The 60,948-nt window shown below is 34.6% G+C and overlaps 10 protein-coding genes and 1 long non-coding RNA gene across 16 annotated transcripts; 3 read left to right on the forward strand and 8 right to left on the reverse strand.

Annotated features, from left to right (window-relative positions):
- Positions 1-4,401: 4,401 nt before the first annotated feature.
- On the reverse strand, positions 4,402-8,100 carry LOC141659520 (catalase-like). Its single transcript, XM_074466432.1, has 8 exons — positions 7,985-8,100; positions 7,603-7,699; positions 6,598-6,875; positions 5,365-6,141; positions 5,153-5,242; positions 4,906-4,973; positions 4,718-4,811; positions 4,402-4,645 (listed from the first exon to the last, which is right to left on the reverse strand). Exons 1-8 carry the CDS (start codon positions 8,036-8,038, stop codon positions 4,586-4,588), a joined length of 1,518 nt encoding a protein of 505 aa, XP_074322533.1. The 5' UTR covers positions 8,039-8,100; the 3' UTR covers positions 4,402-4,585.
- A 5,418-nt stretch (positions 8,101-13,518) lies between these two features.
- LOC141659522 (uncharacterized) lies at positions 13,519-17,619 on the forward strand. Its single transcript, XM_074466434.1, has 9 exons — positions 13,519-13,749; positions 13,896-13,958; positions 14,266-14,321; positions 14,959-15,052; positions 15,223-15,283; positions 15,931-16,012; positions 16,466-16,521; positions 17,043-17,106; positions 17,258-17,619. The coding sequence occupies exons 1-9, from the start codon at positions 13,633-13,635 to the stop codon at positions 17,319-17,321; spliced, it is 657 nt and encodes a 218-aa protein (XP_074322535.1). The 5' UTR covers positions 13,519-13,632; the 3' UTR covers positions 17,322-17,619.
- A 284-nt stretch (positions 17,620-17,903) lies between these two features.
- Positions 17,904-22,217, reverse strand: LOC141659521 (putative serine/threonine-protein kinase PBL11). Its single transcript, XM_074466433.1, has 5 exons — positions 21,988-22,217; positions 20,030-20,750; positions 19,480-19,737; positions 19,235-19,354; positions 17,904-19,107 (listed from the first exon to the last, which is right to left on the reverse strand). Exons 2-5 carry the CDS (start codon positions 20,699-20,701, stop codon positions 18,550-18,552), a joined length of 1,608 nt encoding a protein of 535 aa, XP_074322534.1. The 5' UTR covers positions 20,702-20,750; positions 21,988-22,217; the 3' UTR covers positions 17,904-18,549.
- Positions 22,218-23,246: 1,029 nt separating this feature from the next.
- LOC141659523 (non-specific lipid-transfer protein) lies at positions 23,247-24,104 on the reverse strand. The gene is made up of 2 exons (XM_074466435.1): positions 23,689-24,104; positions 23,247-23,532 (listed from the first exon to the last, which is right to left on the reverse strand). The coding sequence occupies exons 1-2, from the start codon at positions 24,033-24,035 to the stop codon at positions 23,523-23,525; spliced, it is 357 nt and encodes a 118-aa protein (XP_074322536.1). The 5' UTR covers positions 24,036-24,104; the 3' UTR covers positions 23,247-23,522.
- Positions 24,105-28,893: 4,789 nt separating this feature from the next.
- On the reverse strand, positions 28,894-35,591 carry LOC141659524 (serine/threonine-protein kinase STY13). The gene is made up of 6 exons (XM_074466436.1): positions 34,851-35,591; positions 34,319-34,451; positions 33,885-34,080; positions 33,169-33,293; positions 31,264-31,422; positions 28,894-29,983 (listed from the first exon to the last, which is right to left on the reverse strand). Exons 1-6 carry the CDS (start codon positions 35,066-35,068, stop codon positions 29,681-29,683), a joined length of 1,134 nt encoding a protein of 377 aa, XP_074322537.1. The 5' UTR covers positions 35,069-35,591; the 3' UTR covers positions 28,894-29,680.
- A 1,968-nt stretch (positions 35,592-37,559) lies between these two features.
- Positions 37,560-43,327, forward strand: LOC141659528 (uncharacterized). The gene is made up of 7 exons (XM_074466443.1): positions 37,560-37,924; positions 38,022-38,099; positions 38,842-38,948; positions 40,756-40,833; positions 41,738-41,839; positions 41,936-42,017; positions 42,963-43,327. The coding sequence occupies exons 1-7, from the start codon at positions 37,735-37,737 to the stop codon at positions 43,079-43,081; spliced, it is 756 nt and encodes a 251-aa protein (XP_074322544.1). The 5' UTR covers positions 37,560-37,734; the 3' UTR covers positions 43,082-43,327.
- A 142-nt stretch (positions 43,328-43,469) lies between these two features.
- On the forward strand, positions 43,470-49,729 carry LOC141659527 (protein FATTY ACID EXPORT 3, chloroplastic-like). Of its 4 annotated transcripts, XR_012549779.1 has the most exons (8): positions 43,470-44,108; positions 44,863-45,256; positions 45,376-45,543; positions 45,808-45,854; positions 45,951-45,988; positions 46,353-46,458; positions 49,393-49,463; positions 49,581-49,729. XR_012549779.1 is itself a non-coding variant. In XM_074466441.1 (7 exons), the coding sequence occupies exons 1-6, from the start codon at positions 43,866-43,868 to the stop codon at positions 46,444-46,446; spliced, it is 984 nt and encodes a 327-aa protein (XP_074322542.1). In that variant the 5' UTR covers positions 43,470-43,865; the 3' UTR covers positions 46,447-46,458; positions 46,753-47,046. The 4 variants fall into 4 exon arrangements, 3 of the variants coding, with proteins under 3 accessions (XP_074322542.1, XP_074322541.1, XP_074322543.1); XM_074466441.1 differs by lacking the exons at positions 49,393-49,463; positions 49,581-49,729 and adding an exon at positions 46,753-47,046; XM_074466440.1 differs by lacking the exons at positions 49,393-49,463; positions 49,581-49,729 and adding an exon at positions 46,787-47,046.
- On the reverse strand, positions 47,258-47,902 carry LOC141659529 (uncharacterized). The gene is made up of 3 exons (XR_012549780.1): positions 47,839-47,902; positions 47,411-47,480; positions 47,258-47,336 (listed from the first exon to the last, which is right to left on the reverse strand). It is a non-coding gene; the product is annotated as an uncharacterized LOC141659529 (long non-coding RNA).
- On the reverse strand, positions 48,008-48,532 carry LOC141661316 (vacuolar-sorting receptor 2-like). Its single transcript, XM_074468301.1, has one exon. It carries the CDS (start codon positions 48,530-48,532, stop codon positions 48,008-48,010), a length of 525 nt encoding a protein of 174 aa, XP_074324402.1.
- A 128-nt stretch (positions 49,730-49,857) lies between the features above and the next one.
- LOC141659526 (vacuolar-sorting receptor 1-like) lies at positions 49,858-52,261 on the reverse strand. Of its 3 annotated transcripts, none has more exons than XM_074466438.1 (6): positions 51,755-52,261; positions 50,798-51,496; positions 50,406-50,494; positions 50,248-50,317; positions 50,092-50,173; positions 49,858-49,997 (listed from the first exon to the last, which is right to left on the reverse strand). In XM_074466438.1, the coding sequence occupies exons 1-6, from the start codon at positions 52,053-52,055 to the stop codon at positions 49,865-49,867; spliced, it is 1,374 nt and encodes a 457-aa protein (XP_074322539.1). In that variant the 5' UTR covers positions 52,056-52,261; the 3' UTR covers positions 49,858-49,864. The 3 variants fall into 3 exon arrangements, 2 of the variants coding, with proteins under 2 accessions (XP_074322539.1, XP_074322540.1); XR_012549778.1 differs by having other exon boundaries at positions 49,946-49,997; positions 50,248-50,307; XM_074466439.1 differs by having other exon boundaries at positions 49,860-50,173; positions 50,248-50,307.
- A 250-nt stretch (positions 52,262-52,511) lies between these two features.
- LOC141659525 (uncharacterized) lies at positions 52,512-57,285 on the reverse strand. Its single transcript, XM_074466437.1, has 5 exons — positions 56,995-57,285; positions 55,627-56,560; positions 53,907-54,002; positions 53,576-53,712; positions 52,512-53,067 (listed from the first exon to the last, which is right to left on the reverse strand). The coding sequence occupies exons 1-5, from the start codon at positions 57,225-57,227 to the stop codon at positions 52,893-52,895; spliced, it is 1,575 nt and encodes a 524-aa protein (XP_074322538.1). The 5' UTR covers positions 57,228-57,285; the 3' UTR covers positions 52,512-52,892.
- Positions 57,286-60,948: the final 3,663 nt, after the last annotated feature.

Here is a 60,948-nt window from a genome sequence, read left to right on the forward strand (position 1 = left end):
GTATTGTTATCATTATTGCTATTTTTATATTTTAACTGATTTGGGTATTCATAGATAATTTATTAGTGAGTGTTAAAATAAAATGAATTGGTATTGTTTTGACATGTTATTATACTAAATATATTATGTCTAGACTTAATTGCATGTTAGTTAAAGTTAAATTTACATATGTTTTTATTATTTATTTTTCAAAGTGTTATACATTTGGTAAGTTTAATGTGTCAGGTAATGTGTATATATTTATTTTCATCTTATGTATACGTTATTTATGTGTTATTAATGTATTTAGCTTAATTTATATAACATGGTAGAGTTAGTAAATATTTTATTTGATTTGATGAATGAAAAACTATTATTAATTATTTATTATTTTACACTATCTAAATTATACTTTAAAATCTTAAAGTTTGTTCTCTTGTATTCTGTTTTGTTGTCAACCTATTATTCTATTTATGATTTTATGTTGTTAGCCTACTACTCTGTTTTGTTTTGTTGTCAATCAATTACTCTGTTCTTTTTGTGAGCATGTTATTGTACATAATTCTATTATGTATTAATCTTTAGCATAATATTTTTCCAATTGGATTTAATGTGTTTACTCTACTTGTAAAAATTAGGTTAGTAATAATCTTTGTTTGGTTCACTTGAATATAGGAATTACTTGGAAATATTTTGGACCGTCATTAGCACAGTAAGGTAAGTTAACTCTTCACACTTTATTTTATTTTAAGATCATTTAAATATTTTTGCACTGCTTTTATTTTGAAATTTATGGATCAAGTACCTGTTTTAGAAATAAGAATTCCCAGTGAGCTCTGACTTATGAATCAGTTAGTAATTGTGTATAGTTCCGGAACTATCCTTTGATACCTTACTAGGGAGTGCTACTTATGATGCCTTCAGGAGCGCACACTCTACGATAGGGGCACATTATTGACAAAAATTATGAACTTTTGATACTGTGTCACCAGCTATTTGTGGCCTTAGCGAGCTGTGGAATTAAATTATGTTTTATGTCATATGGATTTTGGACAATGATTTTGGTTTTATAAAATTATGATACCTGATCCACCAGTGTAGAATTGTTTTCTTACTGGGTTTTTTGGCTCATTACTTACAAATTTTCAGGTGCTTAGCTTTTGGGACATCTTAAAGGTGGACTTGATTTGAGTTTGCTTTGGAATAATATTTTAGTGATTATGTTTGTTTTGGAGCTGCGTCTCCCAGGATTTGCTTTATTTTCAGCATAGATGTTTTTATTTCTGTCTCGGATTTTAGAATTTTATGGATAACTAGAAACTTATTCTTATTATGAATATAATTTGGAGTTTTAGCTGAATATTTAAGTACAATTATTGTCTGAAAAGTCGGGGTATTACAGATCATGAATGTGAACTGAATAAAGTTTTGATGTTGATAAAAAGAAAATGATTGTGTTGATACCAGTATCCTAATGTCTTGATTACCTTTGTCATCAACCTAACATTTCTCATGTATTATTTATCCCAAATTATTTTGATAACCTCTTTCGAATTATAATATCTATGCTTTGTTAATACCCCTGCGATAATATAGTTTTGTCTTATATATATATATTGTTAATATTTATGCTTACCCTTGATCGTTTTTCAGTTTACATTACTTTCCTTTACTTTCGTTTACCCTATTTGAATCCCTGAAAATGAAACTAAGAATGACTTTCGACTTTAATGAGTCCAAATGATTTTAAAGGTCGGTAAATGTTTTAAAATGAAATTAAGTTTTAAAAATACATTGACTTTTCCAATATAAAGGTTTCCACTGAATTCCTATAGATTGAATATATGCGTAAAAGGTTAATATGGCTAGTTCAACTTTATGAGAAACTAGCGAGGCTAGTCCAATATGAAAGGCTAATATAATGCCTTAGGTACTATATGACCGCAATGGAGGTATGTACTGGCTGGTCACCTGTATTATGTTTAAAAGATGGATAATCCAATCGAACATTGTTGAATTTATGAAAATAAAATTTAAGATTATATTTAAGCCTTAAGCACTATCTCTATAAATCATTATGAGTTGCTTTCAAAAGTGATTGAGAACTTCCAAATATTGACGGAAACCTACTTATAAAAGATCTATCCAACCAAATCACTTAATCCTTCCAAAACCCTGATCAGGAACCCTTAAACCCTAAACTAAGATTTAATCTTACGACAGTTGAGTTACTGTCATGTGTTATAATTTGGAATTGTTTTATAATTAATTTTTGAGCCTTTTAACTCATATTATTTTGTGTTGATCGAACCTTGATATTTAAGCAAGAAGATGACCAGACTTAAGTGTTTATAACAGTCCCTTCAGTATCGTTAGGTTTCAGGTGCCAGATCAGGTAGATGTTTGGTGGTAGGATCGTTGGAAGATTTTTTGGAATGTAATATTTTTTATTTAGATACAATTGGGTTATCTAGCAATTCCAAGTCGGAATTGTTAAATTTTTAATTCTGGAGGTGTTGTAATAATATTAAATTTCTAATTGGTAGTTGTAGTCTTGTCTCATATCTTACCCTGTATCGATCCTTGTAGATTTTCGGGATTTAATATATTATTGTTTAGTTGATTACTATAAAGATATTACAGTAATTATTTATACTTTAGGTTGGTTTGGTATGGGTGTCAACCACATTATATTCTACAAAAATAACATAAACCATGGAATGAAAATCTAAGGGCCCATTTAATTGTGAATTTCTCTTATTTTCTGTCTTTAAATTTTCCATATTTTTCATTTATCGAAAAAACACATAGAGTACATGTTTCACTACCCATTAGTGTAATATTTTTTTTAATAAGGAAAAGTCAAATATATTAAGTCAACCAATTTTTTTCTATGGTAGTTTTGGGGTAACTAGCTGTTTAAAAAAAAAATAATAGTTTTTCAACTAATTATGTAATTGTTCATGTGAATGAAGCATATATATACTTTAATTTAATGTAAAAGTAATATGTTGTTTAATTTAATATGAAACATCCTTAATGTAGTTTGGGGCACATATTAAAGTAAAATGGAGGTGAAAATATAATAAAAATGCTATTGTAAAATCAATCAATCAAGTTACAAATGTGCAAGATGAACGGGTAACAAACTGCGGCGCTAGACCAGGTCGAATCGCAAAATCTCATTGTCGAAACACATATTCAGTCGACCCTCCTATCGTTATATTCTTGTTCATTACAAATATAAAAGATAGTTGCCATTTTAATTATTTTGAATATAGTATTAATTAATACAATAATACAGAAAGTGATAAATAAAGATTTCAAGTAATGTTACAATAATTATAATCAGGTTGGCTTAAGTAATTAAGGATTTAACGACTCAAAGGGTTATATTCAGGTTACAAAAAATAACCAATTTAGCATCGGATTTTGGATGGCTCGACTCATTCTGCCGAAATAAGGGGTGGTTGGGTCGATTTTTGAAATTTTTAATAAATTTCACAGCTGGATCTTATTTGTTTTCTTTTAATTTATAAAAGAAAAGTATAGCAGATCCGTAAATAATTTCATTAGTACGAGACGAGTAGATGCGATTTAGTTTAGTCATTACGATGAAAGGAAAATAATTGCAACTGGAGTGAGAATGTATATATAGCAAAGAGGTGATGGAAAATGTATGGATGAGAAGTTAGATCTCTTAAGAGGAAAGAGGAAAGATATGTAACTTTATAGCATGATGTCACACCTAAATAATTACTGCTCCCTCCGTCCTATATTACGTTTCCCATTTTGACTTTTTACACTATTTATCATAAATAGTGTAACTTTTTATACTATTTATGGTAAACGATTGATAACTAATTTACGTCTAATCTATAAGATCAAATATAGTAATGAGTGATTTTGTTGAATTCATATTTATGAGTCCCGTCATACAATGAAGTTTATATATTTAATACTAATACGAAATTAAAGATATTAACAATTAAAAGTGTGCATTGACAAAGATGTACAACACAAATAGGAAACGTTTTTAGGGACGTGAGAGTACTAAATAAAAAACAAATTATAAAAGAGAAGGTTGATTGTTGACATGAAAAAATTCACGGTATACGCATTAAGTTTCCTATTTTGACTTGTGATACTATTAATGATTAGCGATTGACTATTAATTTACGTTTAATCTATAAAATCAAATATAATTATGAGTGATTTTGTTGTATTTGTATTAATGAGTATTTTAATACAATGAAATTTTTATATTTAATACTAATACAAAATTAAAGATAAAAAATCAAAAATTTGCATTGGCAAACGTGTCCAACTGTAAACGTTTTTAGGGACACAGCGAGTATAAACAGTTGTGTCGGACCGACAGGCAACCGATAAGTATGTTATATAGTACTAAGGCCACTGAACTGAATCAATAATATAATTTTTATTAAGTTCAGAATATCATATTCAGAAAAACTCAACAGACCCATACAAGATTGTCAAGGCTTATTTTTGCATGACTAACTTAAGTTAAACATCAAACATCTGGTTTGTGGTTTTAAGCTACTCTTCCTCACACTTTCTCATTGCCTATCTCGCAGAACGAACTTCATATGCTTGGCTTCACATTGAGACGAGAAGCTACCTTCTGACCAAGATGCTCGTCAACCTGCACCATAAACAACAATGTCAGTAAGTTGCAAGTACCATTTTTCCCAAGTAAGAGCGCAATGAATCATACCGAATCGCAATAGGAGATCCATATGTTACGGATCTCATGCGTAACACGGGGATCAGACAGCATATCAACAAGACGAGAAATAAATCGCTCTTGCCTGTGCATTATCGGAAGATAAGTAAGTTGCATTGTTAACATTAAATCAGTGTTAAAGCGTGTATTATTCATCCTGCAGCAGAAGACATGCATACCTTTCTGTAGAAAAAGAACGGTATCTCTCTCCTGGTTGCTTGAAATTGTTTTCTTTCTCAATCATGCACTGCAGATGCAAGAAAATATTATTTCTTCAGAATATTGAAGTTTATAATTCCTTGCATTAATAGCTAGCTATTCCTGATATTCCACTTAACATGCTACTGCTATTTAATCAAATCAGACTTTTCAGAAGTTAAGCATAATAGCAACACATGCAGACACTCAGAAATACTAAAAACTCACCCTCTCACGCTTTCCGGTCAATATAGGAGGAGGAATAGGGTGCTTCTCTGCATGGTGCACAGAATCAAACCTTGAAGGGAAGTAATTGACCTGCACGATAATATAACATAAATGACAAGCAGGCTTAGCTGCAAAGAAACAAATGTATGCATATAGAGAAGTAGATGACAAAATTATTCACAAATATAAGATAAGTTGAGGAAGTAGAGTACCTCCTCATCCCTGTGCATAAAATTCATTAAACCTTCATGGTGATTATTGTGATGCGCAGTCTTAGGCGCATTGGCCGGAAGCTGTAGATAGTTTGGTCCTAGACGGTGCCTTTGGGTATCAGCATAAGAGAATATCCGAGTCTGGAGCAGCTTATCATCTGAGTAGTAAACACCGGGAACAATAATAGCTGGGCAAAAAGCAAGTTGTTCATTTTCTGCAAAGAAGTTGTCGATATTCTTATTCAACACCATGCGACCAACTGGTTGCAGGGGTAAGATGTCCTCAGGCCAGGTCTTTGTAACGTCGAGTGGGTCGAAGTCAAATTTGTCCTCATGATCAGGGTCTATGATCTGAATAAACAATTTCCACTCAGGATAGTCTCCAGCTGCAATTGAATTATATAAATCTTGGGTGGCATGACTGTGGTTAGCTCCCCCGATCTTGATGGCTTCATCCTCCAACAAGGACTTCACTCCACAGGTTGGTCTCCAGTGAAATTTCACATAATGTGCTTTCCCAGCCTTGTTTATCAATGTGTAAGTATTAACACCAAAACCATCCATGTGCCTGTAATCTTGTGGAATACCAATATCATCTAAGAGGAAAGTGAACATGTGAAAACTCTCTGGGTGGTGGGAAAAGAAGTCCATGATTCTCCAATTCTCTTGAATATGAGACTTTGGATTGGGTTTTAGAGCATGAACCATGTCTGGGAATTTCATTCCATCACGCACGAAGAAAACAGGAAAATTGTTTCCCACCAGATCAAAATTACCCTATATACACAAAAATAATATCAAGTCTGCACAAGAAAGAAAATTTCAGATAAAAAAATTCAAAATAGAATCCCGATGACCTGCATCTTTTTATTTCTTAAAATACTCAGGGAAGCTTTTAAGACTGGTAATTGTGGATTTTGTACTATAATAGCCATATCTATTGTATACAGTACCATTTCATCAGCTCGAAAGAGCATGTTTGGATAACTCAATTGGTTAAAAGTTTATCCTCTGTCGTCCCAGGTACTGGGTTCGATCTCAGAAGGAAACAGCCCTCCCAAATTCCAGCATGTAAGTACAAATAATATCACTCAGGTTTATAGTTCAATCATTAACTCAAATGTATTAAGTGATGCAATAGGTGACGAGAATTTTTTAAAGATTAATCAGATGACCTGCTACTGGCAATATTCATAGTGCTTTGCACAACAGTTAAAGTCTTATTTTGCTCACCTCTCTAGTATAGAACTTCACAGCAAAACCTCGAGGATCCCTGATGCTTTCAGGGCTCCCGCGCTCATGAATGACAGTGGAGAATCGAACAATTACAGGTGTTTGAACCTCCGGGGCTCGAAGGAAATCAGCACATGTAAGATGAGAAATATCATGGGTGACCTCGAAGAACCCTTTGGCACTGGCACCCCTTGCATGGACAACACGTTCAGGGATGCGCTCTCTATCAAAATTAGCAAGTTTCTCCACCAAATGATAATCCTCAAGGAGGATTGGGCCTGTCAACAAGAAAAGATTGGTCAAATAATTGGGTTTAGATACTAAAAAAAGATCAATCAACATAAACAATTCATAATGTAAGCATATACATAGATGATTGAGAAACAGCATGGCCCGATAAGATACATGCATAGTACTCCCTCAGTCCCACGGAGAAGTTTTCGTTGCGGGAACGAAGAATCGTCACGCATTTTAAGGCTCCCGTAAAATATGATCCCTAAATGATTTTAAATGTTTTTTCTTTTAAATAAATATATAATGTTTAAACTATTATACAGCAAAAGAAAATTCTAAAAATAAATTATAAAACTGTATTTTATAGTAGCCTTAAAATGCGTGTCAAACATGAGGAAAAAATACATAAACAATCCAAATCATCAAATAACAATAATTGCTACATATTCACCATGAATATAGCTTAATAAAAAATCCATAAAAAAGAACTCCCTCCGTTCCTAAAAACGTTTCCTATTTGTGTTGCACACGTTTGCCAATGCACACTTTTGATTGTTAATATCTTTAATTTCGTATTAATATTAAATATAAAAACTTTATTGCATTAAAATACTCATAAATACGGATTCAACAAGATCACTCATGACTATATTTGATCTTATAGATTAGACGTAAATTAGTAGTCAATCGCTTATCATGAACAGTATAAAAAATCAAAATGAGAAACGTAATATGGGACGGATGGAGTAAATAAAGAAAGAAATAATGTACCTCTGGTACCAACAGTCAAGGAGGAGTTATTGTTCCAAACAGGTGCACCAGAATTGGTGGTCCAGTAAGGAGTGTTAAAAGCACTTGAGGGTCGTTGCTGTATTCAATTCAAACCCAAAGAATACATTTACTTAAACAACTATCAAAATGAAGGATTGAGTTTATCATAAGAAACTAAACACAAGTTTAAACATAGTCTGCGGATAGGGCGGCTCATGCATTAGCAAAAGCGGCTTATTCTATGTCAGGCTCTCACGAATGACATGTGAATCCTCCTGAGTTTATTCATCATGTAATATGTTCTGAAGCCTTATAAGAATGCAAGTACAATTATCGTAAAAAAAACACAAGTTTAAACAAACAAAAAAATAAGGAACTATACCTCGCAAGGATCCATGTCAAAGATAATACTACAAGAATTGCTTGGTTTCTCCATGCTTTTATAGGAGAGAGAGAGACAGAGAAAGAGAGATAGCGCATATGTCGTGTAACTTAGCCGTTCTCCTTCCTTTTATAAGAGACACAAATATTTTAGATTTCTATTTATTTAATTTACAATTATACCCCCTCTTTTAAAAGCCAACTATGTCTCTCTGTACCAAACACATGGCTATCGTGTAAGCCTCACATACTTTAGTATTAAATTTGTTAATATTAAATTTGGTGTATACAAATATTTATATAATGAATTTTTTTATATAATTTTTTGGATATTGTTAGATAAATATTAACATTTCACTATAATTTACACATGCAATTCATTAAATAGAATCAATCCTACTTATGGCATATATTATTATATTTGTTTTATGTTACTTGGTGCACCCAAAATTTGATTTAATTTATGATTTGATTTAGAAAATCAATGTATTTGTTGGTCATGTGTTACGATTTGTTACATAGTATCGTATGAATTATGATATATGTATTTGTATATATATGAAATGAGTTTGTCTAGTGTGTGTTCATGAGTACATGCTAAGCATTGAAACTTATAAAGTTTGAAGTGTTTTGATGAGTGTATTTGTTGTAAATGCAGGGGTCTTAGCCAATCAAAACAAGTTAAAACTATAGAAGTTTGTGTTGGGCACACAGCAGAAAAACCGATATGAAATATCATAGCCAGGTTCATTGAAACTTATGGACTTGTAGCATTATTTAATATTTTAATAATTGTTTAAATATTCTATTGTCCTTATATTTTTTTCAGATAAGCTGGATTAAGAAAGACAAACGGCACTTACAAATAAAACTTATGACCTATCAAACACCAAAATACATAGGACATTAGGGCACCGTGGTACTGAAGTCATGCAGCACAATGATCTCAGGATCATAGGATTGATTAGACAACTCGCCAACTTCATAACAAATAGAGCTAGGGATTATAACAGCATGAGATGGGTTCACAAAATGAGATGAGGACCCATATATAGCTGGTACTGGCATGAAAAGACATGAACTGCCACTCTGCAACAACACTCTTCCCTTTGTCTGAGTACATTAGCAATGGGTACTGAGGGAAAACTAGTGTTAATGAGCAGTGGTTAAAACCAAATTCTGAAAAGAAGGAACCGAGTAAATATCACAGCTTTTTCGAAGAGTTTCAATCTCCAGACTTTGGTGTACTCTGCATGGAGTTGATAGATTTTTTGAGCAACAAACAACAGGCCTTCTTCTTCCACGGCCTCTACATCTTTATCAACTAACATGTCAAAGGCGACAATATTGTCACATTCGATTAGAATAGATGGAATTTGCTTGAAAAAAGCATGCTTCATGGCAAGATTATTGTCCATAGCTCTGATTCCATATCTTCAGCTTCAGCCACTTAAAGTTTCTTGAGTATACAAGGAAATCAAAGAACATAATGGGAATGATAGAACCTAACCTTAGTAACTAAAAAAAATATGAACCTAACATTAATGAGTAAAAGGAAAAAAAATTATAGTTGAATGGTAAGTTCCTAAAAACACGATAAGTTAGGTGACTAAAAAATTCATTTTCCCAATTTTTAAAAAGTGATTTTAAGTAATTGGCTGATTTTTTGAATAAGCGTTTTCATTATCCGAGTTTTGAATCAATTCTTCTTCAATTTTTCGAGTACTCGTTCGAATTAACTGAATCTTAAAACAATAAATTTTATTAGCAAGTCTCAGTAAAAGTTTTGAATTCAATGTGTAATGTCATATTGTCATCCATGTCCACATAACATATAACATGCACCCCTACATTTCTACATATAACAAGTACTACAAGCTATTAATAGTAACGCCCATTCAAATCATGTACAATGTATTTTTTAATGAACACATTATGTCCACATTTTGCTATTTATATACATAATAGCACTCCTGACAATTCCACCTAATAACAACTTATGGTACTTGACTAAATGATTTATTATAACTGACATATAATTATATTTTGGAATGCATTGTGTTCACTTTCAAGATCTGCTTGGGAAAATAAACAAAAATAAGAGATCATGAGCAGATTTACTGAAGCAATCTCAATCTTGATGAGCTTAGTGCTCAGAAAAAGCTTAATAATGCTTCAAGAAGCTGCATTCTTAATGCTAAGTGTGGCTTCCGTTCTACAATATTCAAGATCTCGACGACGACAACAACGACGAAGATCCAGCTACTCAACCTCTGGCCGCTACTCACCAATGTCATCAATATTTGTTCGAAATGATAGGTAATTAACAATGTAGCGTAAGAGGTTCACTGTCGATCACTCGAGTTTGCTGTCATGATCTTCTGTTGCCATTTGCCAATAAATGTAACTAGATTTGCAAAGTAGAATTTGAAAGATTTCAGATTTCATTTTTACTATATTGTGGTGATTCTTTGGTGCCTGTGTTAAAATTTGCAAATAAAAGTTTAGCAGATGAGCTAATATTGTTGTCTGATCCTTCATTGCCTATACTGAATGCACTTAGCTAATATTTAGCAGACTAGCAGTGATTGATTTGAGGATGCTACTATGTTAAAGCATCCATCCTTAGTCAGTATTAGTTAAATCTTTACAAGTAAAAAGTTTCAGAGCTCGAAGGAGAGTCGACTTTTTACTCTCTAGCAGCACTAACCTCCTTGAATATGTGAATAGAGCAATTGGATAGTTGGTTGCATCAGAGCAGCCTAACCCTGAAATGAAATCTACGGGCCTGTAAGAATTACTGTTCATAGATGTGATCTTAGAGTTCGACCTCAGATGCCTCCGATGATGCTAATGCTGGTGTGAATCAAGCTCAGGAACCCGGGGATGATGATCAAGGCAATGATGAATACAGAGATTACACAGACTTGAATTACACGACTTATAAGAATCATAAATAAGCGCACATAGGTTCAGAGATGAAGACCATTCATATTACAGGCCTAATGATGCAACTTAAAAGAAACACAGATAAGCGCACAGTAAGAGACAACATATTATTTGCCTCTCGCATATTTCACCACTGCCACTACAATAATTAAAGGCAGAAAGTGAAAGAGATAGTTGTATCCATGATAGAACTGGATTGTACAGAATATAATAACTGCAGTAGTAGACCTCAGCTGCTGCAATCTGATTTGATGCTCATGCTAAGGACCCTTTGACATTGCATATATAGTCGATAACATCCACAAAGTATTCTGCAAGAAAGATGGGACGACATCAAGAATGGACTTTACAGTGCACAAGTAGACATGCACAAAAAGTCCGGGCCCGAAAATTTGGCCCGGCCCGATCCGGTCAAAATCCGGTCAAGCCCGAGCCGCCGGTCCCGATCCGGGCTTAGGAACTCGACGGACCTTGTATTTTTAGGCAAACCCCGGCCCGACCCAGTTAAAAGCCCAGACTTCGGCCCGGCCTGGCCCGATTAAAAGTCCGAAAAAGTCCGGTTAAAATCTGATTATTCTAATATATTTTTTTACATATTTATGAATTCACATTTACTATAAATATAAATAATACTTTAAACATATATATATTTATATATTTCTGATTAATAATATTATTTATATACTTCATTGCATAAATAATGAAAGAAGATATAGTAAGTACACTATATATATTTGGATAACAAAGATAAAACATATTATTCTATAAACATATTTATTTTTTGCCGAACTTAAATGTTTTCAACGAAGTAATGTTTTCATAAAATATTGCATGTAAACTAATAAATTGTTACCATGATCTAGTTGTTAACATATGTAGTCTTTGGAATCTCTAATAAAACTCGATCCGATTTAAATTAGAAAAAAGCCCGGTCCGATCCGATCCGGCGCGAAAAAAAACCCGATTAGGCTCGCGTCGAGGGCCCAAACTGGCTCTGACATTTTCGGAAAGCCCGGTCCAGTCAAAGTTAAAGCCCGAAAAGCCCGGTTCGGTCAAAGTCCGGACTTTTTAAGGCCCCGTCAAAACCCGGTCCGGTGGGTCTTTTATGCATCTCTATGCAAAGTCAAAAGATATGTTACAGGAACAAATCTTATCTTGTGATAATTAGCAAAAAAAATTCTTATTTTGTGATGCTAAAAAATTTACTAGTTGATTATTCAGAACAATTCTTTTTTTATATCTTTTTTGTGATGAATGATATTTAAGTTATCATCATTTGCAAATTACAGGTTAACATTGTAAATTTACTTAGTCTAGAGAATAGTAGTAACTAGTAAATAAGAAAAATATTTTGTATAAGATGATGTCATGGACAATATTGTAAGTCCATTAAAATGTTGATAACATCCTTGAAAATCAGATTGCCAAAGTTTTGACAGAAACATATATGCACTTGACATCAAAGTTAATTTACAAGAAACAAGATAATTCAATATCAAGATTGATAAATCCAGGTTGTGTAAACTATACAAAATTGTATCTCGATTGCTTAAAAGATTATTATCCTTTTGTCTAGTTACATCTTAATGAAGTTTATTACTCAGTAAGAAATGTGAGTGAGTTTGATGTTACACCAATATATGTATGTAGGGTTTTAATTCGAGTCCCTCGGCTAACGAGCCCGCCCAGCTCAAACTCGTTTAAATGGACTAACTCAGTTCGTTTAGTTTGAACTCGCCCGACTCAAACTCGTTTAAACGAGTTGAGTTCGGGCACAAGTTTCGGTTGATTTTAGAAACTTTTTAAGAAAAGAAAAGAAAGGAAATGTGAAAATTTGATTTCTTCAAACTTGTTCCCAGCAGTTTTTCCAAGCAAGAAAAGGAAAAAATCTAAAAATTTGTACATAAAATTCCTGCATATTTGTCTCCTAATTCTTGTTTCCACCATACTTGTCTCCTAATTCTTGTTTCCACTTTAGAAGGTTTTAGAGTAAATAGAAATTTCTCATTTTTTTCTTATCTCACTGATTCTGGACCCCACAATAAATGAACTGGTTCAACTCGACTCGTGAAATTAAACAAGCCGAGATCGGATATAAATTTAAACTCGATTAAGTGTAAAATTAAACGAACCGATTCGCCCAACACATTAAAGCCGACTTGTTTCACGAACCGAGTTCGGATAGAGATTTTGACTCGATTAAATATATAAATTAAACAAACCAACTCCCCCGACTCTTTAAAACCGACTCGTTTAACTGAACAAATCGGCTCGGCTCGACGCGACTCGTGAACTTAAATAAATTGAGTTCGGGTAAAAATTTAGACTTTATTAGTTAAACGAATATGTGACCGACTTGTTAATATCTAATATTAGATAAAATCTTAGATTGAAAAATTACTACTCACCCTTCATATAAACTATTATTATCTTGTCAATTTGTGTAATTCATTATTGTTATGAAAAATTAGGAAATTTTTGAAATTTGAAAAAAAAAAATAACGAAATTGGTTAATTTAAAAATGCAAAATATTATGATGTAGTACGACTAAAATGCAAGACTTGTGAAAAAAGAGCAGCACAACAATAAATTTGCTAGTACAGTAGAGGAGTAATAAAATTAATAAATTACAAATTTCGCCAATTTGAAAACATATGAGACGTAATTTCAAGTTGAACTAAACCGGAATTTGCAGATCGATGGGTACGAATATGCTGGTGGTGGTGGTGGTGTTGATATCACTGCTTGTATTCTGTTCACAAGCTTATAGGCCCGGCGATATCGTTCCTATGAGCAAAATGGGTCAATATCACTCTGTTTGTACTCTCTCCCTCTCTCTCTCTCTCTCTCTCGCTCTCTCTCTCCCTCTCTCTCTCCCTCTCTCCCCCTCTCCCTCTCTCCCTCTCTCTCTCTCTCTCTTAATCTCTCTCTGCAAGTTTAATTAATCTTGTGATATGAACAGACGAGAACTGTTTGGAATGACATGATTGGTCGCCACTGTCCCATTTTTGGTGTCAATCGCGAGGTATTATCAATTTTAGGCTTTTACCCTTTTTTTATTTTCCTAATTAGTGTTTGTTTGGCCTATGTTTAGTTAATTTGTTACTTAAACTTACTTATTTGCCTAAGCTTGGAACTTCAATCACTAATGTATAACTAGTAAGTTTCTGAATCAAACAACTACTTGTTTGCGATGCAATTGAGTTTTTTGTTCTCACGTGATAAGCAATTAATTTGGACTATTACGTTGTTGTACCAAACAGGATCTTATTCTGCTATTTAGCTGATTTATTCGAATTGAATTTATTGGAGTTTTTTTTTAACTTTTATAGGCTTTGATTCCCATAGCAAAGCCAACTGGTTACACTGGAGCTGATCCATATAAGATGTAAGTCTATTATTTTCCATTCAATGCCGCTTGTAATATTCTACACGAGGGATGGGGGTGTATGAGCTTCATTTGGTGTACTTGTGAGGATCATTTAGTTATCTCTCATTTACGTGTGTATACTACTGAGTACTGACATATAATGGAACCACGACTAGCACTTCTGATGAAATTATGCACATTGTTAGCTTTAAATTTTTATTACAGTATCTTATTCGGCATTATATAGAATATGATTAAGAATGTTTGTCTGATATTTTATATAATATGCGGAGTATGGGAGTAGGGTTTTAGCAAGAATTCCTTTTACTCAGTACTAGACATATGAGTGCAGGTTATGGTTATTCGACTAAAGTCATGCTAGTAATTATCATTTACGTAATTTGTCCGATCTAATAAAGTTAACTTGTTATAACAAAATTGGAGTAAGTACGTGTCGTGCAACTTCCTGTTTTAGTTACAGACATCACTACCTTTAAGATTTGGTCTTTTCAAATGTATATGCTCAACAAAATGTTTATCTTATAAAGTTTTCCTTCATTCTTCATGGGCTACAGTCATAGCTTAGTACTTCAAAGTTACATTTTATTCCACTTGCAGCTTCTTTTTTTGTTTACTGGTTCATTGATAAATTCAGATCATTTCAAGTTGGAAAAGAGAAGTTTCTAGTTCCATGGCTTCTTTTGATAAATAGAAAGAGTTCTGAGGTTCCTATGGTTGATGTTCATCTGGTAAATCTACCGCTAACTGTCTTAAATTATGAAAAATTTCATTTATTTTTATTTTACATTTCCTATAACTTTGCTGTTATAATTATACTTCCTTATATTTTCTGTCAATTTTATGATGATAATCTTCCTTTGCTATGTGATGAAAATACTATTGAAATGTGGTTATTCAGAGGTACTCAGGAAACGATATGCTCGGTGTTACTGCCAAAGTTGTAGACATGCCCCATCACTGTAAGTATTCCATTATATTCTAAGATATTAGAATCATGCTAGAAGTTGATACTATTATAATGCCAGTCTTCTACAAGTAAGAACTGGCAGAAAACATGCATATCTATATATATGAAAGATGCACTGTTTTTAAAAGCCTGTTTACTGTGCCAAATGGCCAGTATATTACAGTAAAGATGACCTATAAGTTCCAGCCTTCTGTTTAGTCATTACAAACATTCCTAATGTCCAAAGTTTAAGCTTTCACGAATGAGCTGCCATAAGTTGGCCTTCTCCCAAATTTGAGCCATCCTGATGATTATGTAATACATTATAAATCATCGCCATAGAGTCGATCCTATAGAACCAGTTGTGAATCTTTTGGTGTTCCTTGATCAGGGAGAACACTCTCTAGTATCACTTGTCATATTGTTCCAGAGTTCTTATTAAATTTTAATTTTGTGTAGAAGTGAAATTCGTTTTAAGTAACAAAATTTTCTTATACATTTGTGTATTGCGTCTGATTCATCATTTAGCCGTAGGAATTATTTAAAAAGTTACCTGTTTTTATTAAATTTCAGTTGAAAAGTTGCGACTTTTAGCAAATAATTAAAGCATCCCAAGAATAATTTTTTAACTTTTTATATTAATTTCTCGATTTTGACCAGATGTCGAACTTCATCCTGATATAAAGAAACAATTCTGGGACTCGCAACATTGGCCAAAACATGTGCTTGTCAGATATACATGGTTAGTACCTATACTGGCATATGTGCCCGTATAAGGCCTATATATGCATGTCATTACTCCATATATGACATTTTGAAATGTGCTTGCACATGCACTGTGTCAAACATTGGATAGAGTTGAAATGAATTAATCTGCATGTTTTAAATAAAATGAAATTAGTCAAGGAACGGGCCCATTCATTCTCTAACTCTCTAACACCAACCAGCGATTTGATTTTCACAGCGGGCTGATTAGTCATTCCATCCTGTAGAACACAAACTAAGCAACAGCTATTATAGTTGCATCGAGGATTCTAAATGAAGAAAGGATTATCTTTGAGTAGCCTTAGATGTTTCTTATCACTATTACTTTTTGCTTATAAAGTCTATGTGTAATTATCTGCCCCGAACAATGTGGTTTGATAAAAATCTTTCATTTTTAATATTGTATGTTGTATTTTCTGCCGCAATGCAGGGAGGAGCAGTCAGAGATAGATGTAGCTGCGGGATTTTATGTTCTATTTGGATCGGGTAAGTGCTATCTCCTGCAAATTGCTTGAATTTGTGTTGGTACTTATAGTCAAGTCAATCCATAAAATAATTCTGCAACGCTATCATACTTGGGTTGCTACTTGCTAGTATGTCTGAGGAAGTCAAACTCTTTCTTCCTTCAATATATTAATCATTAATAGTTTTCTTTGGAATATATGTCATGCTAGTATATGAAGATCCTTTTTTGAATTTAAGAGAAAGATTGTAAAATAGAATTTAAAATCAAGAGCAGCTTGATTTAATTGGATGGGCTTAACACAGCAGACTCTTGTTGTTCTGTATTAGAATGTAATTCGTTAAATCTGTTTATTTGCACTCTGAAGTATCTAAATGAGTGTGTATCTGGATTCTTTAACTCCTACATATTTTGTTATTAAAAATGTATTTTGTGTTGAGATATTGAAAGACTTCCGTTGGAGTTGCAAGTCAACAAGCTAATAATTGTTGCATGAATGCTATTTCTCGTGTCTGATATTCTTTTTCTCTCTTCTGACAAACAGCATTGCTCATGTCTGTTATTCTCTCGGTATTCATATTGCAGTCCTCCGGAGACAAATTCTCAAGGTCTTGATTTTCTATCTTATTATGGCCTCCTTGATACTTTTTCGTGCTTATTTTTTCAAGTCGAAATACCTGGACTATTGGACCATATTTTCTAGTAGATTGAGGTGATTGTGCACAGATGCTTCTGGCTTAACATTTTGTAATCTTCCAGGTTTGTTAAAGAAACTGTTGCAGAAACTAGCATGCCCGGCGGAGGAGTGGCAAAAGTTGAATGATCTAAGAGGGTTCGGAAGTCTGCACAGAAAACATCTCCGGAATTGCTGTGTTCTTGCTCTTTCATCTCTAGTGTTCTCTCTCTCTTACGTGGTTGGAGAAACTGGAGATATAGAGTGAAAGATCATAGGAAATCTTACACATTGACATAGATGATAATTTTAAAAGTATGTGCACGCGATATGGAACTGATTTAATTAACCAATTTCTGTAATGAAGTTTTTACACATACTCGAAAAAACTTTAAATATTTGTGCCAAGAGGTAAAACTGATATGAAGCACAAGTAAATTTTCTTCTACTGCAAGGACGGTGGACGGGTACACGGAATTTACATCGTACAAATTCATGCACAGTAATTAATTTTAGACAGACTCCATGTCATACAAGCCATGCATATTAAGCTTATAACGAAGTTTCCTCAGTGTCCGTTTATCATACTATCTGTCATATTGGTGGTGATAGGTGCTTGTCTTTTTGTGTGTGTTGCATAGGATTAGAGGCCTGAACATATTTTTGTGTTCGAGTTCTTAACGAACCGAGTCAAGTTCGAACGTGTTCGCGAACAGCTCTACAGGTTGAAGGTCTTGTAAATATTATTAAAATATATTTATTAAAATGTACTATGTTGTATTGAGCTTTGAAAGACTACTGTTGGAGGAACAAGTTTACAAGTGTATCTTCTAGGTTTGTCAATGAAACTGATGCAGAACCAAGCATGTCCAGCAAGAAAAAGTTGATTGATCTAGTAGGGTTCTGGGACTGATATAATTCACCAAATTCAGTAGTGAAGTTCTTAATACATACTTCAAAAAAACTTCGAATTTATGTGCCAAGAGATAAAACTGATATAAAGCTTTTCTTCTACTGCAATAGGGGATACATGGTATATGCATCCAACTAGTTCATACACAGTAATTAACTTTCAAGAGACACTCCATGTCATACAAGTCCTGCATCTGAAGTGCCACCGATGTTTTTTCCTCTGTATATCGACGATCATGTGGGTTGAGTAGGTACGTTCGGGGCTTTCTGTGTGTGTATAATATAGGATTGGAGGCCTGGGGTTGCATGGGAGACCAGGAGGAGGACTCTCTGGTAGAACGGTTGGTTAAATGAACAAAATTTAAGCACTTGAATACCAGGGAAATGACTCAATAGGGGGGGGGGGGATATGCTCTGTATTAACAATCGATAGCCTTCTACACTAGATTTTCTGCTTTTCCATCTATCAAATTCTTCCACTCAAAGTAGATGAACTTTGGGGTGGAATAGGATGCGGAAGTCCAAGTGCACTTGTAGGAGAAGCTGATAATCTGGTTCTTTGTGATGGGGAGAAGCTTAACCGGGGTCCTGGCATAATTATTCCATTCAGGCTTGGTGATCTAGACATGTTCCTGGAAACATGTGATCCTGGCTCTTGCAATGGAAATCGGGATGAAAATTTCATTTGTTGTATAATTTTGAGATGTTCCGCAATGGTCCTCATCGTTGGCCTTTCTGAAGGATCTGTATGAAGACATCTTTGAGCTATATCAGCCACTAACCGTGCTGCCTTGGCTGGGAACAACCCTTTGAGATGAGGGTCCATAATCAGCGACAACCTACCATCATCTGATAAATACGGCTTGCTCCACTTAATTAAGTTCCTCTCCTCCTTGGGTTGGTGGATGTCAAGGTTTCTCCTACCTGTAAGCAATTCAAGAAGCACAACACCAAAACTCCAGACGTTGCTCTTAGGTGTGAGCAGTCCTTTTTCTGGCATCTCCACTGAAAGACTTGTCCGTGCCTGAACATAATGCATAACATATAAGTTATATGTTTATGAAAATATAGAAGCTCCTTAGCTTCCACTTCTTCCAAGTCAATAGAAATGTAAATCTATTTACGCAATCTTTACTAAGAGAAGTACTTACAACTGAGTTGCTGGATATGTCTGTCTCAGGGATTTGGCTTACGCAACCATATCCTGACAGTTTTGCACTAAAATCTTTGTCAATTTGTATGTTTGCAGTTGAAAATTCATGAAACATTGCCTGTCATAAAAACTGGATTCATTTGAGGAATAGGGCATTGTGCATGAAGAAATAGCATCCATTGAGTTGCCATCCTAAATTTTGTTCAAGTAAGTTGCAGCTGTTTTTTTTAAGGTTCTGATTACCTGGAAAGGCCCTTCGTCATGCAGGAAGGTCAAACCTTGCGCAGCACATGAAGCAACTTTCATTCTGGCATTCCAATCTATTGGAGGACCATCCGATCTTTCATATAAAAGCCGTTCTAAGCTTCCATGATATAACCTCTCATACACTAGCATCCTCCATTCAGATCCCTCGTGTGCATGAAAGCCAAGTAACTTACAGATATAAGGGTGTTGCAAACTGGCAAGTGTATTCACCTCATTCCTAAATTCTTTCAGGCCCTGTAAAAAAGCAAACATATAGTAATTAGTGAGACAAATCTTGAAGTCTATAACAAAGTCACATCTTAAAACATAGATATAAGTGGAACAAAATTTTGATAATTGATTTTGTGAACAAGAACATATAGTGAATAATTTAGGATTTGAAAAATATATATCAGCAAACAGTAATTAATCAGTGCATATATAACAGCACAAACATCCCCTATGGAAGTAAATGCAGAGACAGAAAATTGAAAACTCCACATATATTTCAAAAACCCAACCAAAATAAATGAAAGATTTATATTGCCTGGTTTGATGAATTAAAGCGAGTTACGGTGGCTTCAAGTTTCCTTGAGCCAGTACTATCGTCTCCGAAGGATGCTTTATATACTGTGGAAGAATGGCCTTCTGACAAACATCGGTCTGGAGAGAAGTTATGACAGGCAGTTGCAAGTTCTTCAAATGAAAAGTTCTTCACTTTTCCTGTAATAGGCAGGGTTTGAGGCAATGGGGAAGGCAGTAAAGGAGGTAATGCTGGAGGCAGTGGTAGTGGACCAGATATATTAGTTGGGCCACTGGCATTCAATACTTTGAAACTCCCCAGGTTCTTCAGAATTGAAGCATTTTGAGGTGCAGGAAGAGGAAGGGGTATTGGGTTTGGGGTCTGACGTTCTTTCATTGATCCAAATCGACTCCTAGAGCCTTCTTGTTCCTCATAATCAACTGACAGCGCATCTTGCTCTGCTGCATCTAAGCTCGAAGGTGCAGACAGAGCCCTTGTTCTAGTGCTGGCATTGTTATTAGGCTGCACATGTTTAACCCTGTCTCTGAAACTTGATGGGGCAGACTGCAAACTTCGAGTTTGAGTTGGTGGTTCTGGCAATGCAGTGGGTGGATGGTCCTGAGGGTTAACTCGTTTTACATACATATTTTGCTCCGAACTCTTTTTCTTGCCTTTTGAAACTTTGAAACATCCCATCTTTAGCTCAGAATGCAAGCAGTAAACCCACACAAATGTTCCTGTTGAACTGATTGTTCAAGGTATTAACATTAGAACGAATGAACACCAAAAAGAACACATGAATGGCTTAATGCAGAAAGGCTTCCAGTAAGATAACAGATAAAATTTAACAGAACAAAGATTTTCACATGAAGCTTCAAACTTCCTAAATCGTAATCTGAACTTTTAAAACCTTGCATAAAAGAAGGTATATTTAGAAAACTGACAAAAGTATGTGTCGAAAAAGCCTCGAGCAAAAGAGGGGGTACATTTAGAAAACTAACAAAAAAAGTTTGTATACAAAAAGAAAATTCATGATCATCACCCATCACACCCTCAGGCTACATTTTATTATTAGGTACTAATACAGTCCTTCCTGTACTATTAGAGTGTTTGCTTACATTTTGTACTAAAACTTCTCATGGATTAGATATTGTCACATATTTATTCATTTTCTTGGTACTAATAAGACTCAAGAGAAGGTCGGAATATTTAGTAAATGCTGAAATGAAGTAAAATGTGATGAAAAATAGTATATGAGATGAAGACATATCACAAAATGAGTTTAAATCGATAACAATTCTCTAATTCGAACCTGTGTAAATTAGCCTTGATTCTTTTTCCAAATTAAAGAGCAAATGGTACAAGACCGCAAGAGTGTAAATAGAGAAGACACTGATAAAACCCCCTACCGATACACGTCAGAAATGATTCTAAACTAAACCTAACCGCTAATCAATTTTTTACAATTACTAATATAAAATGAGGTTTTTGATCATTAATCTGACTCCCGGATATTGTACCAAGAAAAAAGAAAGTCTTCCAATCACACGATCCAACTCGGAAGCACTCAAAATAACTGGTTTCATTCAGCCTTGACCTGAATTTGAGTAGTAGGATATCATCAAGACATCAACTAAAGGTGGCTTCATTGTATTAGGACATTGTCCAGGAAACCCTTTAGCAGTGCCACTACATATGTCCATACACAAACCAATTATAAACTCTGACTCAGAATTACATAAACATTGCAATCATCCAGTCAAGAAACTAGCAAATTACCAATTCCAAAACAACCTCAAAAGTAACTAAAACATGGGAAACAACCTCAACACAATATATATCCTAAAATCCAATGAATCAAATGTTAGATATCACATAAACATCTACTAACAGACCCAAATACCCAAAAAAAATTACAAAACATAATACAAACAGTAGTTAAATACACACATATCAGAAAACTAAAGTAAAGGGCATCAAACCTGAAAGAAGAGCACAATGATCTTGAGAAGCTGTAAAGATTGGATCTTTATGAATCAGAAAATCAAGAAAGCTTGAAAGAAAAATGATTAGAGAGGAAACAAGTCAAAAGAATACTACTACTAATGAAGAAAGAGGGAAAGTATAGTAAAGTGTCCAAGTGAACAAGCATTGGTCAAACTAAACATAAAAAATGAACAGCCCTTTTGCTATTTCCAACTCAGAATCATTCCCTTTTCACCATTTTGCCCTTGCAACATTGTTGCCTTGTTTTTATATTTGCCCATTTCTTTAATGTTTCAACACAGATTTACAAGTTTCAAGAAAAGGGATTTCATTTGTTTATTTCAAAAATTAATCAATGTTCTTTTGGTCAAAATCATTGCATTACTATGACCATCCAAATTCAAAAACCTTGCATTTTATTATTATCGATTTTTTTAGTATATCTTCAATAACACACGCTAAACTTGAAAATTCGTAAATTTAACTTATTTTGAAAGGCTCTGATTTATAAATAATGGACCATCTATGTACGGAAAACTCCATCACTTAAAATGATCTAAACTTATAAGATTATGTGCTTAACTTTCTAACGGTGTTGCTCCTACTCTGGTCATATATATATATTGATAGGTGTTGCTCGTGTTCAATATGAAGCTAGTTCGAAGTGCTTGCTTGACAATACAAAAATTTAATCATTTTTAGGTATAATTTTTTAAAACTGATGTATGGTGGCAATTCTTAAAATGAGAAATTTGAATGATGGGCTTTTGTATCGATTTTCTTAGCCGGTGTTTGTCCATCTCTTATAAAATTTTGTTATGCATTTTTAATGAATTTTGTATGAAGTTGAACATTCTTCAGATGGCTGTTGAATATCTTGCCGAAAGTGCAAAACTAATCTTTCACTCATGTCCATGATTTACTAAATTGTGGTTGCAATGCTATACAACTTTAATTTTACTAGTAAAACTGAAAAAGACTATTGATGAGTCTTCAAATCTTTCTCCAACCGTGATCTCATGTTTAATATTACATCTTTAATTACGAGCCTTCGGAAAAAGCATAGTTTAACATTTCAGGTACGTATAGCCTCTTTAGTATAGGACAAAGATATTTATATTAAGTAACCAGTCGCTTTATTACTTAAAAAAAAAAAGTAATTTCGTCTCGAAAGTGCCGGAGTTTGTGTGTGTGATGAATGTGCATCAGTGCATGGGAAGCAGATTAACAGCAGAAGCATAAAGAGACATGGAGGTTTTAGTACTGCTCGGCATACGATTAAGAAACAAAATTACAACAAAAACGCAAATAAAGTCTGATTATGGATCGTGATCATCGAACAATCAACGAAATCCCTAATCCCTTATTATATAGTAAGTAATGTAGCTAGTAGATCTGTAGCTCAAATTCCTCTCACAACAAACATAATATGGACTCATATAGATAGATATATCTTCTGAAGACCAGCAGCAAAGATGCCATAGATACAGATATATCGAGATCTCGAGTCCATTGTAGACACGTCCCGGCCTTAATTCACCCTGCAATAAAAAAAAAACAAGATTCAGTTGAGCCTTCTTCTGACACCTTAAGATTTTAGACGAACTGGTCACATAACACGATATTAGAGCTCATGTCATAGTTACGGTTAGAGAAAGACTCTTTTCAGGATCTTATATTATTATTCTAACAGTTACCTGCTGCAGTCAGTGGAGGGGCTAATGGGGTAAGGAATGCGAATACCGCACTTTCCAGGGAGAGCAGAGGCAGCGCCGTAGTTAATTCCTTTGACGGAACCAGCAAGGGTTTTAAGACAAGCGCAAGCCTGTTTACGGTCAGCAGGTGTCTTAGCTAGGCTGTTGAGACCCTTGACTCCACCGCAACAAGCTGGAGACGGATATCCACCTCCCTTGAGGTATCCCAAGCAGCCTCCCAGTTTGCCTGTCACCTGTCCACATGTTAGTCCCTCCACAACTGCTGGATGATTGATCACCACCACCATCAGCATCACTGCCACTGCAATAGCTACCTTTGAAACTCCCATTTTTGTAAGATTTTGTTTACTCTCTTTACTAGTAGTAGTAGATGGAGTGTGTTGAATTGTTTGGAGAATGAGGGTGCTGTGAGGTTTGGTTTTATAGGCAGTGGGCAGCAGTGTAGTGAGAGTAAATCAGTGAGTGTGAATTCACATTACACATGCATGGAATGGAAGGGCAGACAATATGTGCAGTTGGTAGTTGTGGCTATTTAATTCGGTTGTTGTCTGTATTATCTCTCTACTACGACGTCCATGCATACTCCCCATATTAATGCCATCCTATAATTATTCTAAACAAAACGGAGGTAAATGGCCTCAGAATATAGATCTGGTTGACCCTTCCACTAAGGTTGACCCTTCCACTAATACCTTAAATTTTTAGATGAGTCGGTTACCTAACATGATATCAGAGCTCAGGTAGCGGGAGCACTCAGATTCAACTTCCTTCAAAAATAGGCGTCCGTGATTCACTCTTCGACCCAAAAATGGGCTCTTGAGTTACTCAACAAATGGTTCGTGGTAAATTTTGGAAGGAGCTCGTACCCTGACAATATCAAGTCAGAGCGAAAACATTATCATTCATAATTGTTATATCATGAAACTGTTAAATATGTGATACTATTAGGACCTTCCTCTAACATATTAAAATTTTATATGAGCTGGTTACTCGTAATTTTTGAAAGGAGCTCGTATCCCAACAATCGTCAATCAGAGCAGAAACATTATCGTTTCATAATCGTTATATCATTAAACTATTAAATATGTGATCATATCGAGACCTTCCTCTAACACCTTGAGATTGTAGATAAGCTAATTACTCGAGAATCAGGCATTTTCTTCTCATTTTGCAGTAAGTTAGATTCACAAGTTCGATTGTTTGACAGATTCACAAGTTCGAACGAAACTTAAAGCCTCGTTCTAGCCATTTTAAGATACTAGACTATGATACTCTCGGCAGACTATACCTCTATTTAACAAACCTACAGTTGAGTTCCATAAAATAGCATAAGTGACAGGATACTAAGATATATTATTGGTAGGGTTCCAAAATGGACCGGGTAGTTTTTGAACAAAATTCAGGATCAAACTCGTTTAAGTGAATTATGCTCGGCTCGTTTTCTTAAACGAGTCGGTCTTGAACATGAAAAATGAGTTCGGATGAGTAAACGGACAGAGTCGAGTTGTTTATGTGTTTGGCTTAGACTCGGCTCGTATAGCTCAGACTCGGCGCGGCTCGGATATTAGTGGATAACTTGACTCGGCTCGACTCAGCTTGGTTATTTGTGAAAAAACTCGTGCTCGGTCTGGCCTCGGCTTTTTTATAAATGAGTTGAACTTGAACATCTTATTCAGTTATGTTATTAAACTCTGCTCAGCTCCTCGTAAAAAAAATTAAGCTGCTCGGACAGAACTCGTCTTGCTTCCGCTCGTCTCCAGCTCTTCATTGATGATTTCAATTTTAGATTCTAGATTCGATTCATGATAATATATTGTCAAGAAATCTTTCCTCCCTGTAACCCCTAAGAATTTTAGACGAACATGTTAGGAATATATATCAGAATTCAGTTTAGAAAAGGGCTTCGGATTTCAGGCTTAAGATAATAGAGTACATAACATAAACAAATAATAACAAGAAAAAAAGGATAGCATTATTAAAGGTTTTTATAAAATCAAATATAATATATTATGTCCCGTTGAATATTATACGTGCACTGTTTGCACGCATTTCGAGACTTCTATAAAGTATAGTTTCACAATATTTTATTTTTATTTTTTTTTAATAAAAGTTTAAACATAAAACTTTTATTCAGGAAAAAATATAGTGAAATTATATTTTAAATAAGTATTGAAAAGCGTGTTAAAAAATAATGCATAAAATTGAACGAGAGAGATGGAGTATTTCCAAATGGATAAATTGGTGAGAAACAAACGAAATAGAGAGGGGGGTAAGACTTAAGAATACAGCGTCGGCTAGGGCAAGCTCCCAAGTCCAAGTGTCCAACCAAACGGCTACCTAACAATAATAAATGATGGGCCGGGTGATGGGCTCAGGCAAGGGGGTCCATTCTTGTACTGGTACCATTTTTCTTTCTGTGGTTCAAATTCCCCCTTTAATTTTGTCTTCCCCAGCTCACCCGGTTTTAATTAATTAATTAATTCGGCAATGGCCCCACAACACTTGTCGCAGCCTGACCTTAATTTTGATTATTACTATCTCCGTATCAAAATACTAGTCAAATATACTATTTTCTTTGACTTTTTTACACATAATTTAAGGTGTATAAAAGTCATAACTTCATATATTTTTTTAAAAAAATTTCCTTTCTTGAATTAAAATTTAATATATATACTTTTATTCAGAAAAAAAAAAATTATGAAGCTATTTTTTTACGAGTAAAAAATCAAAGAAGTTGTATTTGGGGACACAGGGAGTATTATACTTGTTACCTTCCGGACAGGTTATCTATGCTTTCAATAGTACCATGACCTTTCGATAATACATATTCTCTCAATCCCTTCCAATTGTTTACATTTTTTAGCAAGTATCCGATACGCATTTTAAGGTGTATAAAATGTATAGTTATGTAACTTATTTTTACAATTTTCTTTTTCTGAATAAAAGTTGAATGTGTAAACAATTAAAAGGGACGGAGAGAGTACATACATACTCCCACTGTTTTCTTTTATATATCGTTTGACTTTTTTGCACACAATTCTAAGTCCTTTGACCGTATAGATAAAATAATAATTTTTAAAATTTTCTTTTTCTGAATTAAAATTTTAGGTATATATTTTTATTCACAAAAAGAAAAAATTAAAAATTATTATTCTAACTATACGGTCAAAGTATTTAGAAGAGTGTGCATAAAAGTTAAATGTCATATAATAAAGATCAAGTAGCATTTATATTTTTATACAGGGATGGTTAATTAAGCGGGGAAGACGGATAGGGTATTTATAACGATACAAAACCCTATATTTTAACCTACAAGTTATCCATATTAGAATGTGATCCAAATTTTAGGCCCATTAGTCTAATTAAATTTTAAATCCTAGTTCTTTTCTAATTTTAATACTCTTTATTCTATTATTTAATTATTAATCTAATTCTAAAAATTACGGGATATTACATTAAGTTTCTTGAACTAAACTCTCTACAAATTTGATTAGCGTTCCTCGGTCAGAATTTGATGTCCATCGAAATTTGACTAACGGATTTTTAGCCGATTAATATTTTTCAACTTCATTTTTTGATTTGTTCATGGAATAATGATTTTTTAAAATATCTAGAAATCACAATATTTTAAAAAATATAACCAAAACCTAAATAATAAAATGCATATTTTTGAGGGACTTTTAAATTAATTTTCACTATTAAAAAAATGATGCAAAATTTATATACTATAGACATGTGGAATCACATTCCTTGTAGAAATCTCATTTCAGTCGTGTTGGGCTGCCTCTCTGTAATTGTTTTTGAGTGAAAAATCTTTATCACGGGAGTGGCAACTTCAGATTTCAGTTCATTTATAAACGGATCAATTTTGGGTCAAATTAAAGTTACTTAAAATTTAATGAAATCAAATATTTAAATAAAAATAAATAAATTTCTTAATAACGGGTCTTTTCGGATTGTCCAGATTCTATTCGATTCAATTCGGGTTTTCTCTTAATAAATCGCTATAAATTGAGTCGAGTTTGAGTCAGAATTCAGATCGTGTCCGATATTGCCGTCCCTCATCCTTGGCGAAAAGCTCTTATTACAGATGAAATTTGTTTGAAGTGAGTTACTGTTATTCTAAATCAATACCATTTTCTGATAAAGGACGAGTTACATATTTCAAGGAGACCACACTTTAATGTGAAACGTTCAAAATTTCTCGTATTACTTGTGCAAGATTATAAATCTATTTAAAACTAGACATATTTAATATTTCCTATATCTTTTTCATTTCTTTACACTTTCCTTTTTAGGATGTCCGATCCATTTCTTTACATTTCAAAACTTACCCTCCATTTCCCCACTTTTCCTCCCTTTTCACACTACTTTTATCTCCACTATCTCCCTTTTATACATTAAAAATCAATGGGTCCCACCACTTCACCAAATTTTCTTTCTCTTTTTCACTACTTTATAAATATTTTTTAATCTCCGTGTCCAATACTTTTGATAACAAATCAAAAGGACGGAGGGAGTATATTGAAATCCATCGTATTATTAGTATGACTCCCGCATCTTTAAGGTAAACCAATTTCATCAAACATTATTAAGTAGTATGCCTCGAAGATCGGGATATCTAAAGTTATGATTGAATTACGGTTGAGTAATGTTTTAGGACAAACGATTTCCGTAATATATTATACCGTGATCTTTTAAACACGGTATAATATTTTAATTCGTTTTTTTAGACCGGACTCTTGATATCATACCGTGATCTATACTTAAAAGTACTCTTGATATTACACTCGACGACATGTGACTGTACCCTACTCCGATAACAATGTAAAACCAACACATTCATCTCATAGGGGTCAATGACTCGGTAGAACATTATTCATCTTTATTTGAATTTATATTATTATTTTTATAATATAGTGCTACATGTTCTTTCAGCTAAACAGTGCTAGAACACAAAATAAAATACCCACCCAACATACAAGTTTTGTTTTGTTTATGATGAGATCTTAACGTAGTGACGAGGTCGAGTTAAACCCCCTCCCACGTGACTCGTGAGTCATTTGGATAGAAAAACAATCATATGGTTTTGGTATGTCATAAATTATAACCCGGTAAGTGCATTTCTAATCAACCTACAAGCTTAACTGACTTACTCCACAAACACATAGAGTGAGAGAAATCAAGTTGCAGAAAGACATTTGGTTCTTAAAAAGTACTAGTAACTAATCAAAGAATTATGCATGATGATGCATGCCCAATCTTTTAAATGGTTCAACTGGCTCCACCAGATACATGCACTTCATCTTCCAATCTATTCTAGGAAGTATTAGATTTTGTTTATCACTAAAGCAAAGCACAATCAAGAACTTTAACACTCCCCTAATCAGCAGTCAGCACTTACACATGAGTGCATGCTTGGATCAGCAGTACAATCATCACAGGGAGGGTCCTGGAGAAACTTGCAGACAGCATATGTACACCAGGAAACAGTTATAAGCTGTAAATAGTTGGAAATATATTGAGGATATTTGCAGATAAACAATGGGCATGCATGTTTAACACAAATAAGCTAATTTTTAATCAGCATGCCTTCGGAATGGTTAGAAGCGACGTGGAAATTTTCAGGCTTTTCAGCCAACTGAATTGAACTAATATCTAAAAACCAAATCACATGCTGGTATGGGAAGCGAGAGATGCTGCACTGCATTGAGGCCTTTCCAGAATGAGGAGAAAAAGAGAAGACATTGTATTGAACGAGAGACGTGCCTTCTTTTATAATAAGGTTAACTAGGCAATATTGCTATACCCTATTTATTTGCTAAATCAGTTTCTCCACTAGCACAGTTTCGATTCTAGAACCTCCACAGTTTGCGGATCATTAGAATTCAGGTTGTTATCATAATAAGCTCCTAAAATATACATCTTCTAGTCCAGGGCCATTTTGCTTGTAACAGAAAGGAGCTTTTCAAAGTTACCCGCTCATTTGGGGGTTCCTGGTCTTTTTTGCAGCAAAGAGTTGCCGAAGAAAAGCGAATTTTCCCCTACTGCGTGCAGACAATGCACTCACAGTACCATTACTTGTTGCTTCTGGTGACTCAACAGTGTCAGGCTCTAACAATGATGGCGACGCCGGAGGGAGCGTGAAGAGGAACTCGTTGAGCATACGAATAATCTGATTGAAGCTAGGTCGCATATTAGGGTCCTCAACCCAACATGACTGCACAATGAATGCAAGTTCAGGGGATATATCCTCTGGAAGACTTGGCCTCTCTTGCTGCATTTCCAACAAGAAAAATGCAATATTAGTTAGTACGGTCACAGTGTGCAGATATACCAAGTATGAAAAGAGATGATCCCATATGGAATAACTATTTTTCAGACGGTCACAAGATTAAAATTAGATATGCTAAATATTTATCAACAAACTAACAGTTTGCTAAAAAGGTTACACATTTTTATCTGCAATCCACACAATAGCATCAGCATTGGTCCTTGCCTAGGAAAATCCAGCTCAACTCCCTCAATTCTATACAATACCTGACGAATATAATTTATTTACTTGGTAGATCTAGCTTATTAATTTGGCTCACCTGCCTCGATTCTATACAATACTCAAAAACTATAATGTATTTTCCTTGGTACATATTTGTATAAAAAAAAATGACTGATACATAAGCTCAAGGTTCTTCACCATGTAGTCACACATAAATTTGATTGTGCACCAAATGATTTTTTTAAGTCAACTTTTTATTGGTCTGCGAATTTTCTGGCAGTCAACTTTTGTTACCGTGCAGTCTAAGATTGGGGGTCAATTAGGTTAAAAGTTGTACAACGCATATGCTAGAAAAAGCTTTTCTATAACAATTTTTAAAGAAGAAAGGTATGAACAGAATTCATATTAGAAAAAGATCAAAAGGCAGAAATTGTACTTCAATCAGCATCTTATAAAACCTTAAACATAAAACTGAAAGATCAGGTCTAGTAAAGGCTGACAGAGGTCCCAAAAGTGCTGAGATCTGCCTAATAATCTATTCCAACACAATTCTCGATAACATTTTGTGCAGATGAACTAAAAAAAAATTATAGTGCAGATGTTATTGTCTCCTTAATACGCTTTCATGCACAGGTATTCTTACAAGTTACAACCACATAGCGCATGTAAACACTATATAATGTCGACTGCAAAATCAGAAAACAAACCTACTACATATTGTAATCTACAAATATAGTGTTGGGCTAGAGAATTATAAGTTCTTAAAGGGTAGAAACGACGGCTGTGACCTATGAGTACATTTCAAGATATCAAGGACAACACATTTTTCTCTACATGATGTGTCCGATCCCGATAGGTGTAATTTGCTAGTGCCCAGATTTTACAACACACAGAAAACAGATTACACAACCGTTCACTGGTCGGGAGCTCAGCAAGGTACTAATTTTATGCACCCTTCAGCAGGCTTATACAGATGAAGAGAGTATGATATAATGTTGTGACAATTCAACCCCTAAAACATGCTCGTTTTAGATAACATTCTGATAGACAGTTACTAGTACCTTAAACGCAGCAGCATAGGCAGCTTGTAAGTTGGACATGCCTTCAAATGGCATTCGGTTAGTCAGTAGCTCCCATAAGACAATACCAAAGCTGTAAACATCAACTTTGTTATTGTAATGCTTCTTTTCCCCCTGACGCAATGTGACAGTGCTGTACAACTGCAAAGGTACATGTACCATGTTTATGAATAATGATGGGAATAGAATATGAGCATTGTGCATAAACTAATGGCATTTCTAAATGTTGTAAGATGCATTGTAAGTATAACTCTACAACTAAGAAGAATCTTTTTTTGCTCAATGCAACAATAGATCAGCAGACTATAATTTTAATTGATATTAGCTTAAATTACTTGCTAATAATTACAGCACCAGCTTCCTTGACTGAGTAATGCTGTGAGTGATTTTTGCATATGTAAATCAGTTATTAAAAGGTTTTCAGTGGAACTCCTAAAAACTACCGCTATTATTTATCGTCAGAAATCGATGGAAGGGTAAAGATAACCACGTATCTAATATCTATAGCACAATTCACGGGCCTTGGGAGCACCAAGACTCCTGCTAATCGTAATCTGTCGTACTGTGAATGATATTTCTGACATGTCAATTCTATATCTGGAGAACCAAGTTTATGTGATGCAGGACAAAGATGGAATTACAGACGAAAACAATAAATTGATAAATTTGGTTGAATTTAGACTGCACCAATATCAAAAAAAGCAACATTCTACCTAACCTGTAATTGATTACAGATTTTGATCCGACTGCGTCATGGAAAATTGCAAATGGTACCATAAAATACAAAACAGCTTTACGTATAGAATAAGTATCACAAGTAAAAGCAATAGCATTTCAGATTGATGGCTTTATACAGCAGTCCCGTTATTTCTTAACCGCATACCGGTAATAATATAAGATCAATCTCCGCGTATATGAGTAAAACCCTAAAACTTAACCAACAAATTAGCCATAATATTAGGAAAACTAGTCTAAACAATATCCACTTCTATATATTAATTTATTAGTGTAATTCAGTAATTATGTTAGATAAAGGAACTTTTTTTATTGCTCTGCTACTGTAATGAAAAGTTTACTCAATAACTGCATAACTAATATAAATAAACTTTATAATAAATTAAAGTTAACTAAAAATTCATAACCATAACTTAAGATAAGATGTGTATATATATGTATGTTGCGCGTCATCTATTAATGCAAAATACATGAATTAATTCTTTAATCTTGCTCCATATTACATTAGCTCTAACTAATTTATTTTTGTTCTAGTTAAAATATAATTTATCTTTAAACCATTCATCTCCTCAATAGATTTTGAACATAATCCATTTTTTTGAAGTACAGTAACATGTGATAATATACAACTACTGACATACTAAACCAACTTAAACATGCAAATATGTCCCAACCAAGAAAAGTGTATGGGCTTAAGATGTGACCTTACCTATACTCAGTATAGTAGAGAGGCTGTTTCTCTGAATTCACAGCTATTGGGAACTTTTCTGGAAAATCAAGAAACTGTTTTTAATTATTTTTGAAGAAAAGAAATTGTTTTTAAATAATTTTAAGGATGTTTGATGTGTATTTAGCAGCTGCAGGAAAGGCACTAGAAGGCGAAAATTACTGTAAATAGTAAAATTAAAAAAATTATCTGGGCGGCATCTATAAGCAGTAAAATAGTTTGGAACAACAAAAGGGATAGTATAATAAACTGCAGGTAAGCAAAATATATCTGTTGATAAAGCACTCTTATCAACAGCACCAGTCCTGATTCCTAACAGCACCAGACTTATGCGCAAATCTAATGTTCAATGTTTACTTCAGAAAATAATAAAATTAAATACAAATGTAAATGCTCGAAGAGCTTAGATTAAACATAGGACAAACCTCTGGTGCCATCCAACGGTAGGTCCCAGTTTCTGCAGTCATCATCTCTGTCACAGTTTCTTCCCTTGCCAGACCAAAATCTGCAAGCTTTACCGATTTCTGATTGGCCGTAAGCAACAAATTATCTGCATAACAATTTCATATATATCCCTTACTATTAAAGAAAATAAATAATATTACAAAATTAAAAACTTTACATATATGTTGTTCAGATTTTATGGATCACATGGCTTGCTTCATTATACTCGCTCCTTGTTCATCAATAATTAACTCATAAAATAATTTTTCTACCACAGTTAAAATATATTTCTTACAAGAAAAGCATATTTGACTTGCAACTTTTGATATACTCCCTGACTAGTTATAAAAGTTCACTAAATACCTATTTATTTATATAACTACTATTTAAAACAAGAGTAATGCTGGAGCTACTATAAAAATCCCAAAATGACACATGGCATGTTCCAATTAGTGGGATTCATACTAACACATGTGGGGTCCATTAAATTTATGAGAAAACAACCAATGAAATTGTGACAACTCATCTTTTGGGATTTTTTTGGGAACTAAAGAATTACTCTTAAAATAATAATATAAAGGTCAACTACTTTGAACATACAATCCAAAGATGACCATAATTGACATGTATTTTTCGCATATATACTCCCTCACTATTTAAAATAATAATAATTTTGAGCTGACTAGATATCCGGTACCTGGTTTTAGATCTCTGTGAATAATTCCATTAGCATGCAGACAATCTAAGGCTCGAGCAATGTCAATGGAAAAACTCAAAGCTGTATGAAGATCAAGTTGATTTGGACGAATGCTGAGTAAATACTTCCGGAGGGACATTCCTGGTAGGAGCTCTGTAACTATCACCATTAAAGGATCCTTACAAGCTCCAATGAACTGCAATAACGTTAAAAAGATACGCTTTAATAGTTACTAAAAACAATACATGAAGCTATTATATAAAAAGAAATGAAATCTGGATGCAAGTTGCAATACAGGGAACCAGGCAACCAGCTAATGGCACGCTTAACAAAATGATATGCATATAAAGCTCATATGCAGAAATCCAGGCCAGAACAGAAAGAAACAGTATCTGAATATAATACAACCACCAACATACAGCTAAAGGACTAACCTTTACAAGATTATCATGTTTTACTCTTGACATCATGTTAACTTCCCTAGCAAAACGACTTTCAAGGGCGTCTTTCTCTTCTGGGTTGCTACCACGATTGAGAACTTTGATTGCAACAATTTTATCTCCATACCTGAAAATTTAATCTTAAGAGGCCTACTTAGTTACAGCAACACATGTCATAGGAACCTGAATAGAACCAGCATTACTTGATAATACGGGATTACAGAAGTCCAAAAATTGGCACAGACAAATTTAGCTACATAACTTGGACACATATATACTTGCAACAGAATCCAATGATGCAGATATGAACTTAACAGATACACCGAAAAGACAAGTTGAATCCAATAGTACTCTAGAATTCACATACATGGATATCTTCCATAAAATATCAGAAGAAAAAATGGTTCTTTTCTCTTTCCTACAGTTCTTAGAATTACAAATGAACCTACAGAAGCAATAACATAAAAGCTGCAGATAAAAGAAATACATAACATTGAGGCCTCGAAATCAATCAGCATACACTCACCTTCCTTCATAAACTTTCCCATGAGCTCCCTGCCCGATTTTGGTACCTATAAACAACAATTTAGGATCAACCAGTACTCTATCATCAATAACCGAACATGATCCCATGAGGGATCCATTCGATTTTGAGCTATGTTGTTCACCCGACTTCCTCGAATCATTCTCCCTTTCTTCTCCTCTACTACCTATTCCTATAATTTTCTTGTCACCACAACTCATGTTCCTCACTTCAAATCAACCACAAATGCCTCATATTGAATCAAATACACAATACAACTAATCTTCAATTATTGAACAAAACAATAGTTCAAAAAGTTCCCAAATTTCCACAAAAGTCAAAACAATACTTACAATCTCAATTTCACTACTAGCTTCTCAAATAAGCAACAAAAACAAAATACTAAAACTCTGACAATACTCTTCACCACTCATAAAACCAAAATTTACCCTTAAAGTAAACTTCTTTTTTACTGTATCACACTAAAATTCAAAACTTCAAGTTGAAGACTAAAAGAAAAAAAACCCTAAAACTTACAAAGACTACAAACAAAACTTTTGAGTAAAGTTGAGATTTTTATGTATAAATGGAAAAAAGAAACAAAAGGGCAGGCTTAAGATTGTGAAAGAAACAAACCCTAGTGAGATTTTTGAGTGGTTTGAAATGTGACCGGAAATGAATATATTCCGGCGTGTTAGTTTTTTCAATAAAGGGGGACAAAAGGGTTAAAAGAAAAAGAAGAGTACGTAGTGTATGTATATCTAAACTACATGTAATAAAATAATAATTAAATAAAATAGTAATTAAAATGAGTAATTAGGAGAGGATGTTGATGGGAGAGAACTAATGGAAAAAAGGCACGTGGAGAGCATATATAATGGGAGGGAGGCTTTTTCAAACTAAATAAAATATAATTTAAAAAGTTGAGTAAGTGCGATTTGGACATTCTTCATGTTCATCTTCATCCCATGGCATTTTGCATTTTTCATATTTAATTTTTCAAATTTATTATGTCTCGATTAGGATTTATATTGAGTTTAAAAGATAAAGTCAAACCTCGACAAATAAATATTCTTGTTTTAACAAAATAAGTAGAACTGATTATTTACATCAACGAAACGAAGTGTGTTAATGCATTAGTTGAGTTCTTATATCACTTACTTACAGGACTTTAGAAATACATATTTCATATATATTTAAGTACATGTTTTATATATACTAGTATAAAACCCGTGCGATGCACGGTTATTTTTATCATTATATATTGTAAATTCTAATTTTAATATGTTGTCGGAAGGATTCGAACCTTATATCTCTTAAATAATACTATTTTTTTATAATTTTAATATGTTACTGTCAGGATTCGAACCTTATACCTTTTAAATAATACTAATTTTTAAAAATAAATTTAACATTTCTCGTCGATTTGATTTGACGGCTCTGAATTGAGTGATCAATGACCAACAACCACCAACCACCAACAACCAAATTTTTAATGGTTCGTCTATAATATAATAGTATAGATATATTTATCTTTGCTTTATATATTTCCTAATCGACTCTTTATTATTTTCCTTATCTTATGCACCTATACTGATTCTAGTTTTTAACCCTTAAGCATACCAAACAGTACAGACTTAGGGCCCGAATTCAATTCCGATTTTTTTCTAATTTTTTTTTTGAATTTTTGAAATTGAAGAGTATTTTGATTTATATTTAAAAAAATAGGATTGTCAAAATTTACCGAGTTAAGATTTGTGTTGAATTTTAAAGTTGTTTAATTTTATTTGATTAAGAATGATTATAATTTACGAGTTTCTAATTGAAGCTCAGAAGTTCATCCAACAATCAATACCTATATTATAGGTGTATATATGTGAAAGTTTATATCGATGCAGAATACAATTTTCATAAAATGTAGAACACAGTGAAAATTTATATGGTCATATTGTAGTTAATATCACTATTTGTGAAAAAAGGTAGTAAATATAACTTTTTTTATATTTTCCTCGTAATTAATTAAAATTGTAGAATAAATAAAACTAGAAAATTTAAAAATCCTATTTCTGCAAATAAAAAAAGTAGAATAAACAAAAATATAAAAAAATTGTTTTTATGGAAATTTCCCAAATATAATTTTCACAAGTTAAAAGTTGGGTTAAAGACAAATTTAGCCTATTTTTATATAAAATTACCAAAAATGATCCATTTCTGAAAGTTGGCCAATCGATGAAATACCCAACTGTGGTGGAGCATATCATATATGAAATACGTAATGACGGGTGGAGTATCCTTACAAATTAGGACTGAAATATTCGGTCGGCTAAAATTGACTAATTTTTTGAGAATGATTATTTTGTTAATTTAAAAAAAAATGGTTAATTCCGTGTTTTTTCTTTCAAGTTCATAAGTTTTTTTAATATAAAACCAAGAGGCAAGAGGATAAAAACGGTGCTAATTTCTAACAATCTTTTGTTATCCTTAAATCATTATTTTAAGTATTCAGATTTAAGAAATTTTTTTTAGTTGCATTTTTCCTTTCCGCTAATAATATCCGCGAAAAGAAGAAATGCTCTTCCGCGGAAGGCTAAAAAATATTCTTTAAATCTGGGTCCTTTCAATAAAATATTCTTTAAATCTGGGTCCTTTCAATATAGATCCCGGAGTAGCATGTTACATGATATAACACACGATTATCGGGAATAATGACAAGAAGGGGGGTTTTGGTCCAAAAATTAGACCAAGAAAACACACACATAGCAGTTCCTTATCTATCTCCTGCACTTCTGAATTCTGATACTGTCCTAAACCATAATACGATATTTGTATCTATCCATTTTCTGTACTTTGTCTATGTTCATTCACTTACAACAATTGTAACAAACAAATGGCTCAATCTTTTGTTTCCTGCCCATCATACTTGCCTGGAACAGGACCAAGAATGAGCAGTGTTGTCAAATCTTGGCCTTGTGTTTGCAGCAGCAGCACTCGTTTCTCCTCTCTGTCCTTTTCACCCCTCTCTAGTTTTCGAGTTTCGGGTTTTCGGGGAACTTCTTCCAGGCGTCCTGCATTCCAAAGTGAGCTACATTTCCCATTTTCTTGATGGTTTTGTTGCATTTTACTGGTTTTTTGTGTGGCTAACATTGGTTTTTTTGGGATTTTTGTTTTTTGGAGAAATTTATGCTTTTTCGAGTAATGATATTAAGGTTGGCAGCAATGTTGAGGTTGATGGTGCTCCTTGGAAAGTTATAGGTACTCTCCTAGTTCATTCTTGGTTGATTATATTGTTATTTTCGATTTTCCCCAATTTATTGTGAGTGTTGAGTTGAATTGGGATTTCGGTGAATTGGCAATAAAGATTTAATTTTTTGTTGAGATAGTGAATTTCAGTGTGGTAGTTGGGTGAAAAATGTAATAAGGTGAAATGGGTTAATTGGGGCTATGGCCTTTTTTTGTCGATAAGTTAAGGTGCATAGAGAACATTAGTGTAATTTCGGGTTTGAGGTCATGTTCGTAAACATGTTTATGTGTTGTTATTAGTTAAGATGAATTTTAAATTTGAAGGATTTTAATCCTAATTGATGAGTCATTTAAAGATTTAATCAAGAGGCACAGTAGACATTTCTATATATCTTCATGAAGCTGCTGCTACTATATTTTGGTGGATGGGTTTAACATCGAAAAATGGAGTCCTAGCCTCAAGAGACGTCATCTCCTGAAAGACATTTACTATATGTCTACTGCTTTAGTATGCTAAGATTTTACTCTGGAGATGTGTTTTTTTATGACGTATTACTGTAATGTGCAAGGCAAAACATACCTCCTAGATTTTCTTTACCCTAGCATCGTATGTAAGTATCTCATTTTCTAGTGTATTGGTCTTTCATTCTTGTCTTCTGCTTGTGATTGTTGACTCTTGAGTGAAAAGGAGAATATGATATACCTGCCAGATTCCTTCTTTGTTTGCTATAATATATCTTGTGGCCTTTTGTAGAATTCCTGCATGTAAAACCTGGAAAAGGGGCTGCATATGTGAGGACCACTATGCGCAATTATGTGACTGGAAACACGGTTGAGAAAACATTCCGAGCTGGAAGTAAGGTATTTCTTGTTTTGGAAAAATTAAACATTATGTATCTGTGGTTTAGTAAGAAGGGTTGCATATAGACAGGCTCTCCTTTCCTTGATTGTACTCCGATTGTCCTGTTTTACGAAATAGACAAATTTCAAAGCACGCGCAGCTAAGCCGTAGCTTCCTTTTAGTAACTTCAGTACTAGATTTTGTTACATTTCTCTACCATTACTCACATTATTATCAACATATTAACTTTCGGATGTTATTAAAAATCTACCTAATTATTGTGTCATTTAATTAATTAATCATTTACATGATCAATTAAAGTAGTAGAACATGTATCCAAGACACAAATGGTCGCTCATTTGATTGTGTTGCTTAATCCTATCCCTTTTGGTGGGTTTATATAGGCTTTAATCTTATAAGGGTAACTCCCTTCCGATGTAATACATAAAATTGGACATTTTCACCGTCTAAGTGTGCCACTAGTAGTAGGTTCATGGTGATCATTTAATTAAACTTACCTATAATATAATCGAATTTTTGATCAATTTTGAAAAATGATGTTTTGATCATAATTTTTGTATTACACTTGATTGAATGAATTTGGAGGATAGTATAGCAGGTTTTCTCATTCAGCATTATTTGTTCGCTTGGCAAAAAGATTGCATTTTTTATTGAGCTGGAAGAGAAAGGCTATTATTCTTTGCTCATAGTTTTATGTGCTAAAAGTAGTGCTGGCCAGTTGGGCGGTCCGTGCGGGCCGGGCCGGGTTAAATACCGTGAAGCATGAACACTGAACCGACACATAGAATTTACGAACCAGGCCGGGCCGGGCTCGAATAAAGAAAATAATACTCGTAACCGGCACTAAACTTCGCAAGCTCGCGTGCTTGTGCGAGTCGTGCGGGCCGAATTTGGTGGTTTATACACTTGTAAATTTGCATCATACAAAATTACACTGAAAGTTTTATTCTGGTGCACAAAACAAAAGATATCATGGTTGCTTTTTATGTTTTTTTAGGATATTAAATATTTTTCCAAGTTAAACTAGTTCCAAATCAAAGAAAGTGGGTTGTAATTTTTTCTCGGCAACTATTAATATCCAACCTTTAATCTCTATGCAATAATACAAGACAAACACCACAATGTACAAAATTTATTTACTAGAAAATGCCTAATATGGAGAACTAAAAACAAAAATAATCAAGACATAGATTTTCCATCTATAAAGACGAAAGTGGAGAATAAAAGAAAAGACTCCATTAATATAACAATGAGTTAAACAAAGCAGCTAAGGAATGTTTCACTAGAACCGCGGGCTGGGCTGGGCTGGGCTGGGCTGGGCGGGCCGGCCGGGCGGGCTGTGCAGCTCGTGCGGCTCGTCGGTTCGAGCGGGTTTGTGCGGGCCGGGTCGGTCTCGGTTTTCTAATTCTATATTCGTAACCGGCTCGCAGCTTTTAGTGAATTGTGCGGGCTTGAACCGGCCCGGTTCGGGCCGAATAATTCCGGGTTTCCGTACGAGCCGGTCCCGAACCGGCGGTTCAAACCAGCACAATTGGCCGGCTCTAGCTAAAAGTCTTCGCTTGATGATTGGAAATCTGTTGAGAAGATGTACGCTTATACAGTGTAATGCATTTTTTTTCCACCATGTGAGGAGAACAAACACGTTTTATCCTAAAAAGGTGTCATCAAAAGAAATGTGTTTAAAATTTTAAATGTGCTGACAAATGCTTTTAAACATTGAATTATGGCAAATACTTAGAACTTCAAGCATATATTACGGTGGATTCTTATCCAAAACCAAATCTGTGATTTCTTTTGTATGGCCAGATAGAAGAGGCTGATATATTTAAGGAGACAAAGCAATTCACTTACAAGGATGGGCCACAATTTGTTTTCATGGACCTGGTAAGGCTGATCTTTGTTTGCGTGCAGTGTGCTACGTTTTTTATGTGATTCAGTTTCTCTAAAAATCCACGAAGAAAAGATTGAAGAAAAAGTATTTACATTTAAGCCACTGCAACTCATTAGTTATCAAATCATATACATTCAATCCTTACAATTTTCTATCTTCAATTGTTTAACCTTGCCTCCTTATATTTGGTTAAAAAAATGTGGATCCTTGCAATTTGGTATTATTGCAAACTGGTATTATTGTTTCATAGTCCTTAATGTCTACTTAGCGCTGGTATCTTTAGGCCATATGAGCGATTATATCCTGAAACGTATTAAATTTGTTGGTGAAGTTGAAGTGGTCAGCATCAACATCTTTCTGTGTGTCGGTCTGAACCCTGAAGGTTGTTGGTTTTAGCTGTAAGGGCTTATAAGGTGGTGTTGTACTTCTTCCAGATTTTCACTGAAGTAGTATGGCAGTAGCAGTACTTAATTTCTTTCATTTTTTCGAATCATTACCAGGATTGTAAAAAGCACCAGGTTAAATGAATCATTTATAAGATCAAAAGTCATGTTATTTTCAATCATAAACATTATAATGTTCTTTTGTCTGTATATAAAGTGGTGGAAGAATTAGATAGGGACCTCAATGTATTCTTCTTGTCACTATGTCATAAAATGGGGTCTCTGAACGTGTGTATATCTGCACTAGCTAGATAGGTACAACTGATTGTCCCCTCCATTTTAAAAAGTAGCTAAATCTTATACACTATAGAGATACTATGCTTTGCTGGTGCTGTTCAATGTTATACCACTTACACGGCCGTGCCCTCACCCTTAAGCAAATTCTCTTTCCAAGCAGTAAGAAGTAGCTTCATGCTTTTGTCATTGTACTTAATATTGGAATATTTATCTGTAGACTACATATGAAGAATATCGACTTAATGCTTCAGATGTTGGAGATAAGGAGAAGTGGTTGAAAGAAGGCATGGACTGCAATTTACTATTTTGGAAGGATAAAGTAAAAAAAATCGTTTTGCCATTATAAGTCCATAATACCTTTCTGTTTCTTCTCAAGTAAAATTACTAAGAAAACTAAGTGTTGATATGGCTGCAGGTTATTGATTTTGACCTTCCAATCAATGTTAAGTTAAAGGTTGTTGAGGCTGATCCTGGTCTTAAAGGCGACACAGCACAAGGTAGTGTAATTTGTCTTATATTAGCTTTTTTATCTGCCTCCAGCAAGATAACCATTCGCTTGACACTGACCGGGAGGGCTAAAGGCTAAATAATCAGCAAGAGGGATATAAGTAGTAAATAATTGTTATGAGTTATAAATTAATCTTAGACACCATCTTCGACTATGCGTATACAGTTCATGCATCTTATGGCATTCAATTACTTACATTCTACCTTCCTGTTCAAAATATTGATGCATCAAATTTACATGAATGCTGTTAGTAACACTTTTGCCCATTAAGTATGTCACTCTATGCCCCTAAACCCTTAAAGGAAAAAATAATAATTATGCTTCAATCCTTTAATTATGTGGCTGTGTACACATAAACCCTTTCTCTAAATTTTCTTACGATAGCGGGCAAGGGCATTATTGAAAGAAATTTTGGAAAAGAGTTTATGTATGTACATGCATTAAGGGTTAATACCGACGATTTATGTATAAAAAGTGACATAATTGTGGGGTGGAAATGTTGTTAACCCAATACTCATTACAGATATTTCCAAAGGATTCTAGTAGTTGAACTGGTTTTGGGTAATTTTGTAGTTCTAAAAACAGGCCATGAGTCCGGAACTTTTCTTTATAATTCTTTCAAAGTTCAAGTTGTTCTCCCCAGTTTTGGTTCCTGGTTCCACCACGGGCAGTTATTAATGTGTTGAGCTTTAGACTAGTTTACCAGTTTAGATTCAGAGAATTGCATCTCCTTGATATGACTCTCTGGTGCACGCACTCACACTCACGCAAATACACTGCAGTGAAGTTGTACAAAGGCAGTACGAGTATCAGGGTAACAAAGTAGTCTACAAAATGTGCAAATGACTGTTGTCCTTACCCAAACACAGTTTTCTGTGTTGTAATTACAATTTTATCTATGTTGTTTAACCTTAAATCACTTCAACTGTGGCAGGTGGGTCAAAACCAGCAACTCTTGAAACAGGCGCTATTGTCAATGTCCCATTGTTTGTAGAAAAAGGTCAAGAAATCGTGGTTGATACCAGAAGCGGCCAGTATATGAGTCGTGTCTGAAACATTTGAAGAATTTATATTTTGTCATGCTCCGAAGATATGTCACTTGAAACCATCCAATTAGCAGACTCTCCGCAACCGGCTACAGATATGTAACATCCAGATTTTCCTTATTTTGTAGTAAACTGGAAAAGAACTATGTGCAGAGCGAGTAGCAATGTAGATATATTCATGTGATGTCCGAAACAGATATTTTGTAGAGCGGGGAACGATACTAGTTTAAATTTCAAGTGATTTTTGTTGCCATCTTGATTGCATCAACTAGTAGATTTTTAGACACGTCAATACGTTCGCGTCGTATACTTTCGTATCATTTATCTTTTCGTGTCATGTTCTCATAATCAAACACAAAACCGATCCATTTACGGTTTGTGTACTTTCTTGTTCATGTACATCTGTTTTCGTGTCATTCTCGTGTCGTGTTTCATATAAAATCGAATATTAATATTAATATAAGTAAATAAATAAATGTAAATATTTTATTATAACCACCGGTTTGAATTCGGTTTCGGTTTCAATTTCAAAAATTGAGGTTCGATTATAATTGGTTCAGTGCGTGTGAGACAAAAAGTAGAAAGAGGCGTAGGTGAGGGCAATACCTAGGAAGGACGAATAAAAGCAAAGTATCCTAAACTAACCAACGCCGTCTTCTTTAACTTCAACTCTAATTAAACTACATACCATTCTCTCCTCTCTCTCTCTCTACTCTCTCTTTCTCTCTCGATCTCTCCCTATATATATTACATTCTGCATTGGTAATCTCTCCCGCACACAAGAGAGAGAGATGAGTTGTTGTCCATCTTTTACAATTGCAAACCCTAACTGTAGGTTGATTACTATGTCAACTTGTAGTATCCCATTCCATTCTTCAGCGCTTCAACAACATAGCCGAACTTCTTACAAGCTTCCCTCCTTGCCACTACGACGTCGTTTTCCCCTTACGCCGCTACTGCTGCATCATCATTGTATTCATCGCAACAACAACACTCGCTCCGCTTTCTCATTTGCCGCTTCTAAACACGACTCGGTCAGTAAACAACCCCCTCTCCATTTTTCAATGTTATTAATTCTGTTTTTTAATCGGGTCGAGTTTTATGGAGAACAGTTTTACTAGGCAGCATTAGTGTATGATGATATCCTAATTAGTACCAACTCGCAATTGTTTTATTAGTCCCTTTATTTTTTAATATATTACGTTTGACTTTCTGAGTGAATAAAAGTTTTGATCTCATATTTTTATTCAAAAAAAGAATTTTTTAAAAATAATAATTCTAGCTATCAACCTTCCTAAACATGTGTGTCAAAAAGTTAAACGTCATATATTAAAAAACGAGTATTACTTATTTATATTGCATCTATATCCATTTTCCAATAATGTTACTATGTCTTTCTTGCATCAATATGTACACTTGCAGTGCCTAGTTTAATCGCTTATTTGTAGTAAGCTCTTTAAATCAATTGAGAGGCCTTACTCCCTTTGTCGGAATAATGCACAAAATTATGCATTTTCAGACTGATGTCTCAAAATGTGAGAATCGGGTTGGTCGAGAATAACACAAGGAACAGATTTTTAAATTGTATATAGGATCAAAGAAGGAGATGTGAATGGATGTGACTTCTGAGTGATAAACATATAAATTGGTAATTTTGGTTAATTATATGGATTGCAGTCTTCTCGACCTTTTTGTTGATATATTAATGTATCAAAAAACTTACCTGCCGTTATTGTAGTTTTGTTATACTGAGTTTCTATTAAAAATTATTTCGTTTTGTTATATTAGAAGCCTTTAGAAACTGAAGGCCCGGAGGAGCACCAGGATACCCCGATAGAGGGTAATGAATCCGAAGAATACTGGAATCAGACGTTAGCTTCTTTTAAAGAACAGGCCTTAAAGATGCAGAGTGTGTCACAGGAAGCATATGAGGAATTTTCAAAAAGAGCAATTGTCATCTTAGGGGAAACTTCTAAACAACTAAAGATTCAAGCAGAAAAGGCTAAAAAAGATCTGGCTGTTATTGCCGAGGAAGTCAGTAAAGAGAGCAAACAATATCTGTCCAAAGCTGCAGATGAATCCCCTGAACCAGTAAAAGACATTGTTCAAACTTTTGCTTCCTCAAGTAATGAATTGAATGAAGTCTCTCAAGTTCGTGATTTTTATATTGGGATACCATATGGTATGTACAATTTTACATCATTAAGCATGGTGCACCTGATTTCATCTATTGCTCTTTATTGAACTTGAAGTCAGTGATGGTATACTGTGATTTACCCTTCTATTGTTCATGTTTTGTAGGCACCCTCCTTTCATTCAGTGGTTTCCTCTCATTCATGATAACTGGAAGTATTTCTGCTCTTAGGTTCGGAGTTATCCTTGGTGGTGCTCTCCTAGCATTGAGTATATCAAGTCTGAGATCATGGAAAAATGGAGAATCGTCTTTAATGGCCTTGAGGGGGCAGACAGGTTAGTCTCCTAGGACTAATCATATTTCTCATTACACTTGAACTGTCGACTGATGATACTCTTAAGATTTTGCATAAATTTTTTTACCTTCCTTGCCTGAATAGTTTTATGTATACACATCTAATTTGTTTTTTTTGGGAACCATTGAAGTTTATATGTAAGATTTCTAAATGTGTTGCAAAGCATTCATGGTCAAAATTTTCAGCTCTCGGTTTAATTAACAGCTCTTGTATTTACTTTGTGATTTCACTGTTATTTTGGCAGCAATTGCAAGCATACTGTTCCTGAGGGACATGCGCATTCTGTTTGTGGTAAGACTGCCCTTTGAGTGGTTTTTATCGTTAAGTTTATTTTGAATGAAGAAACTGATTTATGTGTCTCTTCACATTTTCTGACTTCTGTTGCAGAGATCATCTTTTTCCAGTTTTGTAACGGCCTTCGTTAGGTACAATTTTTCTTTCTTACGCAGGCTTCAGAGCTCTACTGATTTTACAAAAATTGCATATGTGCCTTAACCTTTATGCCAGCATTGAAATTTTTACCTTCGCAGATAGTAAAACTCTAAAATTGATTGTATTTTTGAGTTAATTTGATTTTCACCTCTGAAATATAAACTGCTGGTTACTTTAAGATAAGATGCTCTATTTGTTGGCATTTATGATCAAATCTTGTTGGCTTTCCTTTCATTTTACTTCAGTCGGCATATGTCGTCATTAAACAAATTGCGGAATTCACTCGATTGTAGCCTTTCAATTGCAACAAATTTATGGTTGTCTTGTAATGGCTTATAAATGGTTTACATTGTGCAGTGGTGCTATGGTAGGATTTTATATCTATCGGATCATATTGGGTGCCGGTGGTGATAGTGGAGGATCAAATTTGGAACCTGGAAAAGAAAGTTAGTGGCATTGTAAGGTATGGCATTGCTACATATTTACTTGGTTCTTTTTACAACCTGATATATACATCAAATACAATTAGTGTAGGCAGCACAATGAATCTGCATGCCTAATACCTCAAACATTGTGTGTATATGCCCAGTCGTGAATCTGAAAATTATGTATTATCTTTTCTGGGAGCAGACAAAGTAGATGCATTGTATAATGTATACGAACCAGTTAGTTTTCAATTGTGCAATATCTTTTTGCAACAATTTGAGCTTTTGGTTGCGTTTGTTATTTGTAATTTTAGTTTTTGCTGGTCTTGTAGGAGGAAAGTGTGCTAACTATTTGTCATAATTTAGGTGGAGGGGGTTAACGAACGATGCAGACTCTTTGTCATAAGCAGTTTAACGAACGATGCAGACTCTTCAAACTTACTAGGCTTCAAGATATTATTGAATTTTAACTATTTTATATTGAATACACACACAGGGTTAATATATAAACACTGGGAGTAAGGGTTGATGAAATGTCTATTATAGAAAACTAGCGTTACATATATATTGCAAGTTATCGAAAGAAATTCGAGAATATGATTAATGAACTCGTCGTTAACAGAAAATCGACCATGAAGTAGTTTCACAGAGGTTAGCCTGTTAGTACAGTCACCCATAAATCCTGGTGGCTTGATGGGCACTTCGCACTTGCAACCTTTTGTAAGGTCATCCTGAAACCGGCATAGGATAAAAATACAAGTATTAGCTGGGTACTTGAGTGTTATCTGTCAGAAATGAAGTTGTGATAAATAGTTAAAATTTAACTAATTACCTTCAGTTCAACAAACGTTTGGTTTTGTGGTCTCATTGAAATTTGAACAAATGGCTCCGAGCACAGCTCTTTTCTCCAGCTTACCTGTGACAATGGACTATTAGCTTCACAAACATATTTCAAACAAATGACAAATTACGCTCTGACCCTATACATACCTGTGTACTTCCTGCTGTTTATCACAAGAGTTGGCACAATTGTCACTTTATCCCCAGAGCCTGTTCCATTCTGGAGCCAGTATTGCAGAATATTATCAATTAGCTAATCGCGTGCAGAATACTATCAACTAGCTAATCGCGTTGTAAAAGTTGAGAGAGAGAGAGGGAGGAAGAGAGAGAGAGAGAGGGGGGGGGAGGAGAGGGAGAGAGAGAGAGAGGGAGGGAGGAAGAGAGAGAGAGAGAGAGAGAGAGAGAGAGAGAGAGAGAGAGAGAGAGAGAGAGAGAGAGAGAGAGAGCGAGAGAGAGGGAGGGAGAGGGAGAGAGGGAGAGGGAGAGGGAGAGGGAGAGGGGGAGGGGGAGGGGGAGGGGGAGAGCGGGAGAGGGAGAGGGGGAGAGGGAGAGAGAGTCTATCATTCAACTAAACAAACCTGTGCTGCTAGTTCAGCCTCCAGAATGGGGTTGTCCATGTCAGCCGTAGGATCTCCTATACATTTGTCTATCTGCTTTACATCCATGCCTGTATATGTTAAACGGATCAATCATTATCGTATAACACATATCTGTTAATACGAAAGATATCTTAAGATGAATCAGGGACTAACCAAGTGACTGCATAACTTTATCTGCACATTCTTTTGTGTACTTGTTATCCTTCATTGGGCAGTGGATAGTGAATTTTGCCACATAGTTCCACCAAAGCCATGGTCTTCTGCTTTCATTAGCCACTTTAAAAACACAGGCCTGGAGTAAATTCTGATTCAGAACATCTTTGCCCTCGTATCCTTTATAGAAGTCCTGGTCAGGATCTGGAGTGCAGTACCTCCCATAATTGATGCACTGAGACTTGCACTGTCTGCTAGAAACAAATGCTTTCGGGCAATACCAGATCATGTAGTGTGGCGTGAACCTTGTGTACCCTTTCCGTTCAAGTTTCTGGGCGACGCCCTTGAAGTTCTTCACAAACTCTATCTGGCTTTCACACTCGGGGCCACACTCATCATTGCTAGTCGTCCAGAACTCATACTTGACACGTTCATCACGATGTGACAAAGCTTCTCTTGAGTCGTGATTTGTTAAGCTGTTCTTCTCCACCACAAAATCACCCATGCACCATCCATGCATTGCAAACCAGATACTTATACATACTAAAACTCCTAGCTTTTCCTTCATTTTCTATTTTCTGATCAAGATAGTCTACAAACCTTTTTCTTTGAAAGGGTCTGCTAAGTAATTCGACAACGTGTGGAAGCTATTATAGCTGATGAAGCAAGACAAAATGAGGGAGAAATGAAAAGGCTGTCTTTGTTATTGCTGATTTTCTTGTTTCTTTCTGTTTGCTTACTAGCTTGTCCCAGTTTTACATTAGAAACTTTTAGCCAAAGATAGAACTATATAAACTCAAGCAATAAGGACGGCGATTCAATGCCAGATGGCATCAATCTCGAATCCAATTTTAAAAATTATGTACTCATCTTTTCTGGGAGTAGACAAAGTAGATGCAAGCTGTATAATGTATAAAACCAGTTAGTTTCCAATTGTGAAATATCTTTTTGCAACAATTTGAGCTCTTGGTTAAGTCTGTTATTATTAATTTTAGTGTTTGCTGGTCTTGTAGGAGGAAAGTGTGCTAATTCTTTGTCATAATCTAGGTGGAGAGATTATATGTCAAATTAGCTCTGAAAAAAATTGCAGGCAAAACCGGTAACAACGATACAAGTGCTGCTGTTATAGAATAGAATCCAGTCAGGGGTGGCCCTGACTATAGGCGAGTAAGACTTGCACATAGGTCCCCCTATAATCACCGGCGCCAAAAATTTCAACTCCTTTAAGTAAATATAAATAAAGTTGCATGGTATATGTACATTAGGGCCCCATAAACTAATTTCGACTAGGGCCCACGAAATCTCAGGCCCGGCCCTGAATCCAGTTTCTGGAATTTCCAGAACTATATTCTCATGTACTAATTTATCTGTGTTGTGCAGGTTGTCTAAATGAGTTCTGTTTTGAGCTTGTAGTTCAAAGCAAGTCCATGCTTGTTTTGTTGCTTTTCATGGTATGCTACTATGCTTATCTAGTACAGATTCCTTATTTGTGTAGCAAGTTCTTGCTTGTTTTGTTGGTTCTGTGTTTTGTTGCTTATCTAATATGAGTTGTTTGTGATACCTGACAGTACACTTACAATAACAAAATCTGTACTGTAAGCAAATCTCGACAACAAATCATTAGACTTACCGTAGCCAGTGGGAAGCAATAATATAGGGAATGAAATTACTCGGACACTGGTATTAGTTTTGCATCGTTGATTTGGGAAAAGAAAGCATAGACAATGTAGCAAAAGAATAGATTGATGCAGGCTTACAGAGCTATCTTGAGTTTACTCTCTTATATGAATCAGGGTAGGATTCAACAAGAAATTTGAAAATATGACTGTAAAATTCTAAACACAAAGAACAGTCAGACTTTATTAGTGAACTCGTCGTTAGCAGAAATTCCAGCATAAGGTAGTTTCTCAGCAGGTAGCCGGTTAGTACCGTGACCCCTAGATCCTGATGGCTTGACGGGCACTGGCAACCTTTTTATGATCATCCTGAAAGCGCCATATTATAAATACATGTATTAGCTGAGTATATGTGTGTTGTCAGATATGAGTTGTAATAAATAGTCAAGATTTTACTAATCACCCATTTATACAAACGTCCGGTTTTGTGGTCTCGTTGAAATTTGAACAAATGGCTCTGAGGACCTCTCCTCTCTCCAGCTTACCTGTGACAACGGACTATTAGCTTCACAAACATCTTTTAAACAGCTGACAACTTACGCCCTAACCCTATATATACCTGTGTACTGCCTGTTGTTTATCACCAGAGTTGGCAAGCTCGTGATGTTACCACCGGAGCCTGTTCCATTCTGGAGCCATTATCGCAGAGTACTATCAATTAGCTAATGAAGTTAAAAACAATCGATTGAGAGAGTCTAGCTTTCATACTAAACAAACCTGTGCTGCTAGTTCAGCCTCCAGAATAGGGTTGTCCATGTCAGCCGTAGGGTCTCCTATACATTGGTCTATCCGCTTCACATCCATGCCTACATATGTTAAACGGATGAATCATATGATCGTATAAGGCCTAAAAACTCATTATTAAGACATCCTTGATGTCTAAAAGAATGCAGCTAGCAAAATTATTTATGCATCATAATTAATCACGAGTACAAATGGCATTTCGGGATTGATCAAGGTTCTCGATATACATGGGTGGCTGGTAAGACAGAGATGTGTCGATTATGAAAAACTAAAAAAGGACATAACAGATGGTAATAATGAACAATATCAGCCTTAAAGAGCAAGCAAAAATACCAAAGTTATATAAAGATGAATCAGGGACTAACCATGTGACTGCATAATTTTGTTTGCGCAGTCTTTGGTGTACTTGTTATCTCTCATTCGGCAGCAGATACGGAATTCTGCCACATAGTCCCACCAAAGCCACGGTCTTCCGCTTTCATTAGCCACTTTATAAACACAGGCCTGGAGTAAATTCTGAACAATAACATCTTTGCCCTCATATCCCTTATAGAAGTCTTGGTCTGGATCTGGAGCACAGTACCTCCCATGATTGATGCACTGAGACTTGCACCGTGTGCTTAAAACAAATGCCTCCGGGCAATTCCAGGTCATGTAGTGTGGCGTGAACTTGGTGTACCCTTTCCATTCAAGTATCTGGGCCATGCCCTTAAACATAATCATAAACTTTATCTGGCTTTCACAGTTAGGGCCACACTCATCACTGCTAGTCGTCCACAACTCATACTTGACACGTTCATCGGGATGTGGCAAAGCTTCTTTCCAGTCTAGATTTATGGTAACAGTGTCACCATTAGATAGAGCTTTCTTGATGCTATTTCCTAAAGATCTGCTAATTAATGCTGACGGAACAGTGATGTTCTTCAGATAATCTGCATGTCCATCTGGACCTACTTCCTGAGGGGAAGCCATAAAAGTTAAAGGCTCAAAGCTATCTTCTGCAACAAGAATGGCTGCTGCTCCAGCATTCTGCGCATTCCAGGCCTTCAAGCTGAGGTAACAATCTGGGAGATTCGTTAAATAAAATGTATGTCAAGAGGAAAATCTACTCAGTGCCTTCATAACTGTTTCAGTCCTCTATTCTACAAATACCTAGCTATTACTATCAAACCACGTTTCAGTCCTCTATTCTACAAATACCTAGCTATTACTATCAAACCACCAAGTTCAAGACAAGCTATTATATGAGCTAGAGATAGAGTTGAATTAGTAATCCAACAAGACAATGATCCATAAAGAAAAACAAGAGTTGAACTACTTACCCCCTCGATCAGCTAGAAGAAAGACAGGGAGATCACGAGCAGACTTAGATTTAAAAGAGATCATGTTGTCGAAGCTCTTGCAAGCCTTCTGATTTGCTTCAGGGTAAATGACAGTACCAACAAGTGTTCCTTCAAACTCAGGCACACCAAAACTACCGATTGCACTTTCATATGTTTCTCTTAAGTTGTCCGGTGAAGTCACCGTTAAGCTTTTCCTCTTCAGCACAAAATTACCAATGCAACACCCATACATTGCAAACCAAATACTCAGACATACTAAAACTCCTAGCTTTCCCTTCATTTTCTAAATCCGGATCAAGATTGTCTACGAAGCTTTCTCTTCAATAAGGATCTGCCAAGTAATTCGACAATGCAGGAAAGTTATAGTAGCTGATGAAGCAAGACAAAATGAGGGAGATATGAAAAAGATTGAGTCTTTGTTATTGCTGATACTCTTGTTTCTTTCTGTTTGCTTACTAGCGTATCCTAGTTTTACATTAGAAACCTTTAGCCAAAGATAGAACAATTTAAACTCAAGGATCAGGGCGGCAGTTACAATACAGATGGGGATCAATCTCAAATCCAATCTTGCACAAACATTTTCGTCGAGACGATTCAGTAAGAAACGAGTTTGAGCGAATACATCAAACTAAAATTCTACCAACATTTCAGTAAAATCTATAATCATATTGTTTATCAAATCCCACAACAAAAAACTAGAACAGACTACTTGAATTTCATGAATCACATGTAGTCATCATTTATAAGTCAAATACTATATTGATCATTTCCCCGTCAAGAACTACTTTATAATGGGATGTTGACCGCATGGTTCACATACCAATGCATCATGAAAACTCATGTTGGCCGCAAGGTTCACATACCAATACATCATGAAAACTCCGAACCCACGTACTCAATCATCCCTTTAACTAACATCCTTCTAGCACCAATCCATCACATGTGCGTAATGTTATACCTAGGTTTAGCACTCATTACTTTTAATGGAAATGGGAGCGGGAGATTACAACTCCCTATCTATATACAAAAGACAGTACATTTAGGACCATGAAGAAATCTCCAAACAAGTAACAAGCTTCACACGACAGAAAACCGTTGAACAGGCAAATATGATTCTCTATTCTTGTTTATCCTCCTCAACATCAAGTGCCATCACATGATCTGTTGAGGCAGATCCCTTGAGATCCTTTCTTTCAAGCTTGCTTGTCATCTCTCCAGTCACCTTCACACTACTAGTAAGCGATATTGCTTCCTCATCAAAGTCATCTCCAGTCTCCTCAGAGTAGGCATATCTAAAGATCATTCATTGATCAAATATTAGAAACTATTCGTAGTAAACTGCACTCATAAATACAAGGTAAAATTTCAGTAGATGGTTATGAAAAGATGAAATTAAGACAGTTGCACTACCTGTATTTATACTGTTCTCGGCTAAAACGATGAATACATATTTTGTAATCAAGATTTATCAAACTGCAAATAATCATCATTTTCTAAAAAATAGAAGCAAATACAGTGACGTATGGTGGGACCACACTATGTCAGTGAAGCCATTCCGGGGATGCAGCTATTCTAAGGAGAACTACAGATTAGGACTGAAATAAAAGTGCATTAAAAAGAGGTTGTAAGTTGTAACAAACTTAAAGGTCATGTTCACTAAACAAACTTAAAAGTCATGTTCACTAAACAAACTTATTTTCAAATACTGCAGAAATTCCCAAATGCCTCCAAGATTAGATGAATTTTTTGTTTTGGAAATCAAGCCCATGAGGAAATGGTGTCCAATATTAGGAGACATACCTTGTTGGGTTGCGCGAAGGAGCCCAAAGGAGGCATATCACAGCCAAGAGAGAGAATGCAAGAAGAGTCCAAATACTAGGAATAATCCAGGCATACTGCCATAGCTCATTATATTTGTCACTAGCATTGAAGTATAGCTGGGCAAAAAGAAGCCAAGTAGCATAAATGATCAGAATCAGTAGAAACATATATACAGATATTAGATGGATCCATAAATATTTAGAGTGCTCTGAGGATTAGTATATACACACAATAACACGAGATTACATTAGCTGCCGCAAGGTAGACTACACAACTTGAATATCGTGAAAACAAAAAAATAATGGAATACCTCAAAGCCTATCCAAGCAATAGACAGAAGCACAAAAACTGCTAGGTAATTGGTAAACTTTCGATAGAGCTCAAGTTTAGCCATGCTTCTACGAATCTGTACTCAGTTAGAAAAGATTCTCAATTAGAAAAAAGAGGTAGAAAATATATAAAATGAGTAAAAAATCATGGATTATATCAACTTCGGCAACATAAGGCACGGAAAACGTCATTTAATAGTAATCGTTGTCGGCATTGTGTAAATCAATATAAGGGTGACAGAAATACTGGAATGCTGGTTTCAAAGAACTCTCTAGAAACACAGAACGACAACAAGGACATGAACATAGTGCAAAGGAACACATCATGATGTGTACCACGGTATTAGAATATCAATTATTAACATTAAATTTAATATACAGAGAGCTGATTTTAAACACTTTAGCAGCTTAGTTATATTATACGTAGTTAGTTCTTATCTTATCATATTACAGCAGTTAATTAAACATAGATAGCACAATGCATTATTTTTTTTCCTATACAGAATTTCGAATTACTGGTTCTGTCTCGAATTTTTATATTACTTCTCACGTGGGCTATGTTACTCCGACTCTTCAATTTTGGTCGCCATACTTGTCGAACGGTCGGACAGGACACCCATTCTGTGTCAGATTACTCAGACTACCATGTTGACACTTTCCCAACAAAAATACCACAGATGACATGACCTTCAGAGGTAGAAGGAAAAAGAGAAATGAGAAAGAAAAAAGAAGAGAAGATGCCAAATTTAGTAATTTGGGGAAGTCTTGTACAAAATCACGTTTCATTTGAGTTTTCTTGTATATTGTCTCTACGAATTTCATAGAATATACTTGTTTAATAAATGAAGCATGTGTCAGGTGTCTAGAAATGGAACAGTGGCCCTATCTCCCCAAATTTTCAGATATTCAAGTATAACACTCGAGTAGGACATGTATTAATAAATTTCTCACTCCGGACATAATAAATAAAATAATTTCCTTTTTCTTTTTCTTTTCTAACATTTTTATTTGCCAAATCCACTATAAAATAATAATCTCAATAGCTTGGATAAAATTATCAGGTATCATGGCTATTCATTTATAGAGATCTGTAAAGAAGCCCAAAGGATTTATTAAAGATTCTACCAGATCTTAGGTTCTCACCCGTTATTTATCCATTGACCCTTCGTCTATTTTATGACATTCCTTCAATTCTGTCATGCTTCACTAGCCAACTCTTTATGTACTACAAGATAACAACAAACGTACTGCTAAAAGAGTAAAAAGCTAATCGTAAATTCGGGATACAAAGCACAAGCAAACATATAGGCCTGCACAAACTACAGTAAACAAAACATTGTGATATATGAGAACATGGGATGTTCTTAAAAGACAATAGCCACAACCATACTGCAAGTACACTCACAGGCTTAGAAGTCAGCTTACTTGTATGTACAACACATTAAATCCTGCTTTTCAAGTTTATTTTAAAATTCCGAATTAGGATATTCAGCATTTCAACTAAGCATATATTTTATATATGGTAAAAGCCAGTCTATTACAAATTGCATGTGAAAAATAGAGGAATATATCATGTGTTAGGCTACTATAGAAGCAGATTTGTGACTTTAGGAGAGATTGATGGCCTTTTAAAGACTGTATAATTTTATTTTTATCAGTGCATATAGCACATGATGGTGATTCATGGGACAGTGTGATTACCTGAAGTTTTTCTAATGTTCTGGACAATGATGAGAATATCCATAAAATAAACCAAGCATCCAAAAAAGCAACAGGAAGCACCAAATATTGCATACTTCTACTGGAAAAGTCATTAACAGTGCCAAGGTGCTGAACAAGATCAAGTGCCTCCGAGGCAACAAAATATATCAAACCAAGAATTATCACTTTGGAGGTTACCCCACCAAGTGTAGGTCTCACAACACCATAGCCCATCGAAACAACCAAAAGAAGTAAGCGAGAAAGAGTCTTCTTAACAGCAGTTATAGTAACTGCCCACAACGTAATTCCAACTGGCCTGATTCCGGTAGCATTAAGATTAGCATACTCAAAATACCAGAGAGCGGTTTCGCACATTCCAAGAGCAATTACTATAGTAATGTGATAATGCAGCTGTATTATATCCTTCCAGAACTTGACGAATCTTAAAAACCAAACTAGGCCAAGAACGAGATACGCTAAAGATGCAATTCCATAAAATGTCATTAACGGTGCCATCTTCCCCGGTAAGTAACCATGTGGATTCCTCCAAACAGTTCTTCCTCTGATCACTGTCCCCTTCAGCTGTGGATCACAAAACATAAAATAAAGATAGTACATCCCAGTACTATTAATTTCAACCGATAGAGTACCCAATTTAGCTTCTTGCTTCGTTCCTTCAAAGAAAGTCTGAATTCGTCGTGGCCACTCAGGATTATCCGAGTGTTTATGAATAATAACCTCTCCGACAGTGCAGGATCCATCCTGGGAAAGTTGCGGGGTGCAACATATCGAACTAGAATTCAAAAACCCCCCTCCAATCCTTTCTCTATCTTTCACCTCAAATACAATTGCTTCAATTAAACCAGTCCGACTTTGCATCGAATTCTGCTTCTCAGCAGATTCAGCTGTCCTCCTAAACGAAACAGTTTCAAACCTGCACATAAACCAACAAAAACTTGCTCATCTAACTACAACTATAAATTCCACAAAACCCGCAAATTTCCAAAATTACATGATAAGCCCTATAGGCCTATTGCAAATACCAATAAAAAAGTATCTACCGTTACTTCCTAATATAACAAAATAAACACAACCCATCACTCAAAACCTAACAATCAACAAAACCCAATTCAAGAATAATAACCAAGAGATACAAACTAATACAAAGAACAAAAAAAGTCTCTACCTTTACTTAGAAAATGCAAAAACACAAACTATTAACACAATAATACAAAAAAATAAACACAACCCATCACTCAAAACTCAAGAATCAACCAAACACAAACACTAACAAGAAAATCAACAAAAACCCAATTCAAGAATCACACCAAAAAGACACAAAATTTATCAAAAGAACAAAAAGGGTACCTAATAAAAGAATCACCATTGAGGGGTTTATCAATATTAGAAGCATAAAGTCCTTCGCTGCCTCCATGGAAGAAAAAAGCATCACTCTGAGGAATAAATGGTTGGTTTTCATAGTAGTGAATTGAAGCACTCACTAATTTGTTTGAACATATTAGCATCACTATGTATACATACACATACATGTATGTATTCATATTAGACGCACTGCACCATACTAATTTCTCCTTTTTCATCTTTTTGGACTTGTTGGTCTGAGCCTCTGAGGTACTCAGTTGCCTATTGTAATTTTAATTCCTATTACTTCATTTTGACATTACCTTGACGACGCCGTTTAATCTTTAATTTTGACGCCCGATATAGTCCGGCCCGATGAGTTTTTTTTGCATCTCTACGGTACACAGATTATTTTATTGAGAATTAATCGGAATGATGAGTTAGCTTGTTAATTGGAATTAATTAAATATTATTTCATATATAAATGTTAATATATGTAAATATTTGTTTTTTGATTATGCATATACAATTATTATACAAACAAATTTCAAATATGTAATATTATTAAATGAAACTAGCATAATAACCCGTGCGGGGTACGGATCATTTTCTAGATTTTTTGTACTTCCATACAATTATATTAGCAATATTGTTGATTATTTTTTTATTGGTAAATATTTTGTAACGTTTAAGATATATCAAATCAAATATATGTAGCGTTTTTATCAACGTGTATAATTTTCATGTAAGACATTAACGTAAATAACGTTTATAATATAGCTTATTAGTCAAATTATATATTTTCTTATTTGTGTTGTCTAATTTATGTATACTAAATGAATACAAGCAGGGTAGTAACTGTACGTTTAAAATGAAAAGGACTTCGAACTCAAATTCGGAATTGTAGTAAAGATTTGAGAGAGTACCGATCAAGAAGAGATGGAGAGGGCATTTAGAAGTATAATAAAGTGAGATGGGAGTATATGCGGCTGCTGGAAAAACAGAAAATTTATTGGCAACAGAGAGCAAAGCAGTTCTGGCTTCGCGAGGGGGACAAAAATACTCGTTTTTCCATAAGTTTGCATCTGCTAGGAAGGAGCATAGTTCGATTAAGAAACTAAAGGATATGAATGGTGTGTGGAAAGAATCTGATGAGGACATTCAAGGTATTATCACTAAATATTTTGAACAGATTTTTCAAACGGGTGGGGTGAATGAAGGTCTGGTGGACGATGAACGTGTGCGTACAGTTACTAATGAGCATAATGAAAATTTGTTGATACATGTGACTAGTGAAAAGGTTAAGAAGGATGTTTTTTCAATGTATCCATAAAAAGCTCTAGGAATAGATGGATTAAACCCTGGTTCTTTCAAGCATATTGGGATATAGTTGCAGAGGATGTCATTGGCTTCTGTTGTGACTTTAAGATATTTGGTATGTTGCCTGATGGAATTAATAAAACTTTAGTTTGTTAAATTCCAAAAATCAAATATCCGAAGCATATGACATATTATAGGCCGATTGATTTATATAATGTGTTGATGCGAATTCTATCAAAGGTTATTACTAACAGATTGAAACCTTGCCTCAAAGATATTGTTTCTGTAAATCAAAGTGCATTTCTTAAAGGTCGCCTTTAAAATTATTATAGCCTTTGAAATTAATCATTACATTCATAGACGTACTCAGGATAAAACAGGAGTTGCTGAATTTAAAGATTGATATTTCAAAAGCGTATGATCGCTTGGAATGGAGTTTTTTGGAGAATATGCTGCGAAAATTTGGGTTTCATCAAACCTGGGTAACAAGATTGATGGCCTATATAAGCTCAGTCTCTTATAGTTTTGTGAGGAATGGAACAATTTTTGGTGAAGTTAGCCCTCAAAGGGGTTTACGTCAGGGAGATCCGATTTCTCCCTATTTGTATATTTTGTGTTCAGAGGGATGAGTGCTATGTTAAGAATGAATAAGTGGGGTTGTTGCATGAGTGTAAAATAGCAAGGGGGCTCCGAGTGTTTCTCATTTATTGTTCGCTGATGATTGTTATCTTTTCTTCAGAATAACATAGAGTGAAGCTAATACTTTGAAGGCAGTATTGAATATATATGAGAGGTGTTCGGGCCAAGCTATTAACTATAGAAAATCGAGTATCACTTTCAGTCCAAACACGAGTAGGGAAGACAGGACGTGAATGTGTACGAGTAGGGAAGACAGGACTTGGTCTTCAATCACATAAGCAAAACTTTGAATATTCTATTCAACAATTTAACCACTTTTACAAATAACGTTCATCTCCCGAGATAATAACATAATCATTAGATTATATATATAAAGAACTACATAATCAAACAATTTTATCACTAACTAAATCTGAATTAGTCCTTCAATAATGAACCAAGTTTAATTCAATTGCAAAACTATCAACTGTCAGCTGATAAAAATAATAGAAAATTCGATAAAAGTTTGATTAAATTAATTGAACAAGTATATGTATGGCATGTCTCTGTGCATAAGATTTGTAGCAGTTACACAAATTCAACAATAAATTCTGATTATGGAACCTGCTTTCACGAGAATTAAAAGATAATAACAATTTTAGTTTCCGTTGATAATCCACTAATACTTTCAAAAAAATCCCAAACTCCCTAAATTGAATTCCAATATACAAAATTTAATAGACCTCACTCACAGAACAATAAAAAATCACCTGATCAAATCAAACTAATCGCATAAACAACGATCTTCGACTTAATTATCTAGTTCTCACAACAATTTAACCACGAAATATTCGATATAAAATTTGTATGTATATAAATACATAAATCACATACATAATCTTAATTAACCAATAATACATGATTAAAAACATATACAATACAAGTACACGGATTATCGACGACAACAACACGATCATCATCACTGAATCGTATCGAAGAACTTACCTAACCTTAGAAACCTGACATAACCCGATTAAACCCTAATAGCCCAACAAAACTATATATAAATAGATAAAAATCGAACCCTTTATGGATGTTAGAATTGTATTTATGCTTTCTCCTCCCCAATCGCTCTCCAATCGCACAGAAATCTCCAATCGTATAACTTAGTATATGACTCTAACTGCTACTCGGGTTAGAAATCGTGTTTAATCGACTCTCCAGGCCATCCACGTAAAATAAGCGCGGACACAATTTAAGTGCATTTTTGTCATTACCCGTTCCGCGCATAATATATGCGGAAACCCTTCTTTCCGCGGAAAATAAGCGCGAACATGGGATTTTTTTTAAAAATACTGGATTCAACGATCAAGAAGCACTATGTTGAATAAACATTTCCTGATAAATGATTCTGAGGGAAGATGGCCCTTCATAGATATATCATTATTGTTTTTTGTGATAATAGTGGGATATGTCTTATGCTTGTGAAGAGTATATCATACCCTTTAACGTTAAACTTTCATATTTTAAACTAGCATAATAACCCGTGCGAGGCACAGATCATTTTTTAGAGTTTCTTTATACATCATGTAATTATAATATTTTTAGAGCAACTCCAACAATATCATTATATAAGCATGAGTAAAATTTTGAAGAAATAGAGATAAAATTTATCTCCAGCATGCTCCATGTCCCCCTCTATATTATATATTATTACCACTGAGTTTATTACTAAATTACAATTAACCTACTCAATTCAAAAAGATAAAAAATGCATAACTAAAGTTAGAATGACTTGCAATCATAATATACAATAATGTAAAATTTACATTATTTTTAATATTAAAGTTAAAATTTTATTGAAAAATATTAAGTTTTGAAATTCAACGTATGTATATATGGGAAATTAATGTTAGTTTTTTATTTACACTACCGTTAACAAAGTAATATTAAGTTATATGTATGTGTGTGTTATCATGTAAATTATTGTATGTTACATGTCTTAGTAAATTGTGATGGTTT

Source organism: Apium graveolens, chromosome 5 (assembly GCF_009905375.1).
Source record: "Apium graveolens cultivar Ventura chromosome 5, ASM990537v1, whole genome shotgun sequence".
In the NCBI taxonomy this organism is placed as follows: Eukaryota; Viridiplantae; Streptophyta; class Magnoliopsida; order Apiales; family Apiaceae; genus Apium; species Apium graveolens.

Excerpts from the sequence above, each read along its gene's own strand:
- LOC141659520 (XM_074466432.1), bottom strand. The coding sequence starts at position 8,038 with ATGGAGAAACCAAGCAATTCTTGTAGTATTATCTTTGACATGGATCCT. Across the intron at positions 7,700-7,984 it reads TTGACATGGATCCTTGCGAG|CAACGACCCTCAAGTGCTTT; the intron begins GTATAGTTCCTT and ends AATTGAATACAG. Across the intron at positions 6,142-6,597 it reads TGAAGTTCTATACTAGAGAG|GGTAATTTTGATCTGGTGGG; the intron begins GTGAGCAAAATA and ends TTGTGTATATAG.
- LOC141659522 (XM_074466434.1), top strand. The coding sequence starts at position 13,633 with ATGGGTACGAATATGCTGGTGGTGGTGGTGGTGTTGATATCACTGCTT. Across the intron at positions 14,322-14,958 it reads GGAGCTGATCCATATAAGAT|ATCATTTCAAGTTGGAAAAG; the intron begins GTAAGTCTATTA and ends TGATAAATTCAG. Across the intron at positions 17,107-17,257 it reads TCCGGAGACAAATTCTCAAG|GTTTGTTAAAGAAACTGTTG; the intron begins GTCTTGATTTTC and ends GTAATCTTCCAG.
- LOC141659521 (XM_074466433.1), bottom strand. The coding sequence starts at position 20,701 with ATGGGATGTTTCAAAGTTTCAAAAGGCAAGAAAAAGAGTTCGGAGCAA. Across the intron at positions 19,738-20,029 it reads GCTTTAATTCATCAAACCAG|GGCCTGAAAGAATTTAGGAA; the intron begins GCAATATAAATC and ends GCTTTTTTACAG. Across the intron at positions 19,108-19,234 it reads ACATATCCAGCAACTCAGTT|GCACGGACAAGTCTTTCAGT; the intron begins GTAAGTACTTCT and ends CATTATGTTCAG.
- LOC141659523 (XM_074466435.1), bottom strand. The coding sequence starts at position 24,035 with ATGGGAGTTTCAAAGGTAGCTATTGCAGTGGCAGTGATGCTGATGGTG.
- LOC141659524 (XM_074466436.1), bottom strand. The coding sequence starts at position 35,068 with ATGAGTTGTGGTGACAAGAAAATTATAGGAATAGGTAGTAGAGGAGAA. Across the intron at positions 34,081-34,318 it reads AACATGATAATCTTGTAAAG|TTCATTGGAGCTTGTAAGGA; the intron begins GTTAGTCCTTTA and ends ACGTTATTGCAG. Across the intron at positions 33,294-33,884 it reads TCACAGAGATCTAAAACCAG|ATAATTTGTTGCTTACGGCC; the intron begins GTACCGGATATC and ends ATTGTTATGCAG.
- LOC141659528 (XM_074466443.1), top strand. The coding sequence starts at position 37,735 with ATGGCTCAATCTTTTGTTTCCTGCCCATCATACTTGCCTGGAACAGGA. Across the intron at positions 38,949-40,755 it reads CATTCCGAGCTGGAAGTAAG|ATAGAAGAGGCTGATATATT; the intron begins GTATTTCTTGTT and ends TTGTATGGCCAG. Across the intron at positions 42,018-42,962 it reads TAAAGGCGACACAGCACAAG|GTGGGTCAAAACCAGCAACT; the intron begins GTAGTGTAATTT and ends CAACTGTGGCAG.
- LOC141659527 (XM_074466441.1), top strand. The coding sequence starts at position 43,866 with ATGAGTTGTTGTCCATCTTTTACAATTGCAAACCCTAACTGTAGGTTG. Across the intron at positions 45,257-45,375 it reads TTATATTGGGATACCATATG|GCACCCTCCTTTCATTCAGT; the intron begins GTATGTACAATT and ends CATGTTTTGTAG. Across the intron at positions 45,989-46,352 it reads TTTGTAACGGCCTTCGTTAG|TGGTGCTATGGTAGGATTTT; the intron begins GTACAATTTTTC and ends TACATTGTGCAG.
- LOC141661316 (XM_074468301.1), bottom strand. The coding sequence starts at position 48,532 with ATGCATGGATGGTGCATGGGTGATTTTGTGGTGGAGAAGAACAGCTTA.
- LOC141659526 (XM_074466438.1), bottom strand. The coding sequence starts at position 52,055 with ATGAAGGGAAAGCTAGGAGTTTTAGTATGTCTGAGTATTTGGTTTGCA. Across the intron at positions 51,497-51,754 it reads TCTTCTAGCTGATCGAGGGG|ATTGTTACCTCAGCTTGAAG; the intron begins GTAAGTAGTTCA and ends CGAATCTCCCAG. Across the intron at positions 49,998-50,091 it reads CCGGACGTTTGTATAAATGG|GATGATCATAAAAAGGTTGC; the intron begins GTGATTAGTAAA and ends TGGCGCTTTCAG.
- LOC141659525 (XM_074466437.1), bottom strand. The coding sequence starts at position 57,227 with ATGAAAAAGGAGAAATTAGTATGGTGCAGTGCGTCTAATATGAATACA. Across the intron at positions 53,713-53,906 it reads TTGCTTGGATAGGCTTTGAG|CTATACTTCAATGCTAGTGA; the intron begins GTATTCCATTAT and ends CTTTTTGCCCAG. Across the intron at positions 53,068-53,575 it reads CCTTCGCGCAACCCAACAAG|ATATGCCTACTCTGAGGAGA; the intron begins GTATGTCTCCTA and ends AATGATCTTTAG.